The sequence below is a fragment of the Lygodium microphyllum genome, chromosome 3 (assembly GCF_053477565.2).
Source record: "Lygodium microphyllum isolate KBCC chromosome 3, Lygodium_microphyllum_v1.1.10, whole genome shotgun sequence".
Lineage (NCBI taxonomy): Eukaryota > Viridiplantae > Streptophyta > Polypodiopsida > Schizaeales > Lygodiaceae > Lygodium > Lygodium microphyllum.
This window is the reverse complement of record NC_141137.1, coordinates 53,828,878-53,900,966: the sequence shown is the minus strand read 5'-3', so window position 1 is coordinate 53,900,966 and position 72,089 is coordinate 53,828,878. Positions and strand designations below refer to the sequence as shown.

Genomic DNA, 72,089 nt, shown 5'->3' with positions numbered 1-72,089 from the left:
GGAGGTAAAGGCACATGTTCCTAGCCACCCGTATATTAGTTACGCTGATAGTACCTGCATACCTACACACATGGACACTATAGGTGGTGGGCGCCCATCAATTTATGGTTCATGTTATATGCTTGGTTATGCTTCTGCAATGCCTTTGAGCTAAGATTTGAGCTTAAAATCTTGACATTGATTGTCATTCACTGTTATGTATGGCTATTTGATGCTCCCATAAGAGCCATGCAAGCTACTTGGGTCAGATGCTCCTAGATATATGCTACTTGGATCTTGGATGTATGGATGCCATCCACATGATGCTTTGAGCTTTGTTTGCTCGTCTAGCATTCGACTTTTGTTCCAATGGGAGCCACTTCTCGACATTTGGATATTACATTGAGCATTTGGTTACGCAATTGAGCTTGAGGGTCTTATAGCGAGATCATGGGACTTGGTGACATGTACATGCTCTTCTCATGCTTTATGTACGTAGTTGATGCTTAGTGGGCTAATTCGACATTCCTCTTGGGCCGGCACCTATCTCTGTCATGATGTTGTTAGTGATGTATGCATCTTGGTTGGATATGTATTGAGATTCCGTTACATTGCTCAGTCCGTTGTGCTTGCAATTGGTCTCTTCTATTACCCATGAGACCCACTCTATGCATGATGGTTATGCCTATGAGATGTATCTCAATCTGATACACTGATTCAATTCTTGGTGCTAGTCACATATTCACTCACTACTAGTTGGAGCTATTCCTTGGCAGTTGCAGTTTGTCTTATATCATTGATTGCCCCTCTTTCGCATTGATTTCTTACTTATGCACTTCATCTTCAGTATGCTATAATTGAAGTTCACTACAGTGTTTATGCGAGCAATCACCTTCATTTGACAATTCTTTACATTGAGTTTGTGGACAGTTCATTACGTGGTTAGTTCCCTTTATTTTCAAGCTGATTTAGCAGTGGTTTTAGGGCTGTTTGTAATAATTATAGCAACTTGCTTTGATAGTTTGTGCACTTATTTGCCTTTATTATGGCTTGTGGCTGGAGTGATAGTGCTATCTTTAATACTAACAAGTTGAATGGTACCAACTACAGCTGCCGCGGTCGGGAAGGCCCAAATCTAGCAAGTTTTAGTGTAGAAAATGTAGGTTAGGCCTTTGAAACATAAGGGTCTCAAGCCCAAAGTTATTAATCCAAATGATTGGGTTGAATTAGATGGGCTATGTAAGTCCACCATCATCTTATCCCTCTCTAAGTAGGTGTTCTATAATGTTATGTCCGATGAGCAAACCGCATGGGAATTATGGGAAGAGATTCACAATGTCTATAACAAACAAAGCCTTGCTTCTTAGATGCATTGGCTAAAGCAACTCATGGACCTTCGCATGAAGGAGGGCACTTCTATGTTAGCCCACTTAAAAGAGTTTCATTCCATTATCAATCATTTGTTTTTACAAGGGATTGAATTCAAGGGCACTCTTCTTCCCTTGTTCCTCTTAGTTACACTACTTGAATCATGGGATAACTTTCACATTGTTGTATGTGTCAACATACCTACTAATGATGGGTTACAGTTGCAGGATGTAGAGGGTACACTCTTGATTAAAAAGGTTAACAAGAATAATATCAGTGCTTCCCACACCTCTCATGCTTTGACAATTAGAAGTAATAATGGTAGGAGTGGTAATGAATGCTATGATAGAGACTATCAGCAGTCTTGCTCTCAGTTAATGGACAGTCTCGTAGTAAGTCACATGGCCATAAGTCCTCCTTGACTTGTCATTACTGTGGGAAAGTAGGGTATATTTGGCCATGGTGCCATAAGATGTGCAAGCACAAGTGCAAAGAAAAGAGCAAGGGTAAAGTACATGATAAAAATGATGATCACATCATTGTCTCTAGTAAGTTGAGTATTAAGATTGAAGAGATAAATATTGTGCAGATTGATTCTGATGATGATTTTTTACTTGCAACTTCTTCTCTTGATACTTCATAGCTAGTTGATGCTTTGTCAATCTTAGCTGATTGATTTAGGGGCTTCTTTTCATGTGACCTCTCATAGAGAGTGGTTTCAATCTTATCATTGTTTGATTGGATCTATCCGTTTGGGTAATAACTTGGCATTAGAGATAGTTGGAATGGGTGATGTCCAATTGCAATTTGGTTCAAGTTGCATGTTTACTCTTCATGATGTACATCATGTACTGGCTCTCATGAAGAGCCTTATCTTTGCTGGCACTTTGGATGATGCAGGTTATGTGGTTTCTTTTGGTGATTCCTCATGGAAGATTACCCGTGGGAATTTTATCATTGCATGTGGTGCTAAGTCCAATACTCTCTACCCCTTTCTTGTATCTAGGTCAGTTGACCATATTTTGGCAACAGTAAATGCAATTCCACATGTATCTCTTTGTTGTTGTTGCCTTGGGCACATGCCCTTGAAAGGAATGAAAATGCTTACTTGTTTATAGTATCTTCCACTCATTGACTATAAGTGCTTTGAGTCTTGTGATCATTGTTTATATGGCAAACCGATAAGTAATATGCATAAAAATTCTAGTATGACACACATAGGTAAGCCTTTGGCTCTTGTTCATTCGGATGTATATGGTCCCATGCCATGCAAGTCGTTAGGTGGAGCAAAATATTTCGTTTACTTTCATTGATGACTATACCCATAAGGTTTAGGCATATCCTATTAAGCAGAAATAAAAAATCTTAGCTATATTGCAGTGTTGGCTTGCTTTGGTTAAGAACCGGTCTAGGTATAGGCTAAAATGCCTAAGGCCAGATAATGGGGGTGAGGATGTCTCTAAAGTCTTTGATCAGTTCTGTGATGAGAGGGGTATTAAGCGTCAATTGGCCACCCTGTACACCTCACCCTAGAATGGTATGGTCGAGCACATGAATCGGACAATTCAGGATAGTGAGTTCTAGCCATGCAAACTTACCATAAAATTTTTGGACTGAGACATCTATTACTATCATACACTTGATAAATTGATTCCCATGTATTGCTCTTGACCATCAGGTTGTAGAGGAGGTATAGTCTGGAAAACCTCCCTCATATGCTCATTTGTGTGTCCTTGGTTGTGAGGCTTTGTGCCATGTATCCAAGGACAAGTGCAACAAGCTAGATCTTAAGTCAAGGAAATGTATATTCCTTGGTTATGGGGATGCAAGTGAGGTGGGCTATCACCTATGGGATCTGTGGATGGAAAGGTTATTCGCAGCCATGATGTTATTTTTCATGCGGAGAAAATGCATAAGTAGCCTTAGCATGTTGTTGAGGTACACAAGGTGATATTTCAGGAGGAGCCTCCTGTTACTGTGCAGCCAGCTAGATAGCCTGCAATAACATAGTCGATGCCCTAGTGGCCCAAGTCTTTGATGCTACACAAGATGTACAAGCCCCACAACAAGCTTTGAGATGGTCTCCCTGCGATTTCACGTCATCAATCTTCATCATTTTCTCCATCTCTCTTCATTCCTAATCTGCACAGCAGGTCGTCGGTGATGCAGCTATGGTGAAGACTGTCAAGAGGGCACGATAGCAGGCCGAGAGTAGTCCAAGAGCATGATGAAGACTCTAGTGATAGCCCATCTGATGCAACGCCATCGAAAGTCATGGACTCCACACCAAAAACATCTTCTATTATGTCAAGTGAAGATGAGAGTGAGCTAGCTACTCCTATGCTTGATTGCTCTATACTCATGGATACCAAAGAACCCAATACCAGGGGCTGGTTAAGGCAAATTGGGTTGCTTGATTTCGCGAAGCTACCATGGGATGCTTGGGGAAATAATACACATGCTCAGCAGTTACTTATGATTAGAGAAAGTGGCAAAGTTGGTGGAAAATTGGAGCTTACTCCTGCTCTACTAGCACATGTTTTCTCTCTTGAGCTTAATGATCGGCCAAAGCATTGGCGGTGCACAGATGAAGCTATGCAGCAAGAGTTTGGGCTTCCTACAAAGTGTTAGAAATCAGTATGTGTTAAGGCATGCAGATGCAAAGAGGAGGTTTTTCATCAAATGGTTCATGCAGCGGTTCTTATTGTTCATAAAGGCTGATGTAATAACAAAGGACACCTTTGGTATTTTATGGTATGCAGAAAATGTTGGGATTCCAAATTGGTCAGGAACTCTATATGACAAATTGATGCAGGAAGTTCATGTGCCAACAATTTGCAAGCAACAGTAGAAAAGTAGACTTGGACCTATGTTGGCTAGTTTATATGCTCATCTGCAGGTTGTATATCCAACATTGCATCCGTCTCTTTGGGAATCTCCGAGTATGGACAAGGTTACTGCATTTAAAAGGCAGAAATTAGTGGATGGGATAATGGTTGACTGCTATGATAAAGATTTGTCTCATGATCATGCATTGGGTGATCTTGAGAATGTCAAGTCAAAGGAGTTTGTGGATCCTTTGTTTATGACTTTTTCATCTCATGAAGCTTCACATGCTAGTACTTTAGGATGTACTGTGCCTTTAGATATATCAGCATGGTTAAATGATGATGTTAAGAATGACAATGTTCATCAGGATGTGCTCATTACAGGGGTTAAGAAGAAGGTTAGATTCTCCAAGTTGAAGATGGAGACTATGCATATACCAAAGCACAGTGATGCTATGCAGCAGCATATGGGTTTGTCTTATGACAGGGAAGTGGTTCATGATGGATATGTTCCTCAAAGTCTTGGTGAAGCTTGCTCTTTGGTTGCAGGGTTACATCGGTTCATGAAGGATATGCATGCTAATGGTGGCGTTAAGTTAAATGTGGTGCAATCTTTGCAGGAGCAGTTAGAGTCCATGAAAACTAAAAGAGATTCTATGCATGTTGAAATGGAAAAAATGAAGGAATTACATGAGAATGAGGTTGGTGCTTTCAAAAGGCAAATTGATGAGTATGCCGATATGTTGGTTAAATGTAAATTGTCTTCTGTTGCATTTAAGGAATGGACAGCTAATATGCACGATAAGTTTGGTGGTAAATTGGATTTGTTGGCTAAAGAAAATGCTAAGTTGAAGGCTGAAAGAGTATTATTGGATGCCCGTTTACAACCTCTTCTTAAAGTGGAACAGCAAAACTTGAGAGATATGGAGGTTGATCTTGATGGCTCTGTTTTTATGCAGCAAGATTTGACATCAATGAGAGCTACATTGACTTCCTTTATGCATGATCAGTGGGTTGGTATAGCTGCTAGGATGTCTCAGGTTATTTCTCGGCCATATGCAGTTTTGCAGCAGACATTTGTGTCTGAAAACATGGAGACATTGATTCATGAGGTAAAATGCCACAGGTTACTCCATGAGGAAACAGTGCTGGAATTTGAACTAAATTTGGTGCAACTGTAGGTTCCTGTTCAACTTCATAGAGTACCTTATCATAATCCAGTTGAACTAACCTTCTTAATCTAAATCCATTCACTGCAGGCTTAATAATTTCACCCTGTAAAGTAGTCAACACAAAAGTGCCTTGACCAACATCTTTCAAAACTTCATAGGGACCGGTGTACCTTAACTTTAACTTCCCTGGATGCTTCCCAAGCCGCAAATTATACACCATAACCAAATCCCCTTCTTTGATTATCTTCTTTTTAGTATGCCTATTAACCCATGCATGTCTTCTTGACTGCACCACCCCTTGAAGGTAGTGAGCTATAATCCAATCTTCCTCTAACTGCAACAACTTCTGCAGCCTATCATGAAGTGATTCTTCAGGACACAACCTATAAGCAACCGCTATCCTCAAACTAGGCACCAAGAACTCCATGGGGACAATTGCCTCAAGTCCATAAGCCAACTTAAAAGGAGTCGAGCCTATTGACACCTTATATGCTGTACGAAAGGACCATAATATCGAATCTAACTTTGTATCCCAATCCTTACGGTTATCAGCAACAATTTTCTTAAGAATTCGGAGTAAAATCTTATTTGAACTTTCAGCTTGTCCATTTGCCTGAGGGTGATAGGGTGTAGACTTCTTATGAAGGATCATATGCTTAGTAGTAAGCTCTTTGATTACTTCATTCAGAAAATGTTTACCCTGATCACTTACCAACTCTATGGGGCATCCAAAATGGGTCATGATATTAGAGTACAAAAACTGAGCTACACTTGCCACTTTATTATCCCGTAATGCTTTGGCTTTAACCCACTTAGTACAATAATCGGTACAGACCAGAATATATTGATTCTTACTCTGACAAACAGCTGGCTTGATGGGGCCCACAAAATCAATACCCCACTTTTGAAATGGTTCCAAAGGTAAAACTGGATGATCCTGCATTCGATCCCGAGATTGAGGTTGACCCTCCTTCATACAAGTTATGCATTCTTTAGCATATTGATGAGCATCTTTGAGTACAGTTGGCCACCACAATCCCGCTTGAAGAACCTTTCTAGCTGTAATCTGACCAGAGAAATGCCCTCCAGTGATTCCTGCATGTGCTTCATGGAGAACTGCAGGCTGCTCTTGAACAGTTACACACCTTCTTAGCGCATTATCAATGCCTCTCCTGTAAAGAACTCCCAAAATAACTTGATAACTCCTGCTTTGTAATGCCAATCTTCTATGGTGGTCTCTAGACAAATCTGCAGGCATCACTCCATGAAGCAAAAACTATAACATTTGATCATAGAAGGAATTGAATTGACTTACTTGAACATTGAATAATTCTCCATCAGGCAACTGATCATTCACCCCCAATACAGGGTCCATTGACTCAATTCTACTCAGGAAATCAGCCACTGCATGCTCTTTACCTGGTGTATGTATTATTTTGTAATCAAACTCTTGCAATAATAACATCCACCTTGCCAATCTTCATGTAAGCTACGGCTTGTTAATAAGATACAACAAAGCCTGATGATCCACATGAAAAATAACTTGGTTCCCCAATAAGTAATGTCTAAATTTTTGTAATGCAAAGATCATCCCCAAAGCTTCTTGTTCAGTAACAGTATAATTCTTCTCAGCTGTTGTAAGCCGTATGCTTGCATAATAGACAGGTCTGAACCAACCAACAACCCTTTCCTGCATCAAGACTGCACCTACTACAATATCAGATGCATCCACAAATACATGAAACGCAATATCCCATTGTGGCGGTTGCAAAATTGGTGCTACAACCAGCATCTTTTTCAATATAGCAAAAGCTTTATCCTAGTAAAGCCTCCACACAAACTGAACCCCTTTCTTGGTTAGCAATGTTAGTGGAGCACAAATATGAGCTAGATACCCCAAATACCTACTGTGCCATTTGACCTACCCCACAAAGCGCATCACTTCTTGAACTGTTGTAGGTACTACAACCTTCTGAACTGCTTGAATCTTCCTTAAATCAATAGCCATACCCTCTTCTGAAATGATATGCCCCAACAGAATTCCTCTTTTAGCAGCAAAAATAGATTTGAAAGGGTTAAGGGACATGCCAAATTGACGGCATCTTTCAAAACAAAGTCCAAGATGCTGCAAATGATCCACTTTCTTACCAAATACACAAAAATCATCTATGAAGACCCTCATAAAAGATGTAAGATAAGGATCAAAGGTTTTATGAGCTGCACCCTGAAATTCTGGGGGTCCATTCTTCAAACCAAAATTCATGACAGTACTCACAAAGGCACCCCATTCGGTTATGAAAGCTGTCTTATCCATATCTTCCGGATGCATGCGAATCTGATTGTAGCCAGAGAAACCATCCAAAAAACTATAAATCTCATGGCCCGCCACATCATCCAATAAAGAATCCCTGAATGGAAGAGGGAATGGGTCAGTAATAGTTGCTGCATTCAACTTTCTATAATCTACACAAACCCGTATTTTGCCATTCTTTTTAGGCACCACCACAATTGGTGACAACCAAGTCACTTCATTAACAGAGTGGATAAAACCCACTCGAAGAAGTTTGTCAATCTCTTCCTTCACCTGTTTAGCATAATTAGGATTCATACGATACCGTTTCTGCATAACTGGCTTTGCATCTGCCTTTAAATTAATTCTATGCTGACACACCTTTGGATCAAAACCCTTCATATCCGTATATTCCCAAGCAAAAATATCTTGAAAGTCCTTACACAACTTAATTAATTGCTGTTTGAAGTCTTCCTCAATGAAAATACTCACCTTTATCGGCTTAGAGCCTATTTTAGCTTCCAAATACACTTATTGGACATCATCCTCAAAGACTCTAGCTGACTTGTGCATGGTATGCTCATATTTCAGCTCTGCATCTATAATAGCTTGCTGACTCGCTTTGTCTAAATCCTCCTCTGCATCCAAAGAAGGCTTCTTTTGGTCTTTAAGTGTTCCCAAATCAGTGTTTTTACTTCCCTCAGAAGTAACATTACTTTCCACCACCAAATTACTATTTTGCTGCATGAAATCACTACTCTGCTCCATGAAGTCACTGTCCTGCTTCATGGGCCAAACAGTTTGCTGTATCAAATTACTTTGCTGATGCATGGGGTAACTGTTCTGCTCTGAAGATAAAACCACTTCTGATGATAATACCTCTGGAAATACCCTATACTGAGCCAAAATTTTCTGAACATCCACTTCAAAAACTGGCACAACTGTGGGGTTAGCTTGCATAAAAAGTTCCTCCTCATCATCCTCAATCTCAGGTGCAACATTAATTGTCTGAGCAACTAACGGACGGTACTTAGGTTCCAAAATTACCTGATTACTTGTGGACAACTTGACCTCCTTACTTCCATGAGGAATAGTCGCTGTATCTGAGCCCCAATCCTGCTTCAACTTGGCTAGTCTAATCCACGGTCTTCCCAACAGCATATTATATGAATCCCCTAAATCTTCCATACGAAGAACAACAAAACTAACCTTGAACTTCAGCCCGACTATCCGAATAAGCTGATTCTTTAATATTCCCAATGGCTGAATTCTTCTTTGATCTGCCATTTTAACCTGAAATGGTGCTGCCACAAGTCCTTGCAACTTATGTGCCAAATACATCTCTTCAGGCAAAATATTAACTCCAGAACCTCCATCTAGAAGAACATCATCAAACTTGCTACCCAAATAGTCAACTTGAATAGTCGGAACCTTATAGTCTACCACCTCCATCTATGTGGGAATCACCGCTTGACAATCTTAGGTATGTCCTCGATCCATAGCATAATGCTTAAACACTTCAATCTGATTCGACATAATCTTAGCTAAAAGCTTTTCTTTAAACCCTGGAATTAAATCAAGGATTTGTTCCAAAGTCAACTGTAATGAAGATTTGGTTAGTGCAGCAAACAACTCATGAGAACCATGCAATGCCTCATAAGGCTTCAAACTTTGTGACTGTTCACTGAACTGCATTCCTGACACAAGCATATCCTTCTGATTTTCCTCATGAAGCAGCTGACTGTCTTGAGCTTCATAAGGCAATTCTGCAACTTTAAGTTGTTTTGAAGACTGTTTTTTCTGCAACTTCATAACTTCATTGGAAGCCACTTCCCTAGCCTTTTCTTGATCTTCCCAATTAATCTTTTGCTTAGCTTTTGCTCTGGTAATGGCCAAAACTGTTATCTCATCCGGACAATCTTCCACAACTATGCAATTTGAAAAGTCACAGCCCACCTGCGGCTCTAAACCATGCTTAGTAACATTTAACATACCGTTACATAGCACTTCTTTCTGTAAAGCTTCATGAACTTGCTGGTTCTTTTGATGACTTACTGCCTCGCTCTCCATGACTTCTGCAGGTAACTCTACTAGGAGTACTGCTGCGGGTGCCGGTGATTGCTGTCCACGGGGTAGTCCTGCCGGTTGCATTTCTTGCTGCTCCCCGGTCTGCATTCCCCTTTCAGTCCTATGGCGTACCCATAACTCACAGTTAGGTCCATACATGTGTCCCTGCCTGCCACAGTAATAGCAAGGTCCTCGCTGCCTCTGTTGAACATTATTCCACTGCCTTGGCTGGTCATTACCCCATTGCTTAGGTGGCTGACCCTTCCTACCAAAGCCTCTAAATCCTCTTTACTGTACCAATTCAGGTGCAATTTGGTTAACTGGTGCCGCTGGAGATGCTATTTTCTGCCTTGCATTCCATACAATTGGATTATACCAGCATTCTTTAGCCTCATGGCCCACTTTCTGACAAATGGTACATGACTTTACACTTCTGGAAGTTGTCAATACTCCCATCTCCAACAGTTGCTTCTTAATTTTCTTTTCCAACCTTTTTTCCAAGGCCATTTTTTCCTCTTTCTCTTTCCCCTTCTTGCTATCCTTAGAAGAGGTTTTATCTTTCCTGGATTTCTTTTTGTATCTCTTCTGTCTCCGCTTACTTCGATCATCATCTGAGTCACTTGATTCGGTTTCCAACTCAGAGCCTGATGAAGTATCTTCCTCCTCACTACTATCCTCTAAATCAGAACCATCAGAGCCAGAGTCTGAAGAGTCATGTTTACTCTTCTTCTTGGATCTACTCTTACCAAGTCTCTTTTCCACCCGCTGGGCTGCTTCAACCAGCCGATCTATACTATTATTGTTTCCAATTTCTGCATTAGCAATTGCTACTGCAATAGCTTTATCCAAACCCTTAACAAAATAAGAGTATTGTAACTCCATAGAAGGTCTATCTTCCTGATTCAACCTGTTTAATAGATTTTTAAATTGCTGTGCATAATCCTGCACTAACATTGTCTTTTGCTTGATCTGCTTCAACCTTTTCAACACATCAGTAGTAGCTGTCTTATGCTTTCTAAACCTACTTAAGAAAGCAGTTTTAAGGTCACCATATGTGGTAAAGTATCCAGCATCATAAGTACTATACAATCCATAGGCTTACCCTTGAAAGTTGCCGCAAACTGCTGTAATTTGACTTGATCCCCAAACGTATTGTTGAAGCCACTGGCCACCCACCTTGTCTCAAACTGAGAAACATGACGAATCGGGTCTTCTTTCTTCTTCCCTGAGAATTTAGATGCCCTAACCTTAGGGTTAAGTGGTGGATTGGGATTCATAGCTCGGAACTTCTTCTTCTTTAATGGGGGCAAGGGATCAAAAGTTAAAGACTTCCTAACAGTACCCACTTGTCTCCTCAACAGGACTGCACTTCCTAACACCAAATGCTGTAATCGCTGTGCTGCACGATCCGGAGGAGTTGAAAGATCTTGCAAGTTAGGTACTCCTTTTGCTTCATCAGGAGAGCTTGAGGGAGATTCGGTGGACGACGCAGGGGAATGATACACAGTAGCGGTACCAGCAGAGGTACCAACATCCTGGAACTCCTCTCCAAAAGATGGAAACTCCTCCTCATCTAGGGTGTCAATTCCTCCTGCTTCCCGGCTGTCATTCTGCAATAACTCCCTTTGTTGTCCTGCCAATAACTCCCGTAATTCTCTAGATTTGCTTCGGGTTAGACTAACATTTGATCGGTATGGGTAATTCTCTGACATATATGCAAAAATGCAAAGTTAAACCTTTAATCTGCATCATGCTGCTTGAAGCAATATACCACTGCCCCAAGAAGCAACTAGATTTTCAGATATATATCATCAAAGAAAAGTATTTCGACTATGGTTCAGCATCCAGAAATAGAAAACCACATAAAAGAGTTGAATTGTCTTGATTCTGGTTCTTCTTCTTCATACAGAAAACTTCTGCTTCACGCAGAAAACTGTTGCTTCATGCAGCAACTTCGAACATCTGGGCTTAACCTTCATCATTTTGAATAATGTTTTGACACAGAGGTTCCAAGAAGGCAATGGCAGGATTGACAAAGTGTTGCTGCCCTTTCTATGCAGAATACATAAAAGAACAGAGAATACTTCATGAAGCAAATACCTAATCTCACACCCAGAAATCATAGAAACTCAGAACTAACCATATGAAAGCATAGATACACTATATTCAGCACTACTAATCAGAAAACAGAGAATGAATCACACAAGACATGCTACAAACGAGATCAAGACTCTAGCCATGATGGCGTCAACTGCCAGATCCTCTTCATAATTAGGTAGAAACATCATACATCAGGAGTAATAATCATAAGTGATCAGATAGACAAGAAGAACACACAAAATGCCTCATCAAGTCACGTTTTTGCAACTGCCCCAAAACTGCACTTCATGAGACAGTGAACTTCATAAGACATATAAAGGCTGCTTCACATAGGAAATAGTAATAACTAAGGTAATACACCATTCTAAGGGTAAATGTAGTGTCAAGCCAACAGCTAACACGGATGCCAAAACGTCTTTTTTCATGGGGTCTTGCATGATGAGATTTACATGGCATAATCTAAGGGCTTTGCAAAACATGGATAGGAACACCTAGTGTGCAAATCGAGAAAGAGCATTTATGGCCTTAAGCAGGTACCTAGGGAATGTACTACAAGTTTGATGCCTTTATGCATTCATAAGGATATTTGCACAATGATATAGATCTATGTTTATTCATGAAGAAGGCTTGTGATGGTAGCCTTATGATTTTGATCCTCTATGTGGATGGTATGTTGATTGCTGGGAGTGCTCATGATGAGCTAGATGCCTTGAAAGGTCAACTCGAGAATAGCTTTGTGGAGGAGGACATGGAACAAGACTCATATATTCTTGGGATGCGCTTTACGTGCAATCGCTCTAAGGGACTCCTCTATGTATCATAGTCCAGAAGGTCCTTGAGCGATTTCATGTGCAGGATGTTAAGCTTATTGGTTGTCCTTTACATTCTCTTGTGAAGGTTAGTCAAGCCGATTGTACACAGTTTGATGAGTAGAAGGCCGAGATGGCCAAGATTCCTTATGTGTTTGTAGTGGGTAGTTTGATGTATGCCATGATAGCCACTCGTCCTAACATAGCATTTGATGTGGAAGTTATGGCATGCTATATGGCTACACCTGGGTGGTAGACAGCATTGGATGTCGTCAAGGGTATCATGAGGTACCTAAAGGGCATAGTATCTATGCGCATCTATTATGATAGTCAAGATATAATAATCATGGGATATACTAACTCTAATTATGTAGAACATGCATATAGTATGAAGTCCACCTTTGGCTATGTCTTCACCTTTGCTGGAGGTGCAACTTCTTAGATGTCCAAGGTACATAAATGCATGCCTTATCTACTACACAAAGGTAGAGTATGTTGTAGCCCACTGAGGCTTGTAAAGAGGCTCTTTGGTTAGGCCCTCACACCTTGGTATTAGTAATGCGGTCTCTACACTACATTCACATTCTATGATTGCTATTCAGTTGGCTAAGAAACCGGTCTTCCATGTGAAGATGAAACACATTGAGGTGTGTTACCACTTTATCAGAGAGGTCGTTGTAGACATGTCTGTTGAACTTGTCAAGATCTCCACCACTGACCAAAATCTTACGGATTTTCTCACTAAAAGTCTCTCAATGGAGTATTTTTCCTTCCTTAGGAAGTTGATGGGTGTTGGATAAATCTTTCCTCATCCTATTATACTCATGTAAATTTATACTTTGTCACTTTTTCCTTGTTCTCTTCTCACTAGGGGCACATGTACCTTTAAATGGGAGGTTTTTGGGAATAAAGGCGCCTATGCCTAGCTGCTTGCGTATTAGTTACATTGAGAGTACTCGCATACACACACTACTATAAGTAGGGGGCACCCATCACTGCCACTTCATTCTTTATTCTTTCAATGACATTTGAATAAAGGGAAGGCCAATCACACATTGTGACTATTGGAGTTCCCACATCTTGTGTGTGTCTCTCTCTTGCTCATGCTCCTTCCACCATAGCTCTTGCTTCCACTTCAGGGCTCCCTCCCTTCACAATGTACAATTTCACAATGCTTAAATCCAATAGCACATACGTACTAGGGATTACCCACAAGATGTAGTGTAAAAGTACTCTTGGAATAAAATTTAGAGAGAAGGTGAAAAAAAAGTTGATTAGTAAATGGAAATTCACATTTCCACAAAATAGAGAAGGCTAAAAACAAGCCAAAAGAAGAGTCACTACTTTTAAGAAGTCATGCTCAACTAAAACCCTTCAAAAAATGAAATTTCAAAAGAATGAAGGAAAAGCTAAAAGCATGTTGGGCTCCTCCTCTTCCTCGTCTATATAAATCTTTCCCTTTAGGTTAATACCATGGAGTCTCTTCTCTTCAAATCATGCCAAGTCCCTAAAGTAGCTTGATCTTCTTGATGCAGGGAAAATTGTGCACTATGCAGATTATATCTCCCAAGCATCTCAAGGACATGATGTTGTCAAATGATTTTTTGATTATATTGTGAAAGCATATGACAAGTCGCATATTAAATTCTTCCATGGTTTACATGTGGAATAGTAAAAGGCGGGATTTACCAATTATTTCCTCAATATAGTTACTTTCCAATGCATAAAAAGACAACTTGTGAACATGCTAATGTCAAGATTAGGTGGAATGTTCGAGTTGAGTCACACAAGTTGGGAAGAGGAAGTTTGTGTGCATATGGCCTAAGTTAATGAAGTAAGTGATTGGTTTTAAGGCTTCTCATACCAAAACTTTAGGGAGGAGAACATGAGGTTAGAAAAAGATGAAAAAGTGGTGAAAAGAAAACAAGGGCAGTAGTTGAAAAAAAAAAAACGAAACTAAGTTTTGGAGCTCTTGGAGAGCCCTCCATAGCTCATGAAAAAGCTAAAAAAAGAGAGAAACTCAATGGGAGTGGATCCAATGACATTCTAGGAGTTGCTTGATGCTTAGAAGTTGGATCTTGGATAGTGTATCCTGGTATAATAAGAGCAACTAGCACGATATCTATTGACATAAAGCATTCACATGGTGATTCTAAGTCTTTTAGAGCATCTCCTTTATGCATGTATATGATGCTCCACTACTATTATATCATTGTTAGAATAAGAATCCATGGTTGGAGGAGCAAAAGCTTGCATTTTCATTACTGCAATAATATAAAAACCAGCAAGGTCTTTGTTGTAATAAAGGTTTCTCAAGGAGTTCTAGGACCTTTAGAGGCATCTCCTTCATGCATCTGGTGCTTTGGGGATGAGTGAACACTATTAGAATAAGAGTACATGGTTTAATGAAGATTTGGGATAGCATAGGAATTCTTTTTCTTTGCTATAATAAGATTGTCATAATAGGGTTGAAGCACTAATTCAATCCATCTAGGGTTTTAGCATGATCTAATGTATGCTGAAGCTTGCTAGCATGCCTCATTGAGACTGCCATATATGACATTGTTTGACAGTTAATGCATAGTTTTGGAGCCAAAATCATTTGAGCAAGCCTATGCAATGCAAGATTATGTCAATGAACATGGTTGCTCTAGGTCAAAGTCTTAGAGCTTGGGTTATGTGCTTGTACATAAGTCAATGCATACATTGTGTAAAACAAGGTATGCTGCCACTATCTTTGGGACATTTTGTAGAAGCATATCAAATCTCTTCAATAATATATGAAATCACACTTTAAGGATCCCAAATTCTCTTTCGACTAACATATCACTACTTGATTGTATGTAGTTTAAATAATAACGTTCCAGGGATAGCCATCCTTTTGCTACCCTTGAAAGGAGGTAGTATTCAAAAGCATGCTAGATAACCACAATTACCTAATAGACAATACTGACCCAAAGCTCTGTTTGTGCATCATTTTCCTAAATCTGAACATTGCAAAACATTCCAATCATGCATAGAACCTGCCCAACCAATGTCATAGTCCCAAACAACTCAATTGGCTACTATAGTGATCTATAGAATAATTGAGTGGAAGCCCTTCCTATTAAAAAAATCTTTGTGGTTCTCTTTTGGGGCAATGATGGGTATATGACTACCATCTACTGCACCAACAACAAATAGATCGAAGGCCCTGAAATGCGTATGCATATTTTTGCATCTGTTGTGTGATGTTGGCCACTTTATGTACATACCATGCAATCCAAATGCAACTAGTGCATCGCAAAAGTCCAGAACAAACAATTGTGTGAACGATGTTGAGACCTTGTGCAAATCTACTATAAGACCCAAAGTTGAGCCACTCACAAGATGATGTAGCGCCACACATACCAGCTTCTCAATAGGTATTGCTCTTCGATAGTTCATGTTCTTGTGTTGCATTTGTGGTGCTAACTTCACAACGAGATATTCGAATGTGCTCCTACTAACTCGTAACATGCTCCCCTAAAGCCCCTGCTCTATAAAAGTTTGTGGTTTAGGATAAACCCAACATGATTAGACAATCATGCCTTCAATGAGCTATCTTAGCTCGACATGCAACATAACCTCGAGCCATGCACTCCATCAAAACATGCAATTGCATATTGTGATCATTACCATCATCTAGATCACTTAATAATAGCTGAAACATTGCCATGACATCAACTACAAAACTAATGACACAAATTTTCAAAAGATTTTTGTCATCTATTCACCAATCAAAAGATATGATGAAGCTATATGAACTTTGCACTCATGGATCCTTGGATGTGAACGAGTTGTATTGTCCATGCATCCTTCCATTGAGCAAATTGGTTTTTTTGTGGTTGTTGCGTGATCTTGTGCCTCGGGTGGGGTTTCTTAATTCTTTCCTTTCCATGAGCTCATTGATTTAGGAGGTTTTGGCACATCAGACTTTGATGAAGTTTGCCGTGGATGCTATTTGTTGGCATTTTCAAATTGTGGAACTATTGATACTTGGGCCTAAACCACATCAACCTCATCACATGTGTTTTGGATTGCATCACAAGAACTTATTACTTGTAGTCCTTGTAGAGGTGATGCTAAGGGGCCATGCCAAGGACTATGCTGAATTGGGTGAGGAATTGCATTGTTGTATGTGGTTATAATTTACCATCTTGTCATGCAAGAATAAAGGCATATATGTAGGCATCATGCAATGGAGAATATTTGATTCATTGAGAGAGAGAGAGAGAGAGAGAGAGAGAGAGAGAGAGAGAGAGAGAGAGAGAGAGGCTACATGCAACACATAAGAGAGGCATGGAAATTCATGTTTGCAAGGTTTCTTCTCTTGTGCAATTCTTGCTCTTGGTTTAGAGTTTAGAGCAAAAGACACTCGTGGATTAGCCTCTTGCAAAGATTAGCCTACTTCTTCTTCTCTTGTGGATTAGCATGTTGCAGAGATTAGGTCTAATGACATGCAATAGAAACGTTTGATGTAGGGAACAACAAGCAAAAACCATGAGATCATAGGCATATAGTTTCGCAACAATATCTTTGCAATAGGAGGGAAATGGGGGGACCTGCCTCGTGCAGCACAATTGGTCTAGAGCTTTGTGGACGGAAGAGGATGGGGAGGCCTTTTTTGTGGATGGTCAGAATCCTATTGGCCCATATCAACACACTTGGGCAGCCAGCACCTACGGTATTCACACACCCACACACCCGAACCACTTGAGCTACAACCCTTCACAATTTTATAGAATTTGCACTCCCTAAATTCAAAACACAGGCAAAGTCCACGTGTCCACGTTAAGGGGAAAACCCAAAGAAAATTGAAACGTTAGGCTCGTAATAGTATGAGTATGATGAAGTGCATATCATTGTGCAGCATGCTCATAGGCGGCCGCCATCGCGGTCGATTCTTGGCAAGCTCTGATTCGCCATCCCTGCGAATGCGAAGCGGAAGGACAAGAAGCCGTGCTTCACTCGGGAAATCGGCAGCGCGTCGCCGTGCGAGTTTCAGCACCTGCGTGCTCTGATGAGGTCTGTTCCCTCTTTATTTTTGCCGCCTTTCTCAATAACGTTGTACATGAGAACGAAACGTTCTTTTCTGGCGATTCTTGGAATGCCTTGTACATGCCCTGCATTAGTGTTTTCTTTCTTTTTTTAGGGGGGTGGGAAGCATACAACCGTGTTTAGCTTCAAATTACGTTGCTCTGGCTGTTCTTTGATCAATGGTCAACAAAACCTTCGACAGTCTTATTTGTTGGCTATGTTAATTGCCCTGCATTAGTGTTTTCTTTCTTCTTTTAAAGGGTGGGAAGCAAACAACTGTGTTTGCTGTTTCAAGAATTATCTTTGTGTTTAATTGCTAGCACGTTTCTCTGGCTGTTCTTGGATCAGTGGCTAACAAAGCCTTCTACTGTCTTATTTATTGGCTACGTTAATTGGCCTTATATAGTGCCCAGCATTTGCAGAACATATTTATCGTATTCTATGACATCCTTTCATATGCCATTCATCACTTCCTGAGACCTTATAAATTTCTTTATATACTGACATCCCAAGTAATACTTTACGCGATGTTTTGGTGGCACATATGTGGTGAAAGCTCTGTTACTAGCCATGGATGGTCATTCCACATTCTTTGAGATTAAAATATCATCATGATATTTTCCAATGTGAGATTAAGCCACTGCTCACATCTTTAGTCTGTTTGTCCAGCAAGGTCAAGAAGAAGAAAATATAATTTTTAGTGTTGATTCTTAGTTGCCCCGGTAATAATCGTGGGAAGCAATCAACATACCCTTTCAAAGATGCAATGCGATGTTTGTGTATCTTAGACACATTACCCACAGTCTCATTATCATCTTTATCTTTTGCAAAAACTAAATTAGCTGAAAAGTGATTTTTTATTACTTTTGAAAAAGTAGAAGCAGGTACAATGGGAATAGATTCCCCTTTAGGTTTTACATCTTGACTAGTAAGCCTTTAAATCACTTTGCCCCTTGATTTGACAAGGGATTGGCCTCCAAATTGACTCTTGCCCAGTCAAATCTAATCGCAGATTCAATTGAGATGGGTTGGCCTCTTGAAATTTCAGAAAATCCCCAAATTTCAGTTGCTGATTTCAAGTGCTAGGTCTTCAATTTTTTGGAATGGGACCACAGGTGGTTAGTAAAGTCTAATTTGTGTTGCAAATTAAGGTTTACAGCAGCAAATGCTTCTGCTGCCCACCTTCAATGGCTGAATTGGCCTATGAATGGTTGAGTTCTGCTGAGAATGGTAGGGAGTTGGCTGGAGGAAAGAAGCAAACGTGGAGGGGAGAGAGAATTCTGATGTCTGATACCAAAATCTGATCAAATCAGTAGTTGCCTTGATCACTTACAGGCATAAAAGCTGTCGTCTCTTACTTAGGACTGAGAATGATGTTGTTGCCTACTCAAATTGCTGCCACCCAACTGTTGGCAGCCTTTCTAGGTTGCTGTCTTTTGTAAACACGGCTCCTGATCAAGTCACTTGCTGTCCTGGGATGTTCAGCTGGCTGCAAATGCTCGAGGTTTGCTGGTTACAGCAGCTGATCTGCTCTCCTCCTCTCCCACATAGCCCACAATGGTCTCTCCAGCCTCCCACTAGTCTCTTCTCACTTGCATGGAAAGGTTTTGGCAAGTGATAACCTTCTAATTAGATATTTCAGCCATTTTAATTGATTTTCAAAATTAGTAATTCTGAAAATTAATTCATTTCTTTGTCCTTGCTAAGAAAATTAAAAGTGCCCATCCATCATTAAGTTGGGTAGGCCATTTTGACTCTCAAGTGGTTGTATGCATTAATTGTTTTGTGAAGTGGTATTTTCTAAGTAATGCCTAGTTTCAAATGTCACCACCAACATTCATTGACCAATTAAATGTCCTAGGCCAAAGTTGACACCAGGTGTATCCACTAGTATCATGTATGCACATTTGATCAATGTTGAAGTCAAATTAAGAAAGCCCTCTCCAGGAGCATAATATTCGTGGTGTTGATCATCTGATAAAAGATCATTAACTCTAGCAAAGTCCTCATCCTCTGCATATTGTGTCTTCATCTCATCTAACTTATTATGATATACTATAGATATTGCCAAAACTTGTGGTTTCCTAGACAATGCATCAGCCATGACATTCTTTTTTACCCTCCACTAATCATTCGCTTTACCTGATAAAACTGCGAGGAGCTCTAGCTATCCTGAGGGAAACTTCGGAGGGAAGTGAAACATGGATATATAGTTGGCCCATCGTATATGCTTTCTAGATAACTTAGTTTGAGTAAGAAAATATCGAAGAGTTTGTTGATATGTCTGTACAATATAATCAGCCGCTAGTAGGTAGCGTTTCCATGTAGAAAGAGCATGAATTACGACAAGCAACTTTTTTCATAAACTTGTAAATTGTTCTCAGAGCCTTGTATAATTTTACTCTCATATGCCTCAACATGGCCTTCTTGCATTAGAACTGAACCAATGCTGTTCCCACATGCATCACACTGAACAATGAAAGCTTTTCGGAGATCTAGTAAAATCAACAATGAAGGTGGAGTAAGCTTTTCTTTCAGCTTATTGAATGCTGTAATTTTCTTATCAGCCCATGTGAATGGAACTCCCTTCTTTTGCAGTGCGTGAGGGGTTGAAGCAATTTCAGCAAAGTGGCATATGAACCATCTACAATATGAACCCAACCCTAGAAAGCTACGTACATCATGCAAGGTTTTCAAATGAGGCTAGTCGTATATGGTTTCCACTTTTGTAGGATCCATTCTAATAGCATCTCTGTCGTGAAGCATTTTCAGCATTTGGTGACTCAAAACCATGTGTTGAGTGCCTTAGAGGAAGAAAAGCTTCATTGAATCTATTTCTCAATCCCTCATACTCTTCTTGTCTCATACTATCTCTCTCTCAACCTCTTACCCTTAAGCTGTGGGAGCAAGAGGGGCAAAAGAGATGAAAGCAAGGAGTGAAAATAGAGTTTCAATCTCACAAGTCTCTCTCTCAATTCTCCACTCTCACTCTCCCCTTCAACCTCACACACTCACTCTTATCGCCCCCTCTCTCAAGCATGGAAGCAATATATTTATTAGGTTAGGGTCTCCACTTTATGTTGGGTACGATCTATCTTTTCCACCTATGATTTATCCTTCTTTTATTTACATTTTACTTTGGATATGTAGACACAAATCGGGAAGAAGCAAATAGAGATATAACCTCCATATCCATTGTGAGTCTTCTAATATGACCAAAGTGGTTTTACACTTTACATGGGAGTGAGCTCGGCACTCACTTAACCATCAACAAGTAGACAAATTTAAAAAGCACATCTTACATATGGTTGATGTAAAAATTACTACATTAATTGGTTGGATTTTTGTTACTCATTTCTATTACCATTATTGTGTGACACTTTTTACAGTGTCCCTTGTTGTACACTATTTGCAATAAGTAAAAACCTTACTGTAATTTAAGCCAAAATGCATATGGTTACTCCTTAAATGATCACAAGCTCATTTCCTTTAGAAAGATGGTGATGTCCTAGCAACGGAATCATGAAATTGGTCCTCGAAAGCCCAAAGGGTGTAGACCAGATTTAGTAAACACTTAAGTTAGCTTAACAATAAATTCAACAAGAAAAAAATCCACATACAACTAGGGCCTAGAGTGCTCCTGCACTACACATGACACTTGTTGGCCCCAAAGCTTGGCGCCTCTTTTAATAGTTCTTTAGATTACCGATGTATGCTCGAAATTAGTTACAAATGGTTGTATTTCAAGGATTCCTCGTGACACAATTGATCCATGGGTGCACAATGACCTCGTCACCTTCAATGTTCCAACCGATTGTAGAGTATTCAAAAATGTGAATGAACACTTTAGTTTGCAAAATCCTAAAAATTATAACTAGCATTCGAAGTCAATTTTGTGAGCATTTATCTAGATAATTATCTTGTATGGTTTCCATTCAATTCTATGCTGTTTCTCTCATAGATAGAGGGATTTCTCGTAATGGAACTATGAAAAGGTCGCTTTCTTCGCGATGAAGTTGCCTAGAAAGTATACTAGACTTGAGATCTCAAAGGAGAAGAGAGGATCCCAGCCCATGGTACAATGTACTGTAATAACCTGTTTTTTTAATACTTAGCTTCAAAACAACATACTTTGCTGTATATAGAGTTACAAGGCTGCCCAATGAAATCCCCACTTCAGAAGGAGAAAATTGGCTATTGTCCACACTCCATCCATATTGTTAGCTTATACTCTACAGTTCACACCGACAATGTTTGTAGCAAAGAAGAGAAGAATGATAGTCTCTAAACTTTGGCTTCTCCAAGTGAGAGAGGAGTTCCAAGAACCGAAGATAAGCTTTTCAAATGAGTAATGAACTACTTCTCAATCAAATCTTGTGATTGATTAAGGGCTAATTAATAACCTAGTTGTTAATTATAAGTGAGTTGCTTATTAGATGAAACTTTAGCTCAAGGTCTACTTAATAACTCAAGTGGCTTGAGTGAGTTGCTTACGGTGCGAAACTTTCAATGTAACTCAGTTTAATGAAAGTATCACATTGCATCTTGTTACTTTTTCCTTGCTTTTATATCACATTGCTTGTATATTTGTTCAGTACATGCCCAACGTCAAATCTTGTGTAATTGTTGCTATGCTAAGAGCTAGGGATACAAGAATTAATGTTTATTTTAATTAAAAATCTTTGTAAAGTTTAATTAAATTATTAAGTTCAATTCTCATTTTGGTGACAAGTGCATTGTATTATTGTAAGTAAACTCCAACAATGAAAGATACATATCCCGTCATGACTTATGTTCACTAACTTATCCAAACAAAGGCGATGAATCTCATCTTTGTTTGGTTGTTTGTTTGCGGATAAAAAATGAGAAAAACTTCAAAGTGATTTCCAAGTTCTCAAATAAAGCACTTTGAGACAATTTTAGAAGGCATATCATATAATCTAAAGATATGTTGGATGAAAAGTCTTGTAGCTTGTGAGGATTTCAGTCTTTTACGACATGGAATAAAATATGATTGCTAGCGGAATTTCTCAATTACAACACAAATCACAAATCACGACCTTGTGTTCTTGGAATACTTGAGACGAAATCCATTATGATAGATTCTCCTAGACCATTACGCACTAGAAAAAATTGCAGTAATCATAGAGTCTTTTTTTTTGTCATACTTGGGATTTTTGAATGCTTTTAAGTCTTGAAATAATTTAAGCTTTGATAATCCCTTTTTATGAGGAATTCATTGTCTCAAAGATAATACTTCCATATCTTCAAAGCTTGAATCACAACTAAGAGTTCCTTTTCATAAAGGCAATATCTTTTCTCCGCATCATTTAGAGGATGGTTTTCAAAGGCTACGGCATGGTCTTCTTGATTTAGCTTTACATCAATACAATGGTCATAAGCATCCGCTTTCATGAGAAATAGTATTACTAAATCTAGAATGATAAGAATAGGTTCAAAAGTGAGGGCTATTTTTAGCTTTGTAAAGGCAATATTCTCTTTTTCTCTTTATTTTTTTTTCTAAGGTCGTGAAGAGGAGAAGCCATGTGTGCAAATTTCTTGATGAAGTGGTGGTAATAGGAGAATAAGTCAAGAAAATATTGCACCTTATGTATATCATGAAGATCATGCAATTCTTGAATTATTTTGATATTTTTGGATTCATTTGAATTTCTTTAAAAGAGATGGCATGTCCAAGATAATTTATTGTTATTATTTATCAAGTGTTCATTTTGTCGAAGTAGTTGTAGAACAATCTTTAAGTGTTGATGGTGCTTATCTTCATTTTTGCTAAAAACAAGAATATCATCAAAGAAGGAATCGACATATTATTGGTGATCACAAAAAATGCACTTCATAGTCCATTATTTGATTGAAGGTGGCTGGTATATTAGGTAATGCAAAAGGAATCGCCAAGAATTTATAAAGGCCAAATGAAGTGTGAAAAGTAGTTCTGTGTACATCTTGTGGTATCACCCAAATATAGTGATAACCACTCTTTATATCAATGTAATTGAAAACCTTTGAGTCTCTTAGATGATTCAAAATATTGTTAATTTTGAGAATAGGAAATCGATTCTTCATAGTGATTTTATTGAGGGCTCGATAATCAATGTACATTTAAATGTGCCATTCTTTTTTTTCTGAAAAAGAATTGGAGAACAAAGTGGTAAGCTACTTGGCTTGATTAGTCCATGGTTGAGTAGGTTTTGAACTTGCTTTTTGATTTTTTGTTGTTGAGGATGCCTCACACGGTATGGTGCTATGCTAGGAGGAGAATTGTCCGAAATAATATTAATATAATAGTCTTTTGGTCTTTCTGAGGGAGTTGATAAACAAGGTCTTCCGAAAAATAATCTTTTATACTTTTTCAAAGAGTTTAAGTTGCTTTTGGTTTTCATCATTCATGTTATCTTTCATATCGCTGATATAAAGTAAACAACATTGAACATAGTACTTAATTGCTCTAGAGACTTGCATATAGCGTACCATAGCTGTGAAGTCTCTAGATACTCTAGCTTAGACCTCGTACTTGTTACCTTTGTTGGGGAGTTCTACTCTATTATTTGGAGAGAAGATGGCTAAATCTATCTACCCTTGATTCCAAGGCATGCCAAGAATGATATCATAACCATCAAGATTTGCGATATGGAATGTATCTTTGTCATTGTATCTTGGATTTAAAACCTAAGCTGGCCAATGTGAAGAAGACCGTGGAGGCACCGCTAGGGTTTGCACTGAGGAAATGCAGAGTGTATGACCACGACAAAAGCACAACGAAATAAACATAGACACAAAAACCAAAACACAAACCCTAAATGGAAAACTCAAAACATGAACACAGAAACTCAAGCACAAATAAAAGAAGGGAGAGAATACATCTCTGAAGTGAATGAATGCTGTAAATGAATGTAAGGGAGTATACAATGTGTCCAAGGGCAGAGCAGTGTGTTGGAGAGTGACGTCTACCAAAGACAGATCCCAAGTATGTGACCACAAGTTGGAGTATAGGATGAAGAGGATGCAACAACCGCAAGTGTCAAGAGGGCTTGGAGCACCAAAAGCAAGCAAGACAAGTGTGGAAGAGGGTTGGTAGCTGTTGCTTGATGTGGAGGAAGGTGTCGCTTGATGAGAAGATTCCAAATGCAAGTTGAAGATGCAGTCGCCAAGGCCAGGCAGCTCCAATCGCAAGCAAAGGAGGGTCAGAAAGCTGTTGCCAATGCTGATGGAGTGCTAGATGCAGGGTGTGATAGCAATTATTGGGGTTGGACAACCATGTGTGTGTGGACTGACGGCTAAAATCTGCACTCAAGGGTGAGAAACCAACACAGAAGGGATTGGGGTTGAATGGGGCAGCCTGTCTATTTATAGATAAGGATGGATCCTCCCAAATTAGGGTTTCACTGAACTCTCTCGAATCGCGCCCCATTTTAGGTTTTCATTAAATTAAGCTTGTTTTGGGACTATTTAAGTGGCTAATCAACATGAATTGCATTTCTTGGGCCTTGCTACGACACTCCTCGTCCACCTGACCTAGCCTCTATCAGTGCATATAAGACCGATTTTTCTTAGGAATTTACTGCCAAAGGGGTCATGTTTCTTTGTTTCCGTCAGAGGAAGTGGTGTCACCCTTGGTTTGGCTTGCCTTTGCATCTTGCGAGTTTGTGCCACTAGTGGTTTTCGTTCCTGAAGAAGAGGCAACCAACCCCCGTCCCTCTGAATAGATGTGAGTGGAGGACTTGCTTGTGAACTCGATCATGTAGCCTCACGTAATGTAAGAAATGACACTCAAAACTCGTAGAAGGTCGGCAAGCTAGGTAGTGAGATAATATGTTGGATAACATGAAAGTATTTGTCGGGCAACTTGTTCAAGAAGAACGTGATGTGATCACCATCTGACTTCGGAGAGCCAATAGTGGTAAACTTGGCTAGTAATCGCCGATATTCGGCCAACTTGACTTTCAGATCATCCCCTTATTTAATGGAAAACCCCTGAAGCTCAAAGTCGATGTTTATACATTGAGTATGATCTCTAGCAGCATAGTGGTCAATGAGATGACTTCAATGTTCCGATGCAAGAGGGAAGTGTTGTAACTGAGAGTGAAACTTAGGAAGCAAACCTTGCATCGGCTCGACATTGGTTGTGGCATTGCGATCTCGCCATCGACGGATATAATCGGGGTGGGCTAGGTGAGGGTCAAACATAGGTTGAAGACCAGCAACAAGGTCCCAACGACCCTGAGACTCAAGCACTTGCTGCATATAGTTCGACCAAGTAGTGAAATTCGGTACCCGGTGAAACGAGTCTTTTCCGTAAAGGCATTCTTGGTCGATGCAACAAGAGTGGCAATGCTTGGATAAGGTGGATAGGGTGAATAGTGCGGTGGAAAGAAGTATACTTGGGAATGGGTCCTAGAGTGCCCATCGGGCATACAAGAAGTGTGAACTGTGGATCCAAATGTTTGCATGGGATGACTAGGCATGGACATTGTCGTCGCATGAGAACCCCAAGGTGAAGAGATAGAGACACGTGGAGTAGAGGATGAAAATCCTTGCGTGGGAGTGACCCATGGATAGTGTGATGATGCACCATAAACAAAGGATGGAAACCCTTGCATTTGAGAGGTCATGGTATGGGTGTAGCTAGGGGTAGTGAGGGGGATGGCCATCATAGCCGTCCCAGTGGGAAAAGAGATGCCTATATGGGAAAAGGTAGAGGGAAATGTGTTAGAGGCTATCATTCCTTGTAACAAAGCCCCATAGTGCGGAATGGCTTGTGGGAAAGGGTAGGTGACAGTGTTAAGAGGTGGAATGCCCCCTAACAAGGTATTGTGATGTGAAGTGGTAGGGAAGTGTGAATATGGAATAGAGAATGAGAATGTGCTACGAGCGGAGATAGAAGGTTCAACTCCCAGTTTGGTAGAGGTGGATGTGGTATGTAAGCCGAGGTTTTGAAATGAGTGCGATAAGGCTTCAAAAGAAGAGGGTGGGATGGGACGGAGAGAAAGAGTAATTTTGACCATCCGGATCTTGCGTACCAAAAGACAAAACAAGAGATGGCTTTGATTGGAACGACTCAAAAGGGTTGTATGAACTTGACACAAGGCTTGGCCAATATGATGAAGATGGATCGCTAGTCGTCCCAAATGTCGTATTGACTCCATGATTAGAAAGGTGGCCAGCCTTATCAATAGGTTCGAAAGGAGTAGCAAAATTGGAAGAAGGGATGCCTTTTGGTCCATACTTGTTGTGTAGGTATTTCTCAAACTCCTTTGTGAGGTTAATGAAATCTGAAATATTTGGCATGGGTGTAAATATAGAGGGTGATGGTGAGGGTGAATTTGGAGTGGTGTCTTCCTCACGGAGTCCATAATGCCTCCTCAAGGTCTCTAGTGATGGAGAAGCCGGATAAGACACCATGGGGTCATGAAAAGAAGGTGTCTGTTACATTGTGATTCGATTACGAGTCGTATTGTGTGCCTCGTGCAAAGACTAGCACTCCACAATATCTGGAGGATACTCTTTATAAGAGCACTAGCTTTGATATCATGTGAAGAAGATTGTGGAGGCACCGCTAGGGTTGCACTGAGGAGACACAGAGTGTACAACCATGACAAAAGCACAACGAAACAAACATAGATATAGAAAGCAAAACTCAAATCCTAAACGCAAAGCTAAAAAACTCAAACATAGAAACTCAAACACAAATAGAAGAAGGGAGAGAAAGAATACAACTCTGAAGTGAATGAATGTTGTAAATGAATGTAAGAGTATACAGTGTGCCCAAGGTCAAAGCAGTGTGTCGGAGAGTGACGTCCACCGAAGACGGACCCAAGTCTGTGACTACCAGTTGGAGTGTAGGATGAAGAGGATGCAGCAAATGGAAGTGTGACGAGGGCTTGGAGCACTAAACGCAAGCTGGACAGGTGTGGAAGAGGGCTAGCAGTTGTCGCCTAACATGGAGGAAGCTGTTGCGTGATATGGAGGAGAGTCGTCTAATGAGAAGACACCAAACGCAAGCTGAAGATGCAGTCGCCAAGGCTAGGCAGCTCCAATCGCAAGCAAAGGAGTGCCAGAAAACTGTCGCCAATGTTGATGGAGGAGCACTGGATTTAGAGGAAGGTGTGGAAGCAATTGTTGGGGCTGGACAATCACGTGTGTGTGGTCTGATGGCTGAAATTTGCACTCAAGGGTGAGAAACCAGCACAACACAGAAGGGATTGAGGTTGAATGGGAGCAACCTGCCTATTTATAGATAAGGATGGAGCCTCCCAACTTAGGATTTCATTGAACTCTCTCGAACCACGCCCTATTTTAGGGTTTTAATTAAATTAAGCTTGTTTTGGGGCTGTTTAAGTGGCTAAATAGCATGGAATGCATTTCTTAGCTCAATAACCAATGTACGGCATTACGGTCTTTATTGTGTCATATTCATTGATATTTAAAGTTTGTTGAACTTAAGTCGGAATCTCCATCTCTCTATTCTTTAATCCAAGCTCTTTAGCCAACTCCAAGGAAATGAAGTTTTTGTTGGCTTCAAGATCTATTAGGAATATTGCTTGGTTACAACTTATCTTGCAATTGTCCCCAAGCTTTTAATTGTTTGTGTATCTTTGGAGTGTGATTTGCAGCTACATCGTTGATAGCATTGATTGTCATTGGTGACGTTAGAGAAAACTAATACTTAAAGTTGAATATGATAATTATTTAGAAAATTACATATTTAAAATGTGAAAGTAATAGAGACAAGATTGAGGGTTGAAGGTATTTCTCCCTCTAAAGGAATGTATTCGTACTTAACCGAATTCCTTTGGGTAAGAGCTCAATTACAATCCTCCAGAGAGTGAGGATAAGTAGTTCTCACTCTCATAAGATTATGTAACGATGCACATGCACACATGCATCACAATACTATCAAGAATAGGAATAACCAATTTTAGTAAGCATTGCTAGAACAAAACTTACTAATTTTGAAATGTCATCCTTATTTTTTAGGTCTAGCTTTTTTAGACCAATCCAAGGCTCCTAAAATTTAGAGACCCCCCAATATGGGTATCATGTGAAAGCTCTTTATGGGTACATAACAAAAACAAAAACAATACTGAAATCTTTATACAAGTCTTCTATGCAAGGATATGTGCATTTTAAGCTTTTTGCCTATACATGTATACTGTATAAATATTTCATGATCATCCCGTCTTGTTGATTGTAACCAGAGTTACTGTTGTACAACAATAAAAGAATTTGCATCCTTTTAACTATTTTGCATATTTAATTGTTTATTAAATTTGTTTACTTTGCACCTACTAGATATTATGAAAGGTGCATTAGCGTTGGCCATTGATGAGTGGTCGAAGGTTATGGTGGATGCACATTGTGCGTTAAAGAAAAGATAGTACACACTTCTACCTATATGACATGAGTAGGCGCTTGCGACAGAAGCTGGAGCATATCAAGATCAAGCTCGCATACATAAAAAATTAATGTCTTGAAGTGTGGGCTAGATCCGCCTGAACAATACTCCAGGATGTAGGCGACAACTCATAAATGGAGATGAAGGTTGAAATCAAGGGTTAGATGATAGTATACCACAAGGGGAAGGTTTGACCGCAATGTTCTCCACGAATGGGGTGTGGGCAACATAGATATGGCTCTTGAAACTTGCAAAAATGAGATCGAGAGGGAGTGGTGGGCTTCATGTCTATTTATAGAAAGTTTGGAGCTCTCAAATTAGGGTTTGGCATGTGGGACACAGTAACTCTCTAGGATCATTAAAAAAAAAAGGTTTTTTAAATTAATGAAGTGTGTTTTGGGGCTGTTTAAGTTAGACTAATGCAATTTTAGCTCAATACCCCCTCTTAGGCCTAAAATTGGGCTATGAGAAATAAGCCCTTGTATTTATTTTTGTTAATCCTAAGGCATCCCAATCCCAAGCATCCAGGGTATCGGGCAAAGGGTGCACGTCGACTGCCTAGTGACCTACCAAGACTACAAAGGTGATGGTTATCGAGGGCATTAGACCAAGGGTGCTCGTTGACTGCCCAAGGGCCTACCAAGTCCTACAATAATGGATGGAATCAACAATATACTAGTGTTTTTTTTTTTTGTTTTTCTAAATTTTGTTTTAAAGAGAGCTTTGGCTTAGTTTGTCACAAGATTTAGCATTAAGTGAGGGTTTCAAATTAGTACTTGTCCCATTGAGTCATTGTGTCCCGAAGTATGGGAAATAAGAATGCATAGCCTCACTACCTTCATAAAACAAACAAAACAATCCCATACACTACGAGGGTAAGTGCCTAGGGATTGCCTAAGGGGATGTGTGTGCCAATCATATGGAGAATATGTGGAGAGACAATCACGACAACACAAGAACAAGCAAGACAAGCAAAGCTAGCATGCAAGCATAGGAGAAAAAAAACTGTCTTTGGAGATTGCCATGTGCAATGCCACGGGCATGGTGGATCCGGAGTTGACCACTCTGAGGGTGACCAAAAAGAGATAAATGCACATAGATATATATTTACTTGAACAGAATGCAAATGCATGGGGTAATGCAAAGGAAGTTTTAAGTTGTTATGCTCATGCAGAATGCGATGTAACGGTGCCACTTGGATAGTGCCCTCACAGGGGAATTGTTTCAAGGGGTGATAATGGGATTGCGCACAAGGGCAATGGCACTCTGGTTGTCGCAGTAGACAATAATAGGCGCCTCACAAGGAAATTGAAGTGCGGCCGGCAAGTTCCTCGGATAGATAGTCTTAGTGGTACCAGTGAAGAGAGTTTGATACTTTGCCTTGGTCACAGAAGCCGCCAAAGTCTCCTGCTTACGGCTGTTGGGTGTAAAGGCCCTTTCGCTACTCCCATGTATATATTTACTTGTACATGTGAACACACCCTTGTGGGTGTAAGTGTACCATATCCTAAGTATAAATACATTCTTTAATTCTTTGTGTGTACCACACTGGAACACACCCATCTCAAGTCTTCTGTCACGAGGACGTGAAAATTTGATGCTTTGCTTATGTTTAATTGACATTTGATTAAAGGGTTAATCAAATGTGCAATTAAATTATGCACATGTGTTGCACATGTGAGGTGCAAGCTACTTTTTTTACAGTTGAAGGCCCAAGGACCTTGTGAAAAAGATGGGTGTCAAAGGCAAAAGTTTTAACAAGTTACACTTGTTAGATTCTAGGTGAATTCTGGTGTCAGTTTGTCCCTAGGACCATTAATTGGCCATTAAGTCTCAGTGGTGACACTAGGGACTAGGCATTAATTAATGGATTAATGCTTGTCCAAGGATCAATTAATGCATGGAACCATTTTGGGTTGCAAATGGCCTAGCCAATTAATTTTTGGATGGGCAAGGTCAATTTTTTGGGCATGGATTAAGGGCTGAATTAATTTTCAGAATTAATTAATTTTGAAAATTAATTAAATGACTGGAAATTGCTGAAAATGGATTAAGAAAGTTACCACTTGGGCAAAACTTTCCCGTGCAAGTGGGGGAAAGGCTAAATAGGGCTGAAGGGAGAGGGAAATCTCGTTTTTTCATTTTGAAGCTGTTGGGAAGAGGTGTTGGACTGTTGCTGCCAGCTTTTGGGGCCATTTTCTAGCCATTAGAGACCATTTTGGTGATGGAGATTGCATATTCTTGACCTTTGGAAGCTGGCAATTACTGCTGATGCACTTTCTCATGAAGATCACAGTCTCTGATGCTTCTATTGTTGTTGATGCATCCGTTTGGGGCTGGTACAGCAGGGGCAGCAGCTGATTTTGATATATTATTCGCGACAAATCTCAGAATTCTCTCTCTCTACAGCATTCTCTCATCTCCTTTAGCCTATGCTCAGCCATTCTTAACAATTCTCAGCCATTTGGAGGCGATTTCAGCCATTTTTTGTGGGCTGATCTGTAATTTCTGCAGTAAACCCTAATTTACAGCAGAAATTAGGGTTTAGCAGCCACCTTGGGATCTGTGCTAGAGATTGAAGGCTCAAGGGACTGAAATCAACAGCTGATAATTGAAGATTATCAAGGGATTTCAGGAGCCAGCCCATCCCAAATTGGTTTGGGGCAGCATTTAGCTAGCCAAGGGTAAAATTGGAGAAGAAGTCTTGGGTGAATCAAGGGGCAAATGACCCAAAAGGCTTGCTGGTCATTTATGACAGCAAGAGCAATTGGTTAGCAGGAGGAGATTGAAGAATCTCGAGTTGTACTCCTTCCAATTGAATGAAAGCTAAAGAAATACTGCAACAGGTGCCAATTTTGGGGCCAACAGGGTGCCTACTGTCCAAGAATGTTATGGTAAAGTGTGTATTTCATTTTATGTGCATTTATTTATTGCTGTAATTAACTCTTAAATCAAGTTATCACCACCCATTCCAAGAAGGAAGGCTGGTTTCATCTTCACTCTCTCTACACACTCTCTATTGCTAAATACACTTTCTTTGTCACGCACACTACTGTTAGAGATCAGTCGCTTGGTCGGACTGTAGCCAGGCTGTACAGTCGGACTGCCACGTGGCAGTCCGACCTGGTACAGTACAGTCAGCTGCATTTAATGCAGTCAACAGGCAGTTATTTGGCGCCCAGTTCTTGGCTATTTATAGCCGTGATTTCCAGCAGTCTCCCACATTTTTCTGCTCGCAGATTACAGGCTGGTGGCTCGCGCAGATTCCGTCTCTGTTCGCAGATTTCAGACAGGAGATCGTGCAGACTGCAGCGGACTTCGGGGTGAACAGCAGGTTGCATCGTCGAGGTGGAAACACGCAGTCCAGCGCACTGCGCCCGTGTACATATCTGCATATCTTTGTATACAGCACACTTTATACAGCAGATCTTCATCTTCCACTATCTCTTTCTCTCTCTTCTCTCTGCGTTCTCTCTCTCTCAGTCCTACGCTTCCGCACCGCTGCACTCTGACATGGTATCAGAGGAGTGTAGAAGGGTTGACTGAGTGCAGAACCAACCTGAAGAGGAGTTTCTATCGTGATACAAGGCTGCGTTTTCAGCGTTTGAGGGCAAGCAAGAGGGCTGTGCCTCGGAACAAGGCTGAAGCAAGCGTGGGCGCGCGGGAAAGGAGTCCAGGTGGTGGATTTGCTGCTGTTTACTGCTGTTTGACGAGGAGGAAGTTTGAGTTATCAGCTTTCAAGTGCAGGTTTTGTTTTTTCATCGCCTCCGGCGAGTAAAGAAGTTTCGGGACGCAGAAGAGCCCTAGCAGGTTGAGCTTTTACAGTCAGAGGGGGCTGCTTTTGCGTTTGTGAAGGCATTACAGGTGAAGATGTCTACAGAGATTGACTTGGAGTTCCAGATGATTATGGACCGGAAGGTGCCTGTCTTACCCGCTCTTCCCGCAGATCAGAAGCTCGATGGCGACAACTACCGCATCTGGCGCATGATGATGTTAGTCATCCTTGAGTCCTACGATTTGGCGGAGCTTGTATAGGAGGAGATTGACCGGCCCTCGGTGAGAGATGAGTCCAAACTCTCTTCCGATGCTCGTGCGGAGTTGGCCAAGGCACAGTCTCACTGGGACAAACTGAATGCCAGGATTCGTTCCTTTCTTTTTTTGTCGTGTACTACAGCCGTGATAGCCCACATCGAGCACTTGACGGTGGCTCGGGAGATATGGCTGGAGCTTGATCAGATGTATAACCGGATTACCCTTATGAAGCGGATTTCTTTGGAGGTGCAGATGCGGATCTTGTCCGTGAACAAGTCTTTTTCGTTGCGGGAGCACATCAACAAGCTTAGACAGCTTCAGATGCAGGTTCAGAATGCGGGGAAGCCGATTTCCTCCGAAGACATGGCGATCACACTCTTGTCCCAGTTGCCGCCGCGATTCGGTGCTTTCTACTCCGCCCTCATTGCTTCGGGGCGAGAGTCCACTCTTTGGTGGGAAGAGTTGGTTCCTATGGTCATGGACCAAGAGAAACAACTGAAGGGACAAAATGCTTCCAAGTCGGAGGCACTGGTCAAGCCTCTCAGAAGAAGGGGAAGGACCAAAAGAAGAAGAAGGGGGATAACAAGTCAAAGAAGGACAAGGACAAGGACAAAGAATCCACATGCCATATTTGTGGAAAGACCGGCCATTGGAAGAAGGATTGCCCTGACAAAGATAATAAGGACACCAACAAGAAGGACACGAAGGATTCTGGAGCGGTGGCTGCACCCTCATCAACTGCGTTTCTTCATCTAGCTGTCATTGAGGACTCTACACCGAATGCTTCTGATGCTGCGATGACAGCTCCCCAGGCTCGAGAGTGGATCGTTGACAGTGGTGCCTCCCGGCACATGACTCCTTCATTAGATGGTGTTGCCCAGTTGCGACCTTCGCATGGGCAGATTCTCATTGGAGATAGCTCTTCGGTGTCTATTGCAGGACGGGGTGAGATACAGCTTATTCCAGATGGACGTGGTGGTACCCATACCTCAGAGGTCTTGCATGTACCAGGTTTAGGGTATCATCTACTGTCAGTTCATAAGATTTGTTCCCTTGGACTTATGGTGGAGTTTGACAGTGATTCGGTGCGAGTCCTTGATCATGGGTCAAGGAAGATTCTCTCATTAGGATATGAGAACGACATCTACAAATTGAAGTCTTCTACTTCCCTCTCTACTCTTCTTTCTACCTCTCAGACACAGTCAGAGCTATGGCATGCTCGGTTTGGTCACCTCAACTATGATTATCTTCGGAGGGCGTCACGTGGACAGCTTGTTCGAGGGTTGCCGGACATAGTGGTGAGCCAGCAGCCATGCGTCTCCTGCATTCGTGGGAAACAGCATAGGGATGTGATTCCCAACAAAGCTTCGCGGCGGTCTACTTCACCAATGGAGCTTGTATCTACAGATCTTTGTGGCCCTATGAGGAACGAGTCCTTGAGAGGAAGCTCGTACTTCATGTTGATCGTAGATGACTACAACAAGATGACATGGGCCTATTTCTTGTCGTTGAAGTCAGAAGCTTTCTTCCACTTCAAGGATTGGCTTCTCTTTGAGGAGAACCGATCGGGCCGGAGATTGAAGACCTTGCGATCCGACAAGGGTGGTGAATTTGTTTCTAATGAGTTTGCTCGTTTTTGTGCAGATAAAGGTATTCACGAGGAGTTTGCTAATACCAACACTCCTCAAGAAAATGGCATTCTTGAACGGAAGAATCGAAGTGTGATCGAGATGGCGCGCACCATGATGGAGCACCGACAGACACCTCAGTTTCTGTGGGCCGAGGCTGTGGCTACTGCAGTCCACATTCTTAACCGATCCCCCACTTCGGCCGTTGATGGGATGACACCTTTTGAGGCCTCCTTTGGGACCAAGCCCGATGTTTCTTATTTTAGGGTTTTTGGGTGTGATGCCTATGTTCACATTTCCAAGGCTCATCGTGATAAATTTGAAGCAGCTTCTTGAAGACAGGTGTTTGTTGGCTACAGCTCTCAGTCCCAAGGCTATCGTTTGTATGATCCCGTTAAGCGGGATGTGTACACCAGTCGAGATGTGCGGTTTGTGGAGGTTCCGGCCATAGCAGCGGGTGAGGAGCATCCCGTTCTTGGAGATCCAGGGGAGAATTGGGCCCCCGCGACAGTTTCTTTAGAGCCCGCGCCTTTTGATTCTGATTCTGTTTCTGACACAGAGTCTATTGTTCCACGGGTCACCCCCGAGGAGTTACCACCGGTGGATATCCCAGAGTCTTCAGCTGATGGAGAGAGACGAGGAGAGGTCCGGCCTCCTCCTCGTTGGGCCCGTGACACTCTCCGTGATTCAGGGATCGAGGGGGTCCCTGAGGAGTGGGGACCGCAGGATGGTCCGCGGCGGTCATAGAGGCACCAGGCACATTCTACGGAGCTTGTTTGCTCTAACTATTGTTTGATGACCCGTGTTATGCAGGATCGAGAGCCCACCTCCGTGAAGGAGGCTTTACAGTTCGCACCATGGAAGAAAGCTATGGAAGCCGAGTTGGAGGCTATTGAGAGGAACGGCACTTGGTCACTCGTGCCTCGCCCCCCGAATAAGAAGGTGATTGGTGTCAAATGGGTCTTCAAGACCAAGTACCTTAGTGATGGTTCTTTGGACAGCTTGTTGCTAAAGGTTTTGCACAGCGCCCAGGGATTGATTGTCATGACACTTTTGCCCCCACTGCTCGTATGGCGACTATTCGAGCTGTTCTTGCCTTGGCTGGCCATAGGAGATGGCCTGTCTACCAGTTGGATGTGAAGTCGGTCTTCCTCAATGGTGATTTGAAGGAGGAGATCTATGTCGAGCAGCCTCCTGGCTTTGGATCTTTAGATGGGAAAGTCTACAGGTTGAAGAAGGCCTTGTATGGCCTCAAGCAGGCTCCACGTGCATGGAACGAGAAGGTTGATTCGTTCCTTCAATCACAGTTGGGATATCAGCATTCCAAGGCCGATCCATAGCTTTATGTACACACTTTCGAGGCTGGTTGTGTGCTTTTTGTGTTGTATGTTGATGATTTGATTGTCACAGGTGATCATGCACAGAAGGTCAAAGAGACGAAGGCAGCTTTACATCAGACGTTCGAGATGACAGACTTGGGTCTACTCCATTTCTTTTTGGGCCGTGAGATTTATCAGTCTCAGAGGGGGATTTTCATCTCTCAACAGAGATATGTACAGGAGCTCTTGGTTTCTTTTGCGATGGAGGATTGTCGGACCATTTCTACTCCTATGGATCCGAACTGGAAGGCCACTTCCCATTCAGCTTCTCCCATGGCGGATGCTTCCCGCTATCGTTAGTTGATTGGATCATTGATTTGGCTCCTCAAGACTCGTGTTGATCTTTGTTTTGGTGTTGGGCTCTTGGCGGGGTTTATGAGTGAACCTCAGACGGTGCATTGGCAGTCTGCCCAGAGGATACTTCGGTATTTGAGGGGGACGTCTGATTTAGGAATTCATTATCCAGCAGGCACAGGTGGTTCAGATCTTGTTTTTGCAGGTTCGGATATTGAGGCGGAGTATCGGGCCGCATCTTCCACCACATGTGAGGCTGTGTGGCTTCGGAGATTGTTGGAGGAGCTTGGCTGCCCCCAGCCTCGTCCCACTTTGCTGCAATGTGACGATGAGAGTTGCATTGCCTTGGCATGGAATCCTATTTTTCATGCCCGGACGAAGCACATAGAGATCCAGTACCACTTTATCAGAGAGAAGCTTCTGGATGAGACCATCACCGTGGAGTACTGCAAGACGGAGGATAATCTTGCAGATTTGTTTACGAAGGCGCTTCCCCAGGCTCTACTTTGGAGACATGCCAGATCCCTCAGGCTTCTGCCCCGCCCAGGCTTTGAGAGGGGGTGTTAGAGATTAGTCGCCTCGTCGGACTGTAGCCATGCTGTAGAGTCAGACTGTACAGTCGGACTGCCACGTGGCAGTCTGACCTGGTACAATACAGTCGGCTGCATTTAAATGCAGCCGACAGACAGTTATTTGGCGCCCAGTTCTTGGCTATTTATAGCCGTGATTTCCAGCAGTCTTGTGCAGACTGCAGCGGACTTCGAGGTGAACAGCAGGTTGCATCATCGAGGTGGAGACACACAGTCCAGCGCACTGCGCCCGTGTACATATTTGCATATCTTTGTATACAGCACACTTTATACAGTAGATCTTCATCTTCCACAGTCTCTTTCTCTCTCTTCTCTCTGCGTTCTCTCTCTCTCAGTCCTACGCTTCCGCACCGTTGCACTTTGACAACTACTTGGGTACTTCCGCTCACCCTTCAAATTGATATCAGAGTTGCGGCAAGAGTGTGTGCGCTTCTTGAGGGATGTACGGGTCAATCTTTGCGTGTGCGCGTGAGGAGACAGGAAAGTTGTCACTTTTGTGTGCAAGTGACAAGTTGAGATTAGTTGGTGGTCAGTTTGACCAACAGAAGTAGGCATAGGTCATGCTCAAGTAGACGGCAACTGGTGTGAGGCGTAGGTCAGCTGTGATAGTGTTTCAAGTTGTTAGTGGTCAGTTTTGGCCAGACGGCGACAAGGCGCAGGTCACGGGAGGCTGTCGCCAAGACAACAACAACATTGCAACATATTTCAGGTAGTTTTCTTCATTTTTTAAATACATTATTTTATTTCTTGCAAGTAGACCCCTTGTTTTGACGGGGTTCATGCACCTAAGCACAATCCTCAGTTTGAAATAGTGACATTTGACCTAGAAATTGTAGACATTGTGCACATTTGCTCCAAAATTTGGGGTTTTTCATGTACAAGTGAAATTTTGCTCAGCTGAGCCAATTTCAGTGTAATTTATGCACGTTTGGACTCCAAAATTTGGGGGTTTTGCAGAATTTGTGAAATTTCTGCGACATTTGTCCGTGTTTGACACTTGGGATGATACTGCAAAAAATTTGGGGCTTTTCGCATTGATGATGCATTTCGAGCCAATTTGTGCTTTAACAATGAAATTACAGCAGATTCATTGCAGAATGACTGCTCTTTGGGTATTGTTTGCTATCGTAGCATCTATGGATCTTGAACTTGATCAAATGGATGTTAGAATTGCATTCCTGCATGGTGATTTAGAAGAAGAGCCGTATATGAAACAAGCAAAGGGCTTTGTTATGCCAAGAAAGGAGCATTTGGTGTGCAGGCTTAAGAGAAGCTTGTATGGTTTAAAACAAATTTCTAGATAGTGGTATAAAAAAATTTGATGCCTTCATGCTCTCACATGGGTTTAAAAGAAGTAATGCAGATCATTGCTTATATATAAAGAAGGCTGATGATGGAAGCCTTATAATACTTGTGCTTTATGTGGATGATATTCTCTCACATGGGTTTAAAAGAAGTAATGCAGATTACTGCTTATATATAAAGAAGGCTGATGATGGAAGCCTTATAATACTTGTGCTTTATGTGGATGATATGCTTATTGCTGGTAATCATAAAAGCCAGGTTAATGGACAAAAGAGACAGCTGAATTCAGCCTTTTTCATGAAGGACTTGGTTGCAGCTGAACACTTTTTGGGCATGTGTGTGACGAGAGATCGAGAGCAGCAGCTCTTATTTCTCTCATAAGAAAAGTACATCAGCAAAGTACTTGATCTTTTTTCTATAGTAGATGCTAAGCCACTTGGTGTTTCTTTACTATCATATCTTAAGCTTAGCAAAGTAGATTGTCCAAAAGATGATAAGGTAGCCAACTCTATGAAGGGTGTTTCTTATACTTTAGCTTGTGGGTCACTCATGTATGCTATGGTCGACACTAGACGTGACATTGCTCAGGTAGTGGGAGTTGTGAGCATGTTTATGTCAAATCTTGGCAAAGCACATTGGGAGGTAGTGAAATGTATCTTCTGGTATCTTAAGGGCGCACAAAGAAAATGTATTTGATATGGAAACGGTACCTTAGATCTGCAGGGATATTGTGATGTAGACATGGCATGTGACTTGGATACTTGGAAGTCTACTAGTGGGTACATATTAACCTTAACTGGTGGGGCTATATCTTAGTGCTCTAGATTACAAAAAATAGTAGCACTTTCTACCATCAAGACTAAATATATTTCAGCCACTGCAACTTTGAAAGAAGCTATTTGACTTGGTCGTTTGATCAAGGATTTTGGGCTGTCCACCAAAACACCTATACGTTATGTGATAGCCAAAGTGCTGTATGCCTGGCTAAGAATGTCATGTTTCATGCACGTACCAAACATATTGATGTGTGGTATCACTTTATCAGACAAGTTCTGGATGATGGTATGGTCACACTGACTAAGATCAAAACATAGGATAACCTTGTAGATGTTCTCACTAAGAGTCTTGCATAGGCTCAACATGAACATTGCATTCGACTAGTGGGAGTTGGGTAAAGGTTTGCTTAGGACCTTTAAGTGGGAGGTGGTTGGTTGTAAAGACCCTTTTGCTATTCCCGTGTATATATTTACTTGTATATGTTAACACACCCTTCTGGGTGTAGTATATAGCACCCTAAGTATAAATACAGTATAGTACCCTGAGTATAAATACATTCTTTTATTCTTTGTGTGCATTACACTGGTACACACCCATCTCGAGTCTCCACTCTATGCACACACTCTACTTCTGAATACACTTTCTTTGTCACGCACGCTACTTGGATACTTCTGCTCGCCCTTCAATGGCTAGCCTAAGAGATGGGTGTCGTGCCTAAGGTGTAAAGGTAGCCGCCATGGAAACACGTGGTGTTAGGATCTCCCTTCTAGTCAGAATTAGTATATCCCTATGAGCATAAACCATGACCATAAGTTAGTTTATAATTATAGATACACGTTAAATATCTTAACACACGAAGACAAGCAATCCAATGAGACATTTTAGGTGCATTAAAATATTGTCTAAGCAAGCTAATTGAGTATGTAAGATTTGCCTAGTATGAATCAATCAACGTAATTTTCCTATAATAGAACGATAGGTGTGAGCACCAAAAGGCCGACCCAAGGTATCCTTATGCAGATGGATAGTGGGATCAAGAGGTATGGCTACTGGCCGTCTTTGATCAGTGTAATATTGTTCCATCAATTGTAGGATATACTTCTGTTGTGATAGAAAAATACTTTCCTTGGATCGAACAATATCCATCCCCAAGAAATAAGACAACAAATCTAAGTTAGTCATCTTAAATGTAGTGCAAAGTTTTGTCTTGATTTTTGCTAAGGCTGCAGAATTTGAGTCAGTAAGAAGTATATCATCAATGTACAACAAGATATAGCTGATGTAGTGACGGGTTAGGCACGAAGATCTAGACAGATAGTCGTTCTGCGCAGTGAGAGACAGAGAGAGTGAGAGAGAGTAGAGTAGAGAGCGAGCGCGTTTTTAGGTATAATTACGAGAGAGTACCTTTAGGTTTTTAGATAGATATATATGTGTAAGTACAAGTGCTAAGGGTTTGTTCACACCCGAGCACATTTAAAAAGCACGAGGCCTTTATTCCCAACAACCTCCCACCTATAGGCAATGTGCCTTAAGAGGAGAAAAGAATCAGCTAAGTCTAGGTATGTACAAAGCTGAAATACATATATCTATCCAACTCCTATCTTTTGTCGGCAATGAGCAAACCACTGTGCTGGAAGACCCTTCGTGAGAAGGTTTGTAGGGCTATCATCTGTATGCACTTTGACAAGCTCAATGCTCTTGGTGTCAAGTACATCTCTACTGAAGTGGTACTTTACCTGTATGTACTTTGTCTTTGAATGAAAGACAGGATTCCGTGTTAGCATGATAGCACGTTGACTATCACAATGGAGAACATGTAACTCTGAGATGCTAAGCTCTCCCACCAGACGTGAAAGCCATAAAGCCTCCTTGCATGCCTCAGTGGCAGCCACATATTCTGCCTTTGTAGTAGACAATGCAACACACTTTTGTAGCCTGGAGATCCAAGAGACTACTCCTCCTGTGAAAGTAAACACATACCCAGAAGTGGACTTTCTACAGTCTGCATGACCAGCATAGTCTGCATCCGTAAAGCCAACAACAGATGCCTTTTGCTTTCCAAAGCAGATGCACAACTCCTTTGTGCCTTTGAGGTATCTCATAATACCTTTCACTGCATCCCAATGCTTCTTGCCAGGGGTTGCCATGTATTTGCTAACCACTCCCATTGCAAAGGCAATGTCAGGACGTGTAGCAACCATAGCATCCATCAAATTGCCAATAGCTGGAGCATATGGTATCTTGGCCATTTCAGCCTTCTCATCATCAGATGTAGGGCTGTTCTCTACATTAAGTTTCACATATGGAGGCAATGGAACCCCAATTGTTTCCCCCCCCTCCATATTGAAACGTTGCAAAACTTTGGAGATATACTCTCGCTGAGATAGATAGAGTAAGCCTTTCGATTTATCTCTAAGTATTCGCATGCCAAGAATGTGATTTGCATCACCAAGATCCTTCATGTCAAAGCTGCCATGAAGACTTTGGTTCAATGAATCCAAGGCATGAGTATCCCTGCCAGCAATCAGCATGTCATCAACATACAAAACCAAGATAGTCAGACTGCCATCTGTTGCCTTCTTGGTGTACAAGCAGTGATCTACTTGACTTTTATGAAAGCCTTGGTACTGCATGAATGTATCAAACTTATGATACCATTCTCTTGGTGCTTGTTTCAGCCCATATAAACTCCTTTTGAGTTTACATACAATTTTTTCTTTCCCTTGTTCAACAAACCCTTAAAGCTGCTGCATATATATGTCTTCATGCAGATCACCATGTAAAAACGCAGTCTTTACATCCATCTGTATGAGCTCCATATCTTCTACTGCAATCAAGCCCAAAATGGTTCTGAAGGTAGTCATCTTGACTACAGGAGAGAAAATCTCATCAAATTCAATTCCATGCTCTTGCTTGTACCCCTTTGCAACCAATCTTGCTTTGTACTTTGGTGAGGAACCAGAAGTGACCCTCGTCTTGTAAACCCATTTGCATGGAAGGGTTTTCTGCCCTTTAGGCAACTGCACAAAGTCCCAAGTGCCATTTTTTTCAAGAGATTCCATCTCTGACAACATGGATTTATACCCTTTCTTGCTGTCCTGTCTGTCCATTGCTTCCTTGAAGCAAGACAATTCACCACAGTCTGTCAACGTGACATAATCAGCCACATTGTTTGTTTGCACCAGGAACAAATCTGTCAGGTTGTCTAGAAGCCCTAGATGATCTCCTAACCCAATGGTCATTGTTTGCTGGCTGTTTCTGCAAATTTCCATTTTCAGCATGCTGTCCTGGCATTTCAGCCTACAAATCAACATTAACAGCTTGCTGTCCTAGCTGTTCCTGCACATGTAATGGCTCATTTTCATGGGCAATAGCTGGCTGATCATTTCCAGCATCATTTCTTAGATTTACATGTTTATTTACAGTAGGTATTTGCTATTGTACAATGGGCACATTTTGCTGTCCAAAAGGTATTTCTTACCGGAATACAACCCTACAGACCTTCTCAATCTTTTCGGGCTGTTTGTGCATGCGATCTTTCTGGAAGATAACGTCATTGCTGCGTACTACTTTCCTTTTCTCGGGATCCCACAATTTATATCCCATTTCACCCTCGTCACCATATCCTAGGAAAATGCATTTACAGGACTTTGGCTCAAGTTTGCTGCGTTTTTCTTTACGAATGTGCACAAAAGCCTTGCAGCCAAACACTTTCAGATGAGCATATGAAGGTGGCTTGCCCGACCACGCTTCTTGGGAACCCCCCCCCCCCCCCCCCCCCCCCCCAAAAAGACCTGTTTGGTGACCGATTAATTAAGTGAATGGCAGTCATAACAGCCTCTGTTAAAAAACCATGGGGTAATGCAGCACGAGACAACATCGCGCAGACCTTATCCTGTATGGTCCGATTCATATGCTCTGCAACTCCATTTTGGGACGGATTATGAGGGGTAGTGAGCTCCCTCTTTATCCCTTTGCTGTCACAAAATGCCTAAAAGGTATTGGACACATATTCCCCACCATTGTCAGAGTGAAGACACTTAAGTGTCTTATCTGTCTGATTTTCAGCCAATGCTAACAATTTTTTTAAACTTGTCAAGCACTTCATCCTTACTACGAATATTGTAAACCCATACTTTCCGTGTAGCATCATCGACAAAGGTGACAAAATATTTCTTTCCCTGTAAAGATAATCCTGGCATTTGACATACATCTGAATATACTAACTCTAGAAGAGAAGATTTCAAAGAAAGAGACTTTTTGTGAGACGTCTGTGCATGTTTGCCATAAATACAATGATCACAGTGTTCAAAATCAGCATAACGAAAACAAGGTAAGTAACCCAAACGATAAAGCACTTTCATTCCAGTTTAACTCATGTGTCCCAATCGGCCATGCCACAAAGAAACGCTTGGTTGCTCGATCACGGCAACAACATGGTCACACACACTAGATACATGAAGTGGATACAAAGTATCACTCTTGCAACCTCTGGCAATAACCCTAGATCCCTTACAGATCTTCCATTTTCCATCACCAAAGGTGGTATGAAAACCATCATCATCTAGCTGCCCTGTGCTAATCAAGCTCTTCTTGAGTTGAGATACATGCCGTACATGTTGAAGTGTTAAGACAGAGCCATGCTGAAACTGTAACTGCACACTGCCAATACTTGCAATCTCACATGCATAGTTGTCCCCAAGATGGACAACCACTCACAATGAGGGGTGACATGAAAGGAAGCACCTAAATCGAGAATCCATGTATGCATGTCATCATCTGTATGTGCAAGTAAAGCATGTGCACCACAGTGTGAAGAGACAAAGAGTACGTCACTCCCACTGTCACTGTCATGAGCGACTACATTCACCTCTTCAAATTTTACACTGCTCTTCTTAGGCTGACTGTCCTTCTTCTCTTCCTTCCTATCATCTTTCTTCTTGCCTTTTCCTTTCTCTTTCTTCAATTTGTAGCAATCACGTTTAAAGTGACCCTTCTTGCTACAATGATGGCATTCAACATCTTTGCCAGGTGATTTACTGCGTCCCTTGCCATCATATTTGCCCTTTTGCTGTGATCTGCCCCTAGTATGCAAAGCACTGGAAGACTTACTGGATGCATTGTTCTGCCGATTCATCTCTTCCATAAGTAGAGCACTCTCTACATCAACATACAAAAGGATTACATTAGAATTGCTCATAGCAGTCTTAAATGTATCCCAATTCTCTGGTAGAGTGCAAAGCAAGAAAGTGGCCTTAAATTCCTTATCAATCATGAACTTCAAGGCAACCAATTGGCTGAAAATGAAGTTTTACTCACTCAAGTGAGTAGACATTGCTGTACCCTTTTCAGCCAATACACTTTGCTTGCAGCACTCTTTTGTGCATACAGCTCTTCCAGTCTAGTCCATATAGCATATGTAGAATCCAAATCTTCAATGCTGAACAGCAAGCCATCAGAAATTGATAGCTCTATGGTTGAGCATGCAAGCTCATTTAACTCATCCCAATCGTCCTGTTCCATGTCCGTGGGCTTTGCCTCTTTGGTTTTGATCGGCTTTGCTTGCTTCTTTTGCAACAGGATATTGTAGCACTGCTTTTTTTCTAACTGCAAAGTTATGTGCGCCTTCAAGCTTCTTTATGTGCATCAGATTACTGCTGTCATTGCTGCCGGCTATGATTTTCAGCCCAAATGTGACAAAAAAACCAGCAAATGCAGGTCGAAACTGTCACCCAAGTGACCAAGGTACAAACAAGTACCAATCAGTAAAATGACCACGCAAAAGCACAGATTTCAGACTTGTAATTAAATTTTCAGAAGCACCAAACCATGTGCTACAGCATTATCCAACTGATTACAGTTATTCCAAGGACATATGTATCACATTACATGAGAAATCCCAAAATTTTAGTTGCAATTTTTGTTGTACATGTACCCATGGGTATGAAATTTGACACGAACGGTCAAAAGCCCCAAAATTTTTGTGCTAGGAGATTGTAAATCTTAGCTTGTACTCATTCCATTAGCAATCAAGTTAAAGAAATACCGAAAGGGGTGCCAGTTTTAGGGCCATTAGGGTGTCCAACGTCCGAGATTATTAAGGTAAGTTGTACATTTCAAGTTATGTTTATTTTGTTGATTGCTGTAATTAAGTGCCTAATTAGGGAATTACCAGCCTTGCCAAGGAGGAAGGTTGGTTTGAGGGCTTCTGTAGTCACCTCGTTGGGAGGCAACTTGTAGATGTGAACGAGACTTGCATCCGATGTCTCTAAGGAGACGATGTGGGCCTCTATAGACTAGTCAGATAAACCCTCTGGAGTTGAGTAGTTTGCCGACTGTGATGGCTGATTGGTGGAAGTGTTTGTTTGGCCTTGCCATTGCCCTTGTTGGGGGTTGCCACCACCTTGCTTCGCTTGCTGGGAGTTACTTGACTGGGTGCGAGGGTTCGATTCTTGGATTTTGGCTATGTGCCTCTTGCTCCGTGAACGGGGTGTGGGCAGCAGAGATACAGCTCTTGAAATGTGAGAAAACAAGATTGAGGGAGAGTGGTGGGTTGCATGGCTATTTATAGAAAGTTTGGGTGCCCAAATTAGGGTTTGGCATGTGGGACATAAGAACTCTCTAGGATTGCGTTTTTGTTTAAAGTAATAAGGTTTCTTCATTAATTAAGCATGTTTTGGGGGGGTTTAAGTCAAGCTAACACAATTTTAGCTGAACATGGGCAACCAGCAGAGTGCTCCTAGTCTCTTGTAGGATGAATGTGCATGTATTGATGATGTTGAGATGCAGGAGAGGTAGCCTTTAAATAGGAAAAAATAAAACAAAATAATGATTGGGTCAGCCAGCAATTAATAAGGTCATAAATGCAGATTGACCAGGCTGAATTATGCTGCCTAGTTAGAAATGCAGTGTACTTAAATGGACTGCCCATTCAACCATGATATGTATATCACTAACATGAATATTACTACTCTAGTTCTTAATTTTAGGCTAGTAAAGATAATGCATTCATTATTGGCCATAGCTTATTGCCCAAAAAAAAAAGGATTGTTGGCATATTGACACTTAGGCCATGATGACACGACCATTCATTTCAAAATATCATGGTCTAGCTTGTTGGTGCTAGCAAGACACAAGTAGACACACAATGTCATGCCATGGATAGGCTAGAGGTCTCCATGAACTTAGGCTATCAGGATGTAGCCTCTTGTAGGTTAGGATTGCAATCCTTAGTTTTATTATGTTTACTTGTTAATATAATCTTGTTTAGGAGTAATTGCCACTCAGCCCAATCCCGATTAATGCCAACATTTTCTATCCTAAAGAACAGCTCACCCTCTTCTTCATCATAGTGGGCTTAATAGATGAAGCAGCAAGTTACTCTATGAAGGGTGGGGCCTATTATCCCTCATATCAGTGTTCTTTGGCCCTGCTCATCATTGCCACTTCCAAGATGAGATTGGAGAGAGGTGCATCTCAGCTGTCAAGACTGGCCATCTGTTAGCTGGGGTTGCAGGCTTGTATAGATCTTTTAGTTTCTATGAGCCATACATTAGATTGCTTCATAATTTGTAGTTTTATGTTGGTAGTTTTGTTGTTTTATTTAGTCTAGCTCCAGATGACAAATATGTCTACTGATACTAGTACTGATCACGTGTAGTGTCCATGATTATATTTTCATCAGGGTGGTTGTAATTGTTCAGCTTTCTCACTACAGGCTGAGGCGGGTGTGTTAAGATTGTGTTCTTCATGGTTTTTACCATGTTGGCTTTGAGAGAATACATGAGCCTTGGCACTGGTGTGTTATTAGCAACCACTCAAGGCTTTGGCAAATGTGAGCCTAAATCTAAAATGCGTGCTGCAGGAGACTTGGCCTCCAGACCAATGGTGTATCCATGCTCCCATAGCCACCAAAATAGCAAGTATGAGGTGCACAATCTTAATGGCTACTTTTCATGTATAATGGCTCTCTTTTATATTGGTTAGTGTGTTATAGATCTTGTAGCTTGACTCCTGAGAGAACGATGCCATACCTGTGTATGCCTGGTCTCAATGTTGGGGTACTTTTTGACTAGGTACTTCGGTTTTATCCTGTCTATGTGTTTTTGGTTGATATTGAATAGAGGTATTTCCCTAATATCTAATCAGTTTCTTTTACAGGGTATTACTCCGTGGGCTGTTTTGTGAGCAACGCAGAATCTTCTGTCCTCGTTTTGCATCTAAGTTCAAGGGCGAGAATTGCAGCTATGGCTCTAGGGAAATGCATACCATTTTGTGCAGACAATCAAGAGGCTGGAGTTCACAGACGTGTTTTGTTAGGAGTAGGATAGGAAAGGTAGGCTTTCAACCAAATGCAAATGATCAAGGTGGACTATTGTCTATGCTGCTGAAAAGACTTGGGCATGAAGTCAGGTTGTCTTTAAAGGGCACTGCACATTCGATCTCTTTTGTAAAAAGTGGTGTTTCTACCCATGGACAAAGAGCATGGAAAAGAATTGCCATGGGTAATGGTTTTGCTGGTAAGCCAAGAGTCTGGCAAAAGTTTTGTAAACAGCAGCAGTATTGCATGTCTTTACTTCCTCCCTTTGGATTGGTTGTTAGAGCTGTGAGTCTTGCATGCACACGGTCCCATCTTATATTCGGAATGGCAGCCATATTTGTTGGGAGCTTGAATCAGAGTATAGCGGAAGCGGAGCCAGCACATGGGAATCCATCACGCTATAGGCACTCAAGTTATTCACCCACCTATATTCCAGCAGGCATACTTTCTATGTTGGAGTTTTTGGTACTGATCATGAGAGCAACATACCTGACATTTCTCTTCATGCCTGCACTTATCACTGCTCCATTTGCAGATTCATTAGGGAGTCAGTTTCGCCAGGTGTGGTTACATCTTGTGCGCCATACTCTAGAACTTGCAGGTGCAGCATTCATTAAATGGGGTCAGTGGGCAGCAACAAGACCAGATTTGTTCCCGAGAGATCTTTGTAAAGAGCTTTCTAGACTGCACACACAGGCACCAGCACACAAATTCTCCCACACGCTACGGACTGTGGAAGGAGCTTTTGGGAAAAGGCTGCATGAAATTTTTGAGGATTTTGATGAAGAACCAGTAGCTTCAGGGAGCATTGCACAGGTTCATAAAGCAACATTACGCTTCAGTTATCCTGGAAAGAAATCAAAACCTATGCTGGTGGCTGTTAAAGTAAGGCACCCTGGTGTTAGTGATGTCATTAGGCGTGACTTTGCAATCATCAATGGGGTTGCTCGATTATCATCATTTGTTCCTGGTCTGAGATGGCTGAGGTTGGATGAAAGTGTGCAGCAGTTTGCTGTCTTTATGTTGACACAAGTTGACCTAGCTAGAGAAGCAGCACATTTGAGCAGGTTTTTATATAACTTTCGGAGATGGAAGGATGTATCTTTTCCAAAACCTCTCTATCCTTTAGTGCATCCTGCAGTTTTGGTAGAAACATATGAACAGGGAGAGTGTGTCTCTCGTTATGTTGAATTATCACAGAAAAGCCGTATCTCGAGTGCTCTTGCACACATTGGCACCCATACACTCCTCAAAATGCTACTGGTAAGATAAGTTTTTATACCTGCAAAATAGGTTCAAGCATAAAATTTCTTCAACTGCTTTCCTCTCACATTACCAGGGCTGACATTTTCTGTTTGATGATTATTGTTGTTATTATGCTTCTCTCTTTCATTCATAACACATCATCAGTTAGAGTGATTGCATGTGCTGCATCAAATCTTGGTGGTGTATAATGTTGCTTTTAATTTCTTAAGCACTGATCTATAGTAACTGCCAGCAAAAGGGATCCGAGCTATAAAATCATCAAGCATGAAATTCACTTAAGCAAGGATATGGTCAGTTTTTTATAGTATTTTGTTGTACTTCATTAAGTACCCTTTCAGCTGCTCTTCAATAGCCATGAACCATCTCACTAGACCCAGGGTCAAGGTAGGGCAAATATCTGGGTCATAATCTGTTCATACTTGCTATGGCTACTTCTAAGTTTAACAAAAGAAAAACAGGATATGTTGATGAAGGAGATGACGTATCACTTAGAACCAAACTCTGCTGTAGGGCATGACCACTACTACTTCACCACTTTCCCACCATTATATGTATCCCTACCCCATTTACTACGAGATGCAAAATATTTCCTTTCTTCAGTCAGGTTTCCTTGTTTGAATGGCCAATTATTTCAAAATGCTGATTGGCCTTGATCTTTTACAGCCATTGAAACAAAGATGTCAGAATGACAGTAGAAGCACTGGGAATGCAGAACATAAATAAGGCAATGATAATATGTTTATATAGCAATAGCTGAGTCACCATGGTAGGCCATGAACTGATACAGGAAGCACTACTGAAAGAGTTTTTTCAATAGAGGTACATAATTTGTCGAAGCATTTTTTCCTCATGCATGTAGCCCATAGTTTGTTTTAGACAAATCTTTATGCGTACCTCCTCGTAGGAGGTTTTCAGCTGAATCTTTTTTTGCCTACTGCCTCCATAGGGTCTAGGCTAAATGTCGACTGCCTTCATGGGAAATTCTATACCTTTTACCAGTAGTTGTTGGCTAGAGGCCAGTTTGGTTGCCACCTTTGCCAAAGAATGGCCTTGGACAATCATCCGTGGCTGATATATGTGCTTTAATGGAAGTAGGAGCTTTTTGCACTTGAGACAAACAAATGGTATCGAAGTTGAATGCTTTTGATTGCTGACATCTTGAAATTGCCGAGAGCTTCTTTAGGAAGTGGCTTCTCCCTTTGTCTTAGGTCATTGCCACTAATTCATATAAGATTTTTATTCACTTGCCGTAGATTGAGATCATACTGATCAGCTTGGGATGTCTGGAATGGTTGAAAGTTTCCTTTAGAACAATCAGAAAAAGGAACCTCATGTTAAATCAAAGAGTATTGTTGTTAAGAAACTTATTTGAGGTGCCTTTGGTAATGTTCTTTATGCCTCGTTACAACAGTTGTAGTGGTCATCAAAAGGCAGAGTCACAATTTCTATGGTATCAGTTTTCATTCTCCATCTCCTAGCTCTTTGACTTTTGCCATTCCCAATACACCATTCCGTGAGCCAACTTATAGATTACTTTGCAGGCTTTTGGATTCAAGAAAGAACTGTCATTGCAGCTGTGGCCAGGTTTTTCCACCATGAGAATCTGTTTTTGGTGTGGCTAGCTCATTGGTCTTCCACAATATGGCTTGTATGATCCTGTGTATAAGGATCTGTTGACATTTGTGCATCTTCTAAGCTACCCCAACCATGTTGTAGGAATAGAAAGAAATTGCAAATGCTAGACAAAAACCATGATAATGACAAGGAAATGGATTCACTCTAATCTAATGATGGATGGAGTGACAACTAATCTTGTACCATTTAGGGAGCCATTGCACATTCTATGGCAGAGTGCATTCTGTCACATCTCATGGTGCCTCAAAGGCAGGAAAAAATTTGAACCATTTTCTTGAGGAATGTTTGAAGACGGTGGCCACGGTGTACTAGTCAGAAGGAAGGTGTTACAAAGCAATAAACAAGGCAATTGGAGCAAAGCAAAGTATTTATACACAACTCTCTCTCCTTGCTAGAATTCATAAAAAGTGGCAATATGCAGAAAACACAAAATACGAAATGTCGGCAAAGGCATTGAAGAAGCTCACATAGAGTTATGAAGAGTCGAGTATAAGAATCACTCCACTTGATGTGTGTGCACTAGCAGTGAAGGGATCGGCAATACCAGTGACTGGATCGAGGATGAAGAACTAGAGAGGGAGATGGCTGCAAGACTCAAGTGGCAAGGAGTGTTCATGTGTATGGACAAAAGAGTGGGTTGGGTGGACCATCATGCTGGTTGCCCAAAATCAGGGCCTAGTGGATGATAGAAAGTGCAACAATAGGCTGCTCCTTGCTATCTAAGGTAGAGCAAAAGCTCACTATCACCTAGAAGAGGAGCAGGTATTATACAGTGATTAGAGGAGTGGTGGCAATCTCTGGGGGTGTAGACTACAATGGAGATCTTGAAGGCGGTTGCTATTGTGATAAAAATGGTGGTGAAGATCCGTCAGTGGCTTGTGAGGGTGACTCACTGATTCTCGGGGTTTGTAATCATTGACAAATAAGATATTCAATAATTATTTGTTGGAAACCCTCTCAACCAAAGAGCCAATCACGGTCTCAGAATGCTCCTTTTCCATGCAATTGTCATTGCACTTGCTCTTATTGAGCCACAACCTTCACCTTGGAAGGTCAAGGAACTGAATTTCAAGTTTGCCACTTGTCTTTTGCTAGAGCCTCCTCTTTGGAAGCAGGCTGCTCGACCTCCTAAATCATGTGTGTCAAGGCATAATTCATGCTCAACATGTTGTCACTGTTCTTCGTTGTTGCAAACTTTGAGCCTTCCTCCAACAACTATTTGGTCTACGGCTCAGGGAACAATGCAGCATTAACTCTGTAAGTGATGTTGGTTCCCTCTCACTTTGGCATATATGCTGCTTGCTTTGTTGATGAACATTCGCAGGCTAGCCTTTGTAGGGTAGGATAAGGTGGTATCCTGGGAGGAGATGTATGTGGCTTCGGCTCTTCAGAAGTATCTATAAAGACCAAGCACTGACTGATAAGATGATATACTGGGCTGATGATTCAAGAAAATCACATCTTTAGCCAACAATCACCTCCGTGTCTGCAAGTCATAAAGCTTGTGCTGTCAAATTGACTAGTTGTAACTTTGAGTAAATTTTGCATTTTCACATTGGGATGTGTGTGAATAGAAATCTAGGTGAAATATTTGCAACGAGCACCAAGAGATTTCTGACTAAAGGCAGGCCCAACTGTAGTCATGTTTTGAGCTAGCAATTCAGGAAGTTTTTTCTGTAAGTACGATCCACGGTGGAAACTGCCTCAGGTGGAAGTGAACAAGGTAATCCCTTACGCTTGAGCCATCTTCATGATAGCTCATCCTTTTTCTGTACTCCACCATTCTCCAATGATCTGCCAACAATGTGCAACATTGGCAAAATTTTTCTTAATGTGCAGAATCCATTACACTGTTCAAAATTTGTTCATTTTCTCTACCTCACAGTCTCCAATCATGTGCCCAACAAAGCTCTTCCTTTAATGTTCTGCAGCACAATTGTATCTTGATGAATCAGCAGCTGTGAATGCAGAGCTCTGCTGTGCCCAGTTGACTAAAGAAAATTCTATAGTAATTTGCTTGAGAGGAACTCTAAAGTTATGTTTTATATTCCTAATCAATTAGATACTTCAATGTAAGTGGACTGCTGCTTCATTCCAGCTCCTAGATGGATAATGAATTTTGTAGAACCAAAAGCCTCTGAATAAGTTATATGAGTGGTGGGGGTGCTTTTCAAATGTCTTGTGGTTTCTAACCACCCTTTTTGTCATGGGGGTGCTTTTCAAACGTGTTGTGGTTTCTAACTGTTCTGTTTGTCCTCAGGTGGATAACTTCATTCACGCAGATATGCACCCTGGCAATATTTTGGTTCGTATTGACAAAAAGAAAAGCCGAACCGGAAAACGGCTCTTCCCTTCCAGGCCTCATGTTATTTTCTTGGATGTGGGAATGACAGCAGAGCTGTCTCAGAGAGACCGTGCCAACCTTTTAGAGTTCTTTAAGGCGGTGGCTCTACGAGATGGTAGGACAGCTGCGGAGTGTACTCTGAACTTTTCAAGAAGGCAATCTTGTCCCAATCCTGCATCTTTTATCAAGGTAAACAGAGCAGCATTGCAATCCATTGTGCAATTCCCATTTTACTGCTATTAGCTGATGAGATTTAGTATGTCAGTGGCATCTTGATTCTGGGCTTCATACACTTATTTTAATTTGTGATGCCTTTAGATTCTTTCATACGATTGTGCCTTCTGACCAGGCTTTTTATGTCTGCTCCACATTATGCTTCATCATTGTGATCTGCAGGAAGTTGAAGATTCTTTTAAACTATGGGGCTCAAAGGAGGGAGATAATATTCACCCAGGTGATTGCATGCAGGAGCTTCTAGAGCAAGTTAGAAGGCACAAGGTGAACATTGATGGTGATGTTTGTACCGTTATGGTCACTACAATGGTTCTCGAGGTATGCTGCAGAATGTCTGTAAATGTCAATACATGCAGAGTCAATCAGGCAAAGAACCTCTGTTAAAGAATGTATCTGAATGCATGCAAATTCAATCAGAAAAAGAAGGTTGTTGCATTTGGGAAACGTGTTCGGCAACCCTATCCTGATTCCCTTATGTGGTTGGGCTGTAGGCTCTAGTATAGGGTCGAGCAGGTAAACTTAGTGAGGCATGGGAAATCACGGAGCTCTTGCTTTGCGTCGTTAGGCTAGAGCTTTAAAACTCGGCTAACAATGACTCGATTCTTATGTACTGTGGTACAATAACCAGTTTGGGGCTTTAAATTTCAGTTTGGGGCTTTAAATTTCCTTTCCAGAGCTGGGGCTGATTTAATTTTGTACTTAAATGTTGTGGATCTGCTGATGTCACTGTTTATTACACAGGGTTGGCAGCGCAAGCTGGATCCAGACTACAACATCATGAAGACTCTGCAAACATTACTTTTCAAGGTTGATTGGGCGAAGTCCCTTTCTTACACGATCAATGGGATAGTGGCACCATGATTTTTGTAGGTTTTACATAGTGTAGAAACCAAGTTTTGCTAGAAGGCATTCAGTGAAGTGGGGTTTTTCTTCTCTCCTTCAACTAGGGAAAAATAGTTGTAGTTTGAGCACCCACAACTCATTTAGTCTCAATAATTATGACAGGCTTCATATTCTAGCCATGAATGTGGTAGGCAAGGCAACTGGCTGTTCGGAGTTGTTGCCAGAGTTTTGTACATTATCATTCTTATGTATAGACACAGTAATTGTATTTGAAATGGTAGCTAACCTTTGCAATTCTTCTGCAAACGATTCAATGATTAATCTCTAACAATGCAACATTTAGTCTGCCAGCAGCTAGTTTAGTTGCTGCTTTGTATTGGCATGGTGTTAGTGGCTGCTATAGATTTGTGTAAGTACTTGGATCTGGCATCTCGTTGCTAATAAAGGTTATGCATGTGAGCAACTCAACCTGTTTTGTTTTACAAGAATTTACTGGTTGGCTGGAACTAGACTGCACAATGGTCTCTGCCATTAGGTCTAAAGAGAAATCAAAGTAGCTGCCCTTAAGCTTGGTGTTGTGCCTAGTGTACCATACACATACAGGCCATGAGTAGAAATAGGAAATTTCCAAAAAAAAAAAAAACAACACAGAAATTAGTCCATCGAGGATAAACCACTGGTTTCTCTGCATTCTGTTTCTGATGTTATGGATATTGGGTTAGTAAGTTTTATGGAGAGTACTTTCCCATGCCAAAAAAGTAATGTGAAAAAATGAAAGGAGAGGGAATGTCTATTGAACAGGCGGGGAGAGTCCACTGAATGGTGTTTTGGATGGAGAAGATTTTAGGTGAGCTTTTATTGTACGCTCTGGATGTATTATCTAAAATTCTCATTTTTTGTAATAACAGTTGCATGGCAAAATAAACTTTCTTTGTCACTCTGATGTCTCACATTAAAACATATCACATAGAAGGTTGTCCAAGTATGGTTGACATATCTCCAGTAAATGGTGCCAGGTCAGTAAGTGAGCATGTTTAAGTGCTTATGTGGAAGCGGAAAACAATTGAGAGAAAATGAACATAGAACAGATAATTGAACTTGAATAATACTGGAAATAAACTAGAAAATATGGGGCCTTTATGACATAGTAACACCCTTGAATGAGTGTTGAAGAGGTAGGGCAGTAGGATAGGATGAGAAAATATGACTGATGTGACATACTAGAAACTCTTGAACGAGTGTTGAAGAGGTAGGGTTGTGAGGACTTCAAACAAAGTAGTAAAATATGGGGCTGATATGACATAGTAACACCCTTGAATGAGTGTTGAAGAGGTAGGGCAGTAGGATAGGACTAGAAAATATGAGACTGATGTGACATACTAGAACTCTTGAACGAGTGTTGAAGAGGTAGGGTTGTGAGGACTTCAAACAAAGTAGTAAGAGGATGAGATGTGGTGAGGATAGAATGTAGGTGGTTGGAGGGGATGATTATTAGTAGCAATAGATGATGAAATGACGATGAGAAAGATGTCATGATGTAGAGCAATGATGAAAATGCAGCAATGAATACCTTAAAAGAACTGAAATTGGTTTATTTTGCCGGAAGATAAAGATGCCTATTGACACAAAGGTTGAAAGATGTTTGACTTGCTAGGGACCAACAATGTTTGACTTGTTGGGCATGAAATACATTATTGATAGGAGTTGGGGATGCCACTTGGTAGGGTAGAAACGGATGCAATGAGATAGACAAAGCAGATGTCCAAGGAAGGGGTTGCTTCTTTTTTACACGTTTGGGGATGCAAAAGTTGAACATGATTTGTGCTAGAGCTCCAAATGTGCTCATCAAGGCTCACAACCAATGGATAGACATGGATAGACACATGGAATGACATGATTGGAGAAGTGGGAAAACAACTTGCAAAGCTCTAAGGGATTGTAACGGACTCTTAGTTAGTTGAGAAACTAGTGGTACATTTGGAAATGTTGATATCATTCGCCAAAGAAAGTTAGTTGAGTAGTATGATTCCCTCACCATAGAAAAGCTTGAAAAAATGGTGGTCAAAAGATACCAATGGAAATGGGGAGGCCTCTTTAGAATTACATAAAGAAGGGTAGATAGTCAGAATGGTTGACTTGAAACACTTGCTCGATGAAGATGATAGTAAGGAGTTGGAAGACTCATCAAAACACCCTTTTGTTATGGACATACATCAATGATCTAAAGGCAAGACATGGGCTTGTAGTAGCACGGTAAGGTGGCTTGGTGAAAGAAAGGAGTTTCTTTAAGAAGAAAAAGCTATGTAAAAGTCGATAACCTTAAAGAGCCTTTCAAAATCTTAGAGGACCCCCTTCGAGATAGAAGGGTCACCTCTGATAGAGACCCAAGGAACCTAGCAAAAATGATGGTGGGGGAGGGATGAGGCCTATGGGATCAAAGGTAGCTTGAAGGGAATTGGGGGAGCAATGAGGAAATGCAAAGGAGGATCTCAATGCTCATGCATGGATGAAATGTTGAATATATTGAAAAACTTCTTCTAGCACTATGCCCTTGGATGAGTGGTCTTCAAACTATGAGGCCACTTGGGAAAAGTCTAGGATGTAACCTTATGGCGAACTTTGGAAAGGGATACCTCTCCTAGTGATCTATCGTGATGAAATCTCGATGGAAAAAGCAAGCGGGTGAAAGCTGCCAAATTGGTTCTTGGAAGAAGAGATTAGGCCTCATGGGAACTATAAGGAGAATACATAGAGAAGTAGGCAAAAGCCTTACTAAAGATAATGCGAGGGAATTAAGGTTACCAATTGCAGGTAAGGTGTCACTAGGAGCCTTCACATGGGAAAAAGAGAGGACAGCCATAAAAATGCAACAATAATTTCTTGCACAAGCACGCATGGCTTCAATACTAGGTCAATGTGCATGTGGAATTGGAAACACAAGTAGGAGAGAACGAACACAAAGGAGAGAATAAAACTTGACTTATGTTGAAAAAAACCAAATATTTTTGGGATTGACTTGATAGGTTGAGACCCTTGCATAAGCATTAGAGAAGTAGGGGAGCGAGGGTGTCAAATGGAGCAAGAAAGGATGAGATTTGACGATGAGGGGAGAAGAAAGAAAACACAAGTGGTTGGAGAGGATGATTGTGAACAACAATAAATGATAGCCATGATGATTAAGATGCCATGATGAAGAGCAATGATGAAAGGACCAAAATTAGCCCACTTGCATTGAAATGGGTTGGATCGTGAAAAAGCTACTATAATTGACTTTAGAATCTAGGCATACAAATGAAAGATTTCCAACATGGAAGGCACCAATAAAGTCTCTAACCTAACCTATTGGATATGAAACATGACGTGAAATGGTATTGGGAATGAAAAAGACAAGACAATTGCAAAAATGCAACAATAATTTCTTGCACAAGCATGCAATACTAGGTCAATGAGCATGTGGAATTGGAAACACAACTAGGAGACAGCAAACACAAAGGAGAGAATAAAACTTGACTTATGTTGGAAAAAACCAAAAATTTTCTTGATTGACTTGATAGATGGAGACCCTTGCACAAGTGCTAGAGAAGTAGGGGAGTGAGGGTGTTAGATGGAGCAAGAGAGGATGATATTTGACGATAAGGAGAAGAGAGAGAACATTGGTGGTTGGAGAGGAAGATTGTGAACAACATTAATTGATGGCCATGATGAAGAGCAATGATGAAAGGACCAAAATTGGCCCACTTGCATTGAAACACAGGTTGGTGGACCGTGAAAAAGCTACTATAACTAACTCTAAAATCTAGGTGTAGAAATAAAAGATGTCGAACATGCAAGGGACCAATAAAGTTTAACCTAACCTATTGGATGTGAAACATGATGTGAAATGGTATTGGGAATGAAAAAGAGAGGACTTGCAAAAATGTGACAATAATTTCTTGCACAAGCATGCAATACTAGGTCAATGTGCATGTTGAATTGGAAACACAACCAAGAGACAATGAACACAAAGGAGAGAATAAAACTTGGACTTATGTTGGAAAAAGCAAAAATTTTCTTGATTGGCTCGATAGATTGAGACCCTTGCACAAGTGCTAGAGAAGTAGGGGAGTGAGGGTGTCAAGTAGAGCAAGAGAGGATGATATTTGATGATGAGAGGAGGAGAGAGAGAACACAGGTGGTTGGAGAGGATGATTGTGAACAACATTAACTGATGGACATGATGAAGAGAAATGACGAAAGGACCAAAATTGGCCCACTTGCATTGAAATGGGTTGGACTGTAAAAAAGCTACTATAACTAACTCTAAAATCTAGGTGCAAAAACGAAAGATGTCCAACAAGCAAGGGTCTAATAAAGTTTAACCTAACCTATTGGATATGAAACATGATGTGAAATGATGTTGGGAATGCCATGTGATAGCGGAAATGGAGATAGACGATAGCTAGGTGTCAAAGACAAGGAACTAGCTCCATTTGACATTGCCTAAGATGCAAAGATTGACATGATTGGCGGTAAAGCTCCAAAATCTCCTTGTTGTCAATGATAGACTTAGGCTCACGATGAGGAGATGGTGTCAAGGGTTTGTGAATTTTTAACTTAGTGCTCTTGTAACATGTAATCTGTCTACATGCGAGGTGCACATGTGAAGCTAAGTTGAATGTGAGTCACGTTGATAGATAATACTACCTTGATCAATGAGGGACACTAGCAAAAGGTATGGTAGAAAGTGCTAGTTGGTGCTTGGTGACAAGTCTTGGTCAAAGCATTACATATGCCTTAGGGAATTACTCTTGGTATCATGGGTCTTAGAGATCTTAAACATTTAATGCCTTGGACTTTTGTGGAAGTCTCAATATTTCAGGTTCAAAGGGCTTAAGAATTTCGAATTAAGGCTTGGCATTGGCCAAAGTTTAGGTAAGGCCATGTACTTTTCATTTAAGCAAACTATTTGGATGTTGAGTTTTGCATGGGTAGGTTTGACACTTGCCCATGCAACCATATGTTGGAGCCACGAGAGGTTGCAAAGGTCATTCTTGGAAGATTTGAGTGTGAAGTAATCAAATGTAAAAGAATTCACATACAACAATTGGAGGATATCGGCATTAGAGTGACCTATTTCATGGATTGTGATTGGGGAGGGGGTATGTGAAGCACTGAGAACATGTAGGAGGTCTCTAACTATAGGCAACAACTCTTGGGGCACTAAATGCTATTGGAGATAACATTTTAGGCTAAAATTTATGTAGGTGATTGTTGTATAGGGCATTCATGGCAAAATCAAATTTTTTTCTCTCTTGCTTCTCTCTCCTCCATGTTAGATGTGTGTTCAATTTAGGGGATGAAATTGAAGGGTCCAAGCCTCAATTCGGACCTAAGGTGTTGCTAATTGGGAATTTGCTAGATCCAAGTTTGAAACTAGCACATATTAGGGTTTAGCATGGCTAAAATGGTTACATGTATGCTTTAGTGATTTGTGAAGGTTGCTATTGTAAATTTAGTTAGTAAATTGTAGAATTAGAGAATTTGGAGGTCTACAACAGGGTTGATTTGCATGCAGTTATAGAAGACTCATTTTGGGCTCCTCAAGCACTTAGGTTAAGGGGGATGATGAGTTTTAGATTTTCTCAATATAGAGCAAGTGATTTGCGAATTGTTTAGGGTTGTGCTTGATTTGTTGAGGATTGGGCAAAGTTTAATTGAAGCAAGTCCAACATTTTTGTTGAGTGTTTAGTTGAGGGAACTTGGACGTATTCCTTGAGTTTTTGGCATGGGCCTCCAATCTCTCAAAGCTTCAACTTATTCTATTTGTAAGAAATGTCTAAAATTAGTATGAAAAGAAATACTGTAAGGACACAAAATTTTTTGAGGCCTATTGGTGTTGGCTTGTTTTAATTTCTTAATAGAAATCTAACCAAAGTGGTGAAGTCATAAAACTTTCAAATTATTATTTGTTTCATGCATTAATTACTTGTTTTAATGACTGTTTTTGAGGATCCCGCCACCCTTACTTGAAAAGGAAGGCTAGCTCAATGGTTACATTGCGGGGATCCATCAACTCTCTCAAATAGATGCACCTAAGGCACCTAATTGCAAGCCACAAGGGCAAGTAGTTTGTTCAAATGGCCCTCAACTAACACAAAATTTAGCAAGCATGTCTTCCTCAAGTAGAGAAGAAAATCAGATATGGTGTTGCCTCATCAAAAGATAATGAAAATAATACATTGCCCAAGCATGGAATGTGCCTTCAATGTGGATAGCATGCTATAAGTGCTAGTTTTGGTCATGAAGTGGGAACTTCAATGCCTCATGATGTTAGAAATAAGTAAGAAGAAAAAGATTCTAATACTCAATTCAAGCCAAAAATTGCAACATCTAGTACTTTATGAAAGCTCACTAAAGACCCATGTTTTGTCGAGTTTTTGTAGTCACCAATGAAGAGCAGCAATGAACTAAAGGTAAAACACTTCTTAATGCTTCAAGATTGCATGTGATTGAGATACAATCTCATAATACACCAAATGCATGAAATGAACACATGCAAATGTTTGCTTGGGGACAAGGATAATAGATCCATGGGAATCTTGGTAATCCATACACCATGTTTTTAGGACAAAAAGATATGTCTCAAAATGTGGGAGAGCCTAGGTACTTCAGGGGTGGATCCATGTCTCAATTGATTGTTGGTCATGGTATTGGTTCCTTTGGTATGCATGGCAAAAATATTTTTAGTGCTCAACTACGTTTGCACAAAATGCATGGGCAAACATATATGCATATATCCCAATTGGTATGCAAAATCACATGTATAGTCACAATCATATGGTAGCTAGCCTCCAAACCAGAATGTGGCATGTTTGATGTGCATGGGATTGGGGATGGCTGCAAAATACCATGTTAAATGCTACTCAAGGTGGAATTGTAGTAAATGCACCATTTTTGCAGCCACTTGTTTATGTTATTGTGGGACCAAAGTGCAAAAAAAAGGATCTCAATGAAATGGACAAATCTATTAAGTTTGACATTGTTAATGGTACACAAATTAGTTGAAAGCCTTAATTTTTATTTTATAGCTTGATGAATATTATTATGGGGTAACTTCATTGACTTATCAAAGTGTGAAAAACAACTTTCCTCAAGGTAATGCTTTGTAGTGGTGGACTTTTCTTTTGATGTAGGGTAGAGTAGCATCCACTTGGGTTCAATTTAAGTATTTGCTTCAACATGGTTAATAAGCACATTTGAGTTGGATGTAATGTCCTCTTACCATAAGTTGAATGCTTCATAGTGTGCTAACTTGAAGAGTAGAAGAATAAGTTTTGGGAAGCATTGTTACTAGTTACTTCTTACCAATCTATGCTCCTTGTTGAGAAGATTGAGAAGTATTGTTGTGGTTTAGCTAAGGAAATGAGAGATCTTTCAATAAAAACAATCACGAATAACATGTCTTAGTTGATACAAATTGCATGCACACTAGATGCTTTGTTGTGTGGAAAAGTGATAAAGACAATTTGAGTTCAGCCTGTCTTCTCCTTTTCTCAGCACTTTTCTTGCCAATAATTGATCCATTCAAGGTCATTGGCCCCTAAATACTTGGAAAAGAGCTACCAAATAGAAGGAATGGTTTGCTGCAAATTATTTTCCTAAGGGGCAAAAATCTAAAAATTTTGGAGATCTTATGGGTATTAGGCAAAGGAATGTTAGAGGTAAAGTTCCTAGGTGCATGGATGTGAATGGAGGGAGGGCCAAATCATCCTTAATGTAGTGTTGTAACTTTATCTTGATCTATTTCAATCAGATTTGATAGTGAATTAGGCTCATTCATGATCAACATGAGCAAGAGAGTCTAAAGTTTTGAGTGATACTCAAGGGGAAGGTAGCAGTTCCACTCCCTTAGTTCATTCAAGGTACCATATGTTGACAATATTTCTTCCTAGATGATGACTATTTAGTGTGCTAGTCATTATGGTTTGGTATATAGTTTGTACCATGGTGTTAACAATAATAGGCAATGAAATATACAAAGCTAAAGCAAAAAAGACGAAGTTAAAGTGATAGAAACTATTATTAGGAAAAAGAGACTTTTTATGCACTCCATTACATTAATTTAGGCACCATCCATTAGTGAGGTGGATTTGTAATGTATTCCATCTATTATTGTAGATGAGGGATCATCATATTTTTCTACAAATTATGTGAGAGCTAGATTGACTCATGTGCAAGTTTGTAATATCTCCTAAAGCTAAATTAGTAGACCCACAAAACAAATGTGAGTTGTGGGACCCCTCTATTCTCTTCTACTTGCAATAAGTTCAATTTAGATAAGATATATGCATAAATCTAGAGAAGGACTAGTCAAGACCCACAAAACTTGGTGGGATTGCCAACATTGTGGAAAATTTAATCCCAATCCTAATGTTTATAATGTGTAAAGTTGAAGAGAAAACTCATTCTTATGTGTGTAAACTTTAGAGCCTTCATTCTTATTTTTATCTAAACTTCTTATGCATATTGCTTGAGAGAGAGAGAGAGAGAGAGAGAGAGAGAGAGAGAGAGAGAGAGAGAGAGAGAGAGAGAGAGAGAGAGAGAGAGAGAGAGAGAGAGAGAGAGAGAGAGAGAGAGAGAGAGAGAGAGAGAGAGAGAGAGAGAGAGAGAGAGAGAGAGAGAGAGAGAGAGAGAGAGAGAGAGAGAGAGAGAGAGAGAGAGAGAGAGAGAGAGAGAGAGAGAGAGAGAGAGAGAGAGAGAGAGAGAGAGAGAGAGAGAGAGGGGGGGAGAGGGAGAGGATGCCTATTTGTGTGTGCTAGTTTCTTGTTCTCTCTTTCTTGCTTTCCATTGCGAGAGAATGATAGAAAAAGAGAGAGAAAGAGAGCTTGAGAGAGAGTGCGTGTGAGAGTGAGGGGCGAAGGGCGAAGCTTCCATTCCTTCTCTTGAGTGCTCTCTTATGCCTACCCTCCTACTCCTACCTTGCATGTGAAGGCGGAGGTGAGAGTTAGCTGATGTGCCATGTGCTCAAACATTTTGAATCAAATAAGAGGATGTCCAACGTCCCATTGTTGAGCGTGTGATGCACAACATTTTGCTTCCATTGTTGTTGGGACCAAGCACACATTGAGCACGAGGCCACTTGCATGTCTTATGGCAGAATAGGAGGGATAAGTGTGCCCAACTTCTAAACAATTTTCTTTGGGATTAGATCGGTGTTCTCCTGCTTGTCTAGGTGCTTGATTTTGGTTTTAGGCTAGGTTGTAAGGCATGGGGGCTTGGGAAAGCCCTTGGAATTATCTTGTTATTTTTATCTTTATTTTTGTTAGAAACAAAGAGGGTGGTGATTTTTATTAAGTTCGTTGTTAGTAGGATAGTTCCATTGGTTATTACCTAAAGACACTATCCTCCCACGAGAGGGAGGGGTTACAAAGGTTAGGATAAGTTAGTATTCATTCTTTTCCTTATTGTGTTTTCATTTCTTTAATCAATTTAAGAAAAGGGTTAGTAATGTTAGTATATTTAGATAATGGGAAAGGGTTAGTGAAGTTAGGTTAATGAAGGTTAGAAAGGTTAGTGTAAGGTTTAATTTAAAAGTTAGAAAAGTTAGGATTAGTAAAGGTTAGAAAATTTAGGATTAATCTTATATGAAAAAGTTAGGATTAATCCTCCACACCTCCACACCTCCCACCTCCCACCTCCCACCTCCCACCTCCCACCTCCCACCTACCCTCCCCATCTCCATCTATGATGTCCTCCCCGTGATCGACTGGCACAACCTACAAAGGAGGATAGTTTCAAAAAGAGAGATTATGGAAAGAGGAGTGCCCTTCATGCAAGGAGGGAGAGCCATTGGGAGAGAAGCATCGACACCCACTAGAGAAGAGAAGCCATCGAATAGTGACAATAGCCTTGCTATAGCTTGCCAACAATTTCAAGGAGGTAGGAAGCTTTGGTTGCAACCCTTTCTAGATTGAGTTCAAGGAAGCAATTGCAAGGGGCGGCGGTGGGTTGTGTCCAAGGCCAACTTGTCCATTTGTAATCCCAATGGTGGGAGAGAGAGGGGAGCCTAGGGAGGTCGTGGACTAATTAATGTAAGGTAATGGAGGGTGCATGATTTTTAAATAGTTTTTTTGAGGTAGTGGGGGTGCATGATTTTTGAGCAGTTTTTGTGAGTCTTTGATCTGTCAACTTAAGACCCCCACACACAAACATGTGCATGCAGGTACGTGCAAAACATGTGCATGCAGGTACGTGCACATGTGCACATGCACATAACCCTTGTGCACTTGCGCTATGATCCAGGTACATATGCATGTGCACATCCATTAGGACACTTGCAAACATCACATAGTTGTACACTCTCACATGTGCACATAAGACTTATACTCCCCACATAGGTGCATTGCACATGGCTCGTTGTACTAACACCCATGCCCGAACACTAATACCCTTGCACACCATTGCTCATGTACACACACACATGTGCACATATACCCTTGCACAGAGGCCTTGACATGTGCACACAACCCATGTGCATGTACATAACACCCTTGCACATAGGCAGAAAGATATCACACATTGACACATAGACTAAGATCCTCACAACCAAAACCTATACATAGAAACTCTTGCACATAAACCTTGTATTCATACATCCTCTCACATGTACATTCACGAAACCCTTGCACTTGGGCCTTAGTGCAAGCACATAGAAACCCTACACATCCCACCCTTGTTGAGAAATAAAGCATAGGATAATTCATAAACTATGTATGCATAAATAAAGTTGAGAAAGTGTGCGAAGAGTCCTAAAGGTTAGAAGGTATCTATAATTTTAGAGGATACTTGTGTGGTGTATCACTGTGGATGAGGGAAGAAGAATCTAAAACATATTCACCTTAATGCCATACATCATTTTCAGCCTCCTTTGGCTTCCAAATACATTCAAAGGTGAGCACCAATGCCCAAAATCTAAGCTCTAATGGCTCAACAATCCAATGAACAATCCAATGTACCTATTTTGGGTAGATTAGTTGAAGATTAGTACCTAATTTTATGGCAGACAACAAGTGTAGACCTCCATTTGACGTGCTCCTCGATCCAAGCTTTCAATCGCACACTCCTGCTTTGATACCAAATGACAAGAATAGAGGCAAACGTGCAACAGAAGAAGTAATGGCAAGAGATATGGAGGTTCGAGAGTTTTTCTTCTTCATCATCTTCATATTGGCTTATATCTTTGATTGCCGAAAGAAATAGGTTTGCTTGCGCTTGAGCAGGGAGACCTTCTTGTGAGTAACGAGTATAGGGGCAACTTGTTGGAACCACATGACTTGCTTGTTAAAGAAGTAGGGGGCTAAGTTTGATATAAACAAAATAGAGAAGTGAGAGTTTCTTTTTCCTTGTAATTGCTCAACCATTGGTCATTAAAGATAGAGCTTAAAGCTTCAACTTGGTCATTGTGTACAAGAGGATGTTGACGATGGAATCATTGTAGTCAGCGCATGTAGGAGATCTGAGTGTTCATGATTGTTCAAAATGGCGGCTGTTGCTGCAGCATATTATCCACCTTACAATTTTATAAAAATCTTATTCTAAGGGTTTAATTAACCCCTAAAGATAGCCCTTTTCACAATCGATTCATGTTGAATTGGTTTGCCACTTGGAGTGTTCACATTGGAAGGAGACCATGAACTGGTTATTTTAACAACTTTACTTTCACACTGGAGTAGCTTGAATTGGTTATTTTCCAATTTGGTTCACTGTTATGTGTTCACACTACAACCTCATGGAAGTGGTTGTTTGACAAGTTGCTTTCACATTAAAGCCTCTTGAACTAGTTATTCTTTGAACTAGCTCATAAATTGTGTGTTCACAAGTGCAAAGGTGACCTAGTAGGGGAAAGATGGGTTTTTATGCCATTTTTGGGTGCAGATTTGGAAGGGAAAAAAATATTTAAAAAATTCTAGAAATATTATTTTGGATTGAGCTTGTTTAGGACTTCATGCTTGGCATGAAAAATTGCAAAAAAAGTAGGAAAATTGGTCAATTTTAGACTCATATTTTGATGCTTTTTGGGTCATACGAGCATCGTTTGAGCCCCATTTTCACTATTTCTTATTCGATAGCCAATGTTTAACATGTGGGCATGATTCATGGGTATATGTGATAGTAGTTGGACACATATACGACACTTATTATAGTGGAACTCAATGTGTGTGTATTTGCTTGGGGATTTTGAATGCTTTATGGTCTTGGTTTTGACCGATTGGTACTTAGTTTTGTTCACATGCTTGGATATTGATTTGGCACATTACATACCACTAGTTTTTCTAAGTTCGCAGCCATCATAATGTTAAAAAATGCATAGTTTATACAAATTGTGGGTGACAAATTGACAAAAGACAATTATTGTGTATGGTCCTATCGTATGGAGAATTTCTCGATGGGAAGAGGTCTTTGTGACCTTATTATAGGTAAAGATCCATGTCCAAAATTACTTAATGAATCCACTGAAGATCATAAAAAGGCATATAAGGATTGGATTGGAAAAAATAGGCAAGTCTTGCATTGGATATCTATATGTATCTCAAAGGCACTGATTCCATAAATAAAAAATCCAAACACTTGCAAAGATGCTTAGGAAATCATTGAAAAGATGTATGGTACATGCATGGAGGCCAAGAATATACAACTATAGAGTTAACATGGTGCATGGAGAGAAAATAGAAGCATTAGTGATTATGTGGTAGAAATTAAATAGGTTGCAAAAGATCTTGCTTCAATAAATGCACCATCAATTGATAATGATGATTTGGTATCTGTCACTCTAAACAAACTTGGACCAGCATACAAGTCCCTTGATACCTCCATTTATATGAGGGAAGGCTATATGCATAATTCTGAAGAGTCGATTGCTTTGCTTTTTACAAAAGAGATTAAGTTGGGCCTCAATGCATCTAGCAAGCTATGGAAAGAGTGCAAATCAGGATAGTGTGTTTTATAATTAGGGGAGGCTATGGTAGCTCATCAAGAGCTAGAGGATCATCTTATGACTATGGGGAAACTTTTGCATGGACAATAGAGAGATGGTGCATGTCATTATTATGGGTAGTTTGATCACTTTGAGAGAAAGGGCTTTAATAAGCGAAATTCTATGTTTAGGGGTCGAGGAAGGACCCGGTTTGCTCACTATGCAAGTGGATATAGCAGTGGAGGCTATGGTTCTAGAGGTGGTTCATCACCTAGAGGTTGTCTCTTTGCCATGGAGCATGTACTTGGCAATATGATGACGAACCCTCCTAGAGAGGATGACTAGTTTTTGGATTCATGTGTTACAAACCATATGACTCACCATGTAGAATGGTTTGATAGAAAGAAACAAATGCAAATTGAAGGGTATGTGGCTACAAGAGATGAAACATTGCACAAGATAACTCATATTGGGAGTGTTCTTTTGGTGACTGGAGATGGAATGGAAAATAAGCTAAGGGATGTCTTATATGTGTTTGCTATCACTAAAAATTCGGTATCAGTTTGTTAAATGGCTGATCAAGGATTGCAAGTGAGGTTTAACAAGTAGGCTTGCCTCATTGAGGAGTTTAGGAATGGAAGACCTAGTAGACTTATTGCTCATGGTCAAAAGAAAGGCATGTTATTTGCTTTGGATGCATGGACTCCTATCATTCAAAGCTCTATGTATGTTGAGACATGGCATGGACAAGATAAAGATAAAGTATGGAATAGGAGGGTTGGACATGTGAATTTGCAAAGACTTAAACATATGTAGTCTAGACATTGCCAGTTTGGCAAGTAGTCTAAACTCCCATTTCTAAAGAGGGAGAGAGTGAGTAGCTATCCTTTGGAAATGATACATTTTGATATTTGGGGTCCATGTCAGAATTTCTCTTTGAGTGGAAAATGCAAGTTCTGTATTACTTTCATTGATGACTTTAATTTGGAGTTTAAGGCTATGGCACAAAAAAGAAATTCGGGGGCTAAAAAAATGTTTGAGATTGGACAATGGTGGAGAATATATGTCAAATAAGTTCTCTTACTATTTGAAAGACAATGAGATCAAAAGATAGGTCACTCGTGAGGTAGTACATAATGCAGTCCATATCATGTAGGACACCTATAACTTTGACTCATCATATGTCTCCACATGAGAAGATGTATGGCAGGACACCTATAGGGGCAAACTTTAGGGTGTTTGGTTGTGTATGTTATGTACATGTCTTGATGATTTGAGGAAGAAGATGGAACCAAAAGTTGTTAAATGCATTGTCCTTGGGTATCCATATGAGAAGAAGAGCTACAAATTTTATGATCCTATCACTAAAGGCGTTCACACAAGCAAGGATGTGAGATTTAGTGAGTATGAGTCTTGGTATCTATAGAAAGCTGCAGTTGACATGGATGTCAATGAGAGCAATGATGATGATGGGTATGCAAAGAAAATTGCAACAAATAATGGTCAAAGAAATTAGCATGTTGAGGATATGTCTGGACCTCAAGTCCATGAAGAAAGCAGTGGCAGTTATAGTCCATGGAGTGTTAGGTTGAGGAGTGTACAAAAGAGGGCAGAGATTGCACAAGGGAAGAAGCCTATGGGTGAAAGTTTTGAGGATAATTCTATGGATGATGAGTTTGGAATACCACATGTAAGAACTCTTGGGAAAAAGAGTGTAGGAAAGTATGTTCCACCACATGGAAGAATCGTTGAGACATCGTCTACTGCACTCAGTTGAGGAGATAAGATAGAGTGAGTCATCTAGTCGATAGATTGACATATAATGACATCATGAAGATGCATTATGCATACATGGTATCGTATATTTAGCATGTTGAGCCCACTTTTTTGAAGAGAAAGTTGGAAACAAAGATGGAAAGAATGCTATGGATGAATAGATGGATGCACTAACAAAGAACAAGACATGGGATCTAGTTGAGTTTCCTTATGGCAAGAGGGCAATTGGCTGGAAGTGGATATACAAAGTCAAGTGCAAATATGATGGTTCATTGGAGAGATACAAGGCAAGGTTAGTTGCAAAAGGTTATGCTCCAATGTATGGTTTGGATTATGAAGAGACATTTAGTCCAATGGCTAAGATGACCATAGTGACATCGATCATTGCATTGGATTCTATCTATGGTTGGAAATTATACCAAATGGAGGTGAAGAATGCTTTTTTGGATGGTACATTGGAAGAAGAGGCATACATGGATTAGCCAAAAGGTATGTTCACCATAAATATCCACATTATGTGTGCGAATTGAGGAAGGCATTGTATGGATTGAAGAAAATACCAAGAGCTTGGTGTGAGAGGATTAGTAAGTTCTTATGTAGCATGGGATTTTAGCAAAGCATGGATGATTATTCACTTTATGTTAGATATATAATAGATGGAATGGTTGTTATGGTCATCTATGTTGATGATCTCATCATTATAGGTACTCTAAAAAGAGAGAATAGAACAAAAAAGACCACAAGGAGTTTGACATTAAAGTCCTTTCCTTATTGAGGTACTTTCTTGGCATTTAGGTGATTGATACTACACATGAAGTTCGGTTAGTACAAAGACAATACTCATTGGAGAGGCTAGAGAAGTATGGAATGACAAGATGTAAGCCAACAGATACACCTTTGGATCAAAACATTAAGATGGTGGATGATGGTTAGTACATGGAAGATGCAACTATGTTTAGGAAGATGGTTGGTAGACTAATCTACCTAATCATTATTAGACTTGACTTGAGTTACTTAGTGGGAGTCATTAGTCACTTTATGCAAAAAGTATGCAAGTCATATTTGGATGCAGTGAAGAGAGTCTTGAGATATGTGAAGAAGACAATTAGCTTCAGATTATTCTATGAGAAAGGAATCAAGCCTACATTGTTTGGCTTCACAAATGCAGACTAGGCTAGAAGTATCATGGATAGGAGATCCACTAGTGGCTATACATTCTCATTTGGTTCAGCATGGTAAGCTTGAGAAGCAAGAAGCAACCTATAATTTCTCTATCTAGCATAGAAGTAGAGTATAGAGGTATTGCATTGGCAGCATGTGAGCATACATGGTTGAGATTGTTACTATGTGATATGGGGATAGAGATAGATGGTGGAGTTGTCATGTATTGTGAAGGTGTAGCAAGAAAGTCCTTTCGTTTTTACATTAATGCAGCCAACACAATGAGACTATGTAGCAAATCCCTAAGGCACCAAGTTCTCCAAAGTCATACTACCTTAGGGCTAACAAAGAGTAATAATCATTCTAACCATGAGAGATACATAAAAGAATTAGTCCTTTCATTATATATTATCATATTTCTAATGTTTCTATTTATGTAGAATGTGATGCATGGTATGATGGTACAAAAACATCATTTTTATACACTAGAATCATAATTTTCATAAAAGTCAACATTTCTAATGTGATATGTGATGTTTTATGATCCTATACTATGCTCTTAACGTTCTTCTAATTATTAATATTTTTGTGTGTTTTTGTTTTTTCTACATTTTTTCTAAATTTTAACCAATTTTAAATTTAAACTAAGAGTTTTCTCATATTTATTCCCCAAAAAATAACCCATCATTTCATAATCAAATAATATCAAATTTTAAGTATTGTGTGTAAGGGGTAATATGACCAAAACATGCATGTTACGCCATGGAAGCTTTAACGCTGTTGATACTTTATCTAATCCCTAATACACTTGAATACACTCCCAAATACTTGATCCATGCCCTTTAATGCTCATTTATTACACATGATCTATCTCTCATGATAAAATACCCAAACCCCTTCTCACATGGAAACAAGTTTTTTCTATATAGCAATAAAGGAGAGAGAAACATTGAAATCGGAGATGAGAGAGAAATACTAGAATTTTAGAATACTTATTTCTTCATCTCAACATAAATAGGTGTTATAAGCTTGTTGAGCATGATGAGAAGGTTTCATCTCCAATGTTTGATACAACATATCATGAAGACCAACCAAGAGAAGATCAAAAGAAATCCACCATGATGGAGTGATTTTTTTCCCATGCTTTCTTCTTCCCTCTCCTCTCCTCTTCCTTAAATGTTACATTTTAATAATCATGCCCTTTTGGCCTTTGACCTATGTCCCTTCATTTCTTGATAAAATTTATTCCATAAAAGTATCCCTCACCCATTTCCATTCTTTCTCCACTTTTCCCCTCTTTTCTCTATTTGTAAAGGCACACCTTTTTCAATCCTTGGACATATGCTCTTTCAAATATAGCAAAAAATGGGCCTACATCTTGTCCCTTTCCATTTTCCTAATCATAAATTAAATTCATTTTTCTCAAAAGTTCCATGAAACTACATCGTTTTGTCATACATATAATGGCTCCTCATGCCACCACAACCCACAATGCCAAGTAGTGCTCCATCTTGCTTTTGGCTTTAAAATGCTCAATATAAAGGGCATTTTTCATATTGTGAAATGAGGCAAATTTAAATCTTCAATTTTCATTTTTCGCTCCAAATTTCTTACAACATCTACCAAAAGCACTAAAAAATCTTGTGAGATGCACCTTTACATTTTCCCTCATTAGCAACCATGGGACAGGTGACCTACTATGTCAAATACCCCACAATCAAACCTTGCGAAAATAAAATACCACGGGAGAGCATATATAGGAAGAAATAGGGCTATAAACAAATGGAACACAAAATGAAACACATGGCTCCACAATATAGATATAAGAGCCAAGACTAGAATATTGAGAATGACTCAATCATGAATAATGGAAAACTAGTGTGAAGGTAGAGTAAGCAAATCCTCTCATTTTTCCATGAGCACAATGTGGGAATGTAGCATAACCCATATAAAATTTGGTTGGAAAAGACTTCTTGAATGAGAAGAGAGAAGGAATATAAGTATCTATTTGTAGATAATATAAAAAAGGCAAAACGAGATTGCAAAAGTGGAGAGAGAGGAGGATTATTTTACTATTCTTCTCTCCTCTTTTCCTTGTTTTAAGGAGGAGAGAGGGGGGGCTAAAAGGCCCATTTGTGAGTTCATTTTTTTCCTAATGATAGCTTTATCTTTGCCTCCTAGGTTTTGAGGTTGCATTCTTAGCCTTGCGAAGGCGTGGCCAATTGCTCCTCAGTGGTAGGCTCTAATATTTAGGTACCCATCACAGAGTTCTACAAACTCATGCTACCTTAGGGCTAACAAAGAATGCATAATCGTTCTCACCATGATATGTATAAAAAAAATAAGTACTTTTAGCATGCATGACCAAAGTTTTAATATTTCTCTTTATATAGAATGTGACATATGGCATTATAGCTATATGCATGCTAGAAAACATCATTTTTACTTGCTAAAATCATAGCTTTCATA

At 40.5% G+C, this 72,089-nt stretch overlaps 2 protein-coding genes across 5 annotated transcripts; one reads left to right on the top strand and one right to left on the bottom strand.

The window, feature by feature from the left end:
* Positions 1 to 5,425: 5,425 nt before the first annotated feature.
* On the bottom strand, positions 5,426 to 8,039 carry LOC148038345 (uncharacterized). Its single transcript, XM_087675252.1, has 5 exons — positions 8,019 to 8,039; positions 7,821 to 7,931; positions 7,273 to 7,682; positions 5,518 to 6,519; positions 5,426 to 5,450 (listed from the first exon to the last, which is right to left on the bottom strand). The coding sequence occupies exons 1-5, from the start codon at positions 8,037 to 8,039 to the stop codon at positions 5,426 to 5,428; spliced, it is 1,569 nt and encodes a 522-aa protein (XP_087531378.1).
* Positions 8,040 to 17,476: 9,437 nt separating this feature from the next.
* Positions 17,477 to 54,062, top strand: LOC148038344 (uncharacterized). Of its 4 annotated transcripts, none has more exons than XM_087670798.1 (6): positions 17,477 to 17,659; positions 46,954 to 47,011; positions 47,250 to 48,672; positions 52,571 to 52,843; positions 53,051 to 53,206; positions 53,630 to 54,062. In XM_087670798.1, the coding sequence occupies exons 2-6, from the start codon at positions 46,974 to 46,976 to the stop codon at positions 53,747 to 53,749; spliced, it is 2,010 nt and encodes a 669-aa protein (XP_087526924.1). In that variant the 5' UTR covers positions 17,477 to 17,659; positions 46,954 to 46,973; the 3' UTR covers positions 53,750 to 54,062. The 4 variants fall into 4 exon arrangements, with proteins under 4 accessions (XP_087526924.1, XP_087526944.1, XP_087526935.1 ...); XM_087670818.1 differs by having other exon boundaries at positions 46,954 to 47,018; XM_087670809.1 differs by lacking the exon at positions 46,954 to 47,011.
* The last annotated feature ends 18,027 nt before the right edge of the window (positions 54,063 to 72,089 follow it).

Bases quoted from the DNA above. Each gene is read 5' to 3' on its own strand.
- LOC148038345 (XM_087675252.1), bottom strand. From the start codon at position 8,039: ATGAAGGGTTTTGATCCAAAG. The intron at 6,520-7,272 runs GTAGGTCAAATG...AGTTCTTTACAG, and splicing joins GAAGTGATGCGCTTTGTGGG to GAGAGGCATTGATAATGCGC. The intron at 5,451-5,517 runs GTACACCGGTCC...ACTACTTTACAG, and splicing joins CCAGGGAAGTTAAAGTTAAG to GGTGAAATTATTAAGCCTGC.
- LOC148038344 (XM_087670798.1), top strand. From the start codon at position 46,974: ATGGTGTATCCATGCTCCCATAGCCACCAAAATAGCAA. The intron at 52,844-53,050 runs GTAAACAGAGCA...TGTGATCTGCAG, and splicing joins ATCCTGCATCTTTTATCAAG to GAAGTTGAAGATTCTTTTAA. The intron at 53,207-53,629 runs GTATGCTGCAGA...TTTATTACACAG, and splicing joins TCACTACAATGGTTCTCGAG to GGTTGGCAGCGCAAGCTGGA.